Below are 70,221 nucleotides of genomic sequence, written 5' to 3'. Positions count from 1 at the left end.
AAGAAGGCTGATTCAGCACACCAAATGGCATTGTTAGTAAGCACATCCTTACCAATCCATGTGATGACTCATACCATGATTTGTCATGCTTTGTAAACTACACTGTATTTATAATGTAAATTAGTAAACAAGCTGACTCAAACACACCAAATGGCATTGTTAGTAAGCACATTCTTACCAATCCATGTGATGATTCATGCTTTGTAATCAGGGCCTCCAAAAGTATATAAGGAGCCCAATTTTGCCATGTAATAAATGGAGCACTTCCCACCTTCACTCATCTCAAACAGTGTGAGATTAAGTAAGAACCTAAGTACAGGCAATCATTAGCCTCAAAGTAAGACTAAGAAACATTTATTCAATTATATACTACCTTACAGGGGTTGATTATATAATCTATCAGCTAATCTAACTAAGTTTAACCCATACTATTTTCCTCTCTCTTTTACAGGAAGGGAGACACGATTCACGCTACACATTTCACGCTACACGCTACACGAGCACACTAACTCTCAGACACAAATCATACCGTAGACTCAGTATACAGAATCAATTGTTTTAAACTAACCAAGGAACAAGGAAAGAAGGTATATTGAAATAAATCCTCCCAAGAACTCACACATTATCTACCATGAAAACTAGAAAAGTCGTAGACCGTGTACTTAAGGACTGGCAATAAGTCTTATCCTATATAGTTGTGTTGTCACTATATAAGCGGCGTACATAAGACCCTTAAGTAAGAGGGACACCGGTCCACAGATCCGATCTGATTCTTATTTCATGTCCTGTTCATATAACTCTAACTATTGTTCATCTCCTTTTGGTATTCCTGTACAACCGGTATACCAGTCATCCTTTACTTCCACTATGCTTACTGATCCGCTTTAAACTTATACTTCATTCCTGGTTCATGATTTGTGATCCATCCGACTTACCAATATGCTGTGCACATACTTTGCTTATACTTCATACATAGCCTCGTGCCTTTGCTTATTGATCATTCCGTTAGTTATCCGTAGTATATAAACCCTTGTACATGCGCTGTAGTAGATCAGTTTGAATATCAATCTTAGATTGCACTCATTCCGTCTGGACTCTAAGTCCTTCTGTTATCCGTCCGGACTTGAGTACAATACTCTTGTCTACTCCGAGACTTAGGATTGATTCCTATAGTCTATATATCCGCCTCTGTTTTCGGACAGTCCTCACCCATTAGTTTCTAGTTCAGATCCGATCCAGATTAGCCGTTACTCTACATGTCCAATATCCGGAAGCCTTAACGGATCCATTACAATACTTATCTGTCTCACTAGATGCGATACTCTAGCACTCTGAAATAAGGGGCAAGACTCGGGAAAGGGGCACAGTGCATGAGCTGAGGCCAAAGCCCTTTGGATCCGATACCTCTTGAGTACGGTCTTAACAGAGGAATATCACTGAAGGTGGCATGCAAATGGCCCATGCTATTGACAAATTGAATGAGTGGAGCACTTGCTTTTGAACTTGAAAGCAGGTAGGATACTGAGAAAGCACTGCGGCTGAGAGTTGTCGTAAGGATGTGCTGAGCCGAGCATAATGGGGGCAGGAAAGCAGATAGTGGAGTACGGTCTCTTCTGTACCTTCGCAATGTGGGCAGTCAGGTGTGGGACTCTTCCCTATTCGAAACAGATGCTGGTTTAGAGAGATGTGTCTGGTATGGAGCCATAGGAGCATGCTGATGTGACATTTTGGGAGTGATTGGGCTAATGAGATGAATGCGCCCTTGAGAACATTGGGGTCAATGCTGATGGTGTGCTGGTAGCATGGGGACTTCTGCCAAAGTCTCGCCCATTGTTCTGAAGATTCCGTCTTCTGCCTTTGTTTCAGTGCTGATACACTGCAGGGGAGGACACCTTTGCTCAGGTAGGGGGGGGGGGGGAGGTGTTGTTTAGGGCTGGTTTCTCCTCTGGTTGATGCTGCTCTCTTAGCTTCCTCATCCACTATCTTGTTGCCCTGTACTCCATCGTGTCCTGAAATCCATCGGACGGTGACCTTGAATCTGCGATCACGGCTGGACCTCTTTGCATTCATTATTAAGCTACGGAAATGGTCTATCAGGTAATGGCCTGGTTTCATCGAGAATACATCACCAGATTTAATGGTAGCCTGATTGTCCATGAAAATAGAGACTGGATATGTGACGTCCTCTTCCTGGGAGAGAAGCTGCACAGCTAGAGTTAGTCCTACGGCTTCGGCCTCATAAACCTCATGTTCATCTGCAGTTCCCAGATGGTATCTCAAAGTCTCTGGCTGGGGTCTACCGGTCCAGTATAGCACTGCAGCTGCTCCTACGTTGTCGTTAATCCTGGAGCCATCACAATAGATCTTGATCTTGTTGTGACAATTATATTGGCGCTAGGCATGTATACCTGCATAAGCCTTCAATAGGTGGACCAAAGCTAGACCTCATATCATTCACTATTCCCCTATACACGGTCTTCAATTGTCTCAGCTATAATCCTTGTCTGACGCTATTCCGCACTTTCCCGCACTATGTGCGCACATTCCTGCAGTGCTATTCATGTTCCCACGACTTATCCTGCGCTATTCCCGCGCTTATAGCGCTGTCGGAACTACCAGCAATGTGTCTATAGGAGCATTAGTGCATGTCCGCTCTATCTAGCGCTTGTTCCCGCACTTAGCGCTTATCCAGCGCGCTGTTCTCGCGCTCTAGGAATCACCTGAAATGTCGGAATCCATCCATGGTCCATCCTACCTCATTGGTATGTAATTTGCCTTGCCTTGAGTTTGTAAAAAGTGCTACAGTCTTATTACATGTATATCCTATCCCTTCTGAGTCTGAGATGGTATAGTTTACTAGTATAAGAAGCCTATGGTGACTACTTCAACATTACTTCCCTTGAACTGTATTTCCTTTCCCTTAGGTTTTACTTAGAAGTAGTCACCCTTTAGTTGCGCTCTATGGCCCCTATTTGACTTTCCTTACCCTTGCAATCAATACCCTTGATCTCTCTCGCTATCCATTACCTTCCTTTGACTCAGTGTTCGCTTTCCTGACTTCTGCTCTTTCCCGCGCATTAGCGCTCTATCTTGCGATGCACTATTCCTGCGCTCTAGCGCTCTTTCGGGTCTTTCAATCTTGAGTTGTCCTTAGTAGCTATTCCCTTGGGTCGAACGTTCTTGCTTTATTGTTTGCAAGTATAGCAGCATAGGCAGAGCTTAGACATATACTGGCTTAGTACCTTAATAAGTGACTAGTCAGGTTGTGTTTTTCACATCGTCGTTAGATCTGTCGTGGTCTTGGTAAGCTTGCTCTCGTGAGGTGGTGATGGCAATTCTATATGGGACTGATGAGCTTGGTGAGTGTCTGCTGTGCGTTATGGTCTCTATTGACCCAATGTCCAGTTCAGTGGCGTGGAATAGATGATGGAGTGAAGACCTGTGGTGTTCGACAAGTTTCCTGGCCACCCTGCGCACTGGTCCATGTATAGGATGGGTTGGGGGATGTGCGGCCAGGCGGATGGCAGCATGATAACACAGGTTCTGTGCTCGGTGTTTGAGAGGGAGCAGCTTCGCATCAGCTTCCAGCGTGTCGGTTGCCGTGGTATGCATAGCTCCCGTGATGCTCAAGGCCACGATGCGTTGGACTCTGCGCAAATGGTTGACTGCGCCAATTGAACCGCGTTGAGGTTTGTCTTGAGTACCCATGAAGAGAGGACAGAGCCATATGTCCACGGTGTATAACATTTTCGGTAGAGCTACTGCTAAATACAATTGACACATCAGTGAGAGAGGTATCCCGGATGAAGTAGAAGAAAGACGGCGCAGCTGGAATACATAAGCAGTTCCTTTTGCGACTGAATACGTGATGTGCTCTTGCCAATGAAGTGCCTGGTCTATTATGACTCTCAGGAACTTGTGGGTGGCAGTGGGAGTGATCATAGTGCTGCGAGTCACAAGGGGTGGGCGTTCCTTGGCAGTGTTCATGGATAAATCTACTAATGCAAATTTAGATGTCTCGAACTTCGAATTGTGATCCCTAGCCTATTTGTATCGTCCTCCCGGCATTTCCAACATGTGCTTGAGGATGGTGTGTGTCTCCTGGAATGATGACCCTATTGCGATGAAGGCAGTGTTGTTGACAAATGCCAAGGTTCGTTCTTCCTTACCATGCCCTACTGCTATGTCTACAAGGTCGGAGTCATATATTATATAGAGGATCATGGACAACGGGTCCCCTTGTCCGATACTGTTCTGAATCGGGATCCAATCCGAGAGGTGACTGTCAAATTTGAGCTGTGTGCATCGACCTACCAATAGACGTTCAGTGAAACCTATAAGGGACTCAGGCAAACACTGTGATCTCATGTTGTGTAAGAGCCGATCAGTAACTGCATTTGGAAACACACCCTCAATATCCAGGAATAAAGCTGAGACTACTTTCCCTTGCCACCACACGTCTTTGATTGTTGCCTCAAGGAGATGTAAGGAGTCAGTTGTGGATCTTCTGGGGCATCCACTGAAGTGGGTACTGGGGAGCAGGTTATGGTGTTCTAGAAGGTAAGTCATCTGGTTGGCGACCACTGCCATTAAGAGCTTGCAGGTTGTATTCAGAAGAGCGATTGGGCGATATGCTTTGGTGGCAGTGTAGTCGGGCTTGCTGGACTTATGCAGGACGACTGTGGTGAAATCACACCATGGGGGGTAATAGGTCTTGAGGGTGAATGTGGCTCTGAAATGGTGGAGCAGGTAAGGTTTGAGTAGCTCAGCGCAATGGATGAAGACAATGTTGCAGATCCCATCTGGGCTGGGAGCCTTGTAGGGACTAAGTTTTGCGATACTTCTAGTCAGTTGGGACTCTGTGATGGGCGCGGGTGTTGGGACTGGTGTGACAATCATATTTCCGCTGGGATTATATGAAGCCACTATGCAATTTGCATCCATACCCCATGTTGTCCGACTCACCCCTAGTCATCCCCAATGCGACCCGACATCCCCGACGCAACCCGATGATCAGACCCGCTCAGATACCCTGTGGACTCGTCCTACCTATGTCCAGTCCAGTCGCACTTTACCCCACTAGGTGCGCAGCCATTTATTTCCTTATTACTGATGCGGTAGACAGTGCTATTACATGTATTCCCACTGGCCGCAGCACATCATGGCCTTTTACATATTTCGTCGCACCCGATGATGCGCTACTACTTTTGCCTACAGTACTCCGTACTTTCACGTAGCTAGTTAAATAGGATTTAGTAGGTGATCACACTTTACCACTCTGTAGATGGGAGAAATTCCCCGATACTAGGTCACCTCACTTAGTCCCTATCCCCTATACCTGCTGAATCTATCTGATTTCCTCTCCTTACAATCTGAACCTCAGTCGCTCGTTATTGCTAAACATTCCCTTTGCATTCCGATCCTAACCCCGCACCTTTCCTTGCCTTTCCCTTGCTTTCCTATCCTCCCCAATCCCCGAAACATCGGACTCGGTATCCCCTACATCAGACTTCATCTCCTACCTTCGGACTCGTACTTTCTACCTTCGGGTTCTGTTCCTTGCATAGTACTGACATATTCTAACTTAACTAGACAGCAGACCCCTTTAGGGTCAAACACTCTCGCTTGCAAGTGAAGCAGCTAGGCAGAGCTAAGACCTTATATACTGGCTAAGTACTTTACAAGTGCCTAGTCGGGTTGTGATTTCCACACCGGGTCAGGGTAGATTGCACATGTGGGACAGAGGATGTGGCTGGAGGTGGCGGGAAGAATGCCTGCACCAGGGCTGCACTCTTCTCTTTGTTAGTATCAGCTGTAGAGTTATCAGGGCACCATAAAGTTGGGATCCTTGAGAGACCCCCATTTCCCGCTGCTGCTGTTAGATATTTGTTAGCCGTCCAAATCTTGTTACCCATGGTCTCCTCGAGCCAATTGACCCAGTGGTCCTTCTTGACCTGTTTGATTGCTTCTGTGTATTGATTTCTCTTGACTCGGTGTTCCTCATGATTGTAGTGATCAGCATCGAATCTCGATTTGTAAGATAAATGACTTAGTTTCATGACTTCGTGGCATAGGATGGTCAGGTATTTGGTCCACCAATGCTTGGAATGAGGGTTTGGTTTTGACTTTGGGATGCATTGCACTATCATGGTCTGGATGGAGGTCGTCAAGCGTAAGCTGCCTGTTGAACCTCATCGTCAGTGATGAGTGGCTGGACGGGGGGAAGCTTATCCAGTTCAATCATTAGGTGTTTGTTGAATTCGTCCCAATCCGTCTCCCAAAAGTTGTGCTTTTCTTCGATGGTGGCATGAGGGACTTCCAAGTCCAGGATACTAAGAATGGGGATGTGGTCAGTAGCAGGCCCTCGCAGTGTTGGGTTAGTATAGCAGCTGATAAAAGATTTGCTGGTATGGTCAGTGCAAAAAATGTTATTGGGGCACGTCCAGTTCTTCGAGCTGGTTGATTGCAAAATTGGTAGGCCCTTTGGTAGTGTCATCACCATACCGTAGTCCACTAATAAATCCAGGAGAGGTTGAGCTGCATTGAGGTATCTATTAGTAAACAGTTGAGTGTTGTGGTCCTCATCCCATAAGGGATGGTGTCGCCCAACCAGATCATATGATCATCAGCGGATGGGCACAGGTTCGCTATTTTGTGTTCTAGAAAGGCGGCTAGGGTATCCTGAGTTAGTGTTAGTAGACAATCATTGTAGATATTAAATAGGGTGCATCATCCAAAGGGGCCTCTAAATTGGATCACTATGACGTCTGGGGATGGGAATGCGATTTGCTGTCAGGAATTAGTGTTGAAGGCTTTGGATGTGAGAGTTACAGTGCGTGAGGTAAGGTTGGGTGCAGAGAAGCATGTTGTCGGGTATACAGCGTGAAAGTGTGGTGATGAGATGGTGTTTTTTAGTGTGTTGATGTGCGGTTCTTGAAGGGCTACTATATCCCAGTCACAGGCAATGGGGCTATTGAGAAGAGAGTGTTGTGCTAATAGTGAAGTATTAAGATTCTGTTGCCAGACACATAATCGGGTTGGTGTTGTATTCTGTCATTCAGACATTAGGAGGGGAGGGGGACCTAGGAGCTACCAAGCTTGATGGAGTGACGAACGGAGTGATCTCTGTGAGTGAGGAAGTAGGGGTTGAGGGAGGCAAAGTGGTTTTGGGTGCCTGGGAGTCTGTGCTGGGGTCCCATGGGCCGAAGGTAGTGATAGGGATCGACTTCGATCCAGACAAGGTGGTTGCCCGGAAGCCTCTGTGGCCAGAACAATACAGTGCTCCTCGGGCGTGATAGCCTCTGGTTGGGCACTGAGGTTTGAAGGGGATATTCGTTTGTCGAAGGTTGGGATGGGGATGTTCTGTTGGTAGAGGTACTGCTGGTTTGCGGTATGGAGCAGGTTGTGGTGGAAGCATCACCTGGGTCCACGAATCATCAGTAGGGAAGAATGGCATAGAGTTTTTGGGGTGCTTAGCGTCAATGCCTGCACATTTGGATTCAAATTCAGGGCATTTCCTATCCCAACTGGCATGTTTGTGAGAATTGCAGCTAACACAGTAGAAGGTGTGGTAGGCATTGCATTCGTTCGTGTGGTGATTCTTTCCACAAGTGCCACAGACATTGTGTGGGGCTTGACAGTCCCATGCTATATGTCCCCAGAGTTGACAGTGTACGCAATGCACTGGCTCCCTTGTGTCTTTTCGGGGGTGCAACTTCTCCTAGCCAATGTATATGCTGTCCCAAAGAGTGTTGTTGGCTGAATGGGGGTCTGCAAAATGAAAGATTGCATGTGCAACTCACTGCTGTGGCGTCCTGCATTGGCGTGGCTTGATCCAATTGGCCGGTTCGATGGTGCTTACGGACATGCTGTTCTCTTCCTCGACGGTACATAACCAGTTCGGTTCTTCGATGCTAGAAGTGACAGGTAAGAATGGGATGATAATGGAGAAGCGTCTTTCTTTGATGGTCACAGGAATTCCCAAAGCCGCGATAATCTTGACTTGGTTTTCTGGTGTCCTAATCCAAGCAGTGGTATGTAGATGTGAGTTCCACTATGAGGCCTCCATTCCAGAGACGTGTGACTGCATTGATTTGAATGGCTGGCGTTGCTTCCGAATTAGTTGCCATAAATGCTTGTTTCATTCTGGTCACTATATCTACTGATGTTATGTCAGGTGCAAATAGGGCTTTGCCTGGAACTGGGTCGAATAAAATTTGCCGATCCCTTGTGGAGGCATGAGTAAGGGCTACCAAGACAGGAGCCGGGGTCTGTGCATTGTGTTGAACCGCCGCTGTCATGCATGGTATGGATACCATACCATGACATACGTAGACAAGAAGTAATCACAGGAAGAGTATACTAAGGTATACTTCATTGTATTACAGGCTTGGTTTCATTTATGACAGATTTACTTGTACTTATATTTTCAGTTTGTTAGTTTCCTTCAGTTTCCTTCTCTTTCTTTTTCTAAGGCTTATTCAGCCATCAATTTACTCAGTGAGCCACAAATATGTTACTTAGTGTGTCATGTGACTGGCAATATGCTGATTTGTAAGGATCCTTCATGATTTGTCATGCAGTTTCCATTTGTTTCTGTCTGTTTCCATTTCTTTCAGACACAGATCCTTCAGTGAGCCATCAGACATGTTTGTAAGCATGTCATGTGACTGGCAAAAAGGCTGATTTGTAAGGATTTGTCATGATTTGTCAGGCTTTGTCATGCTTTGTCATGCGTCGTCATGATTTATCATGCTTTGTAATAGTTATTTCTATTTAGGTATATTAGATTGATAAGCAGCTGATTCAGCACTGCCAAATGGCATGGTTAGTAAGCCAGTGACTTACTAATGCTGTGATGAGTCATGCTTAGTAAGGGGGGCCCCAAAAAGGTATAAAAGGAGCCCATCTTGCACCTAGTAATCAGACTTCCCACTTTCCACTCTTCTCTCAAACCGTGTGAGACCCAGTAAGATTCTGAAAGTGCAGGCCAAATAGGTTGCCTTGAAGTAAGATATAAGACATTTCTACTACTAGTTATATACTACCTAAACTAGAGGTTGACTATATAACACTGAGAAACTTCGTATCACTGAAACCACGAGAAAGACAAGAAGAGGACATGTCAGTAAATCCTCCCAAGAACTCACACATTATCTACCACAAAAACTAGAAAAGTCGTAGACCGTGTACTTAAGGACTGGCAAGTAGTCTTATCCCTGTATAGTTGTGTTGTCACTATATACACATTCCATATAAGACCCTTAAGTAGCAAGACACCGCGCTATGACCTTGGCGATGTTGGTTGAACTGCGCTGGGAGGAGGGGTGGTTAGAGATTCTAATGCACTTTTGATGTCAGTAATACTACTCAAGACGGCATCAGCCGCAAGCTCAGTGTGAGTGGCAGCTGCAGATGCAGAAGTGTTGCCTTCCTTTGAATTTTCCTCTATGATTGACTTGAATTTTGTGATTGCATCAACATTTGATTTGAGGGTCTCTGATGCTGTCAAAATGGTTGCGACTTGAGGTGAGATGGCCACTATAACGTGTGACGATAAAGTGTTTGATAGGTCTGCGACCAGTTGGGCTGAATTTTAGGCTGTTCTCTAGGAGCAGGGCTACTGCTCTAAGTCCTTCTATGGCAGTGTGGGGAATACCTATATACTGGGTGATATGGAGAATTGTGAGTATTAAGCTTTTGTTTAACATGGGCTCGCCTATTTGGCGGAATGGGGACTTTTCCAAGAAGGTGGTGCTACTTTCTATGTCTTTGACCTCATAGTCCTGTTGCAGTATTTCATCTTTCAGTACTAGCAGGGAGACTGTGGTTCGGTGAGACAATCTGACTTTGTTAGTTGGGGGTAGTGGCCCAGACATCTGAGATGCCAGTTCCCGTGGGTGTTGGACGCATCTTTGCGGTAGCCATTGTCACCAAGGTCGACAGTAGTGGTTGTTAGGACTTGTCCAAGGGGTTTTTGTGAGGTAGCAAGGCCTGTATGGCATCTGTGACGCCAGGTAGTGCTGGTGGGCGCGGTACTGGATTCCGAAGTTTTTCAGGGTCCTAGTCAGGGTGCCACTTGGTAATGGACCAAGAAGCGATTAAGCTCTCATTTGACCCCAGGGCAATGTATATGATACAACCTATACAAAAAGGCCATCACGCCTAATTACAGTAAGTACATACATGCAGCATATCATTTCCAAATGATTTACATAGACTAGGACATGAATCTCAAGGTGGGGAGAGGTGAGTGTATAATTTATTCAATCACATTGCGTGTAATAAGGGCCCATGTACTGTAGTGTGGACACGTCATTTGTGAACTGGACATCTAACTTGTAACCATCATCTGACTGAACAACTGTCTCAGTAATGCGTAGTTTGGTTTTCGTCAAATTTCAAACCACGACAGTGATCAAAATAGGTTGTGAACTCTTCAGGCGAGTGGGTAAGCAGGTCACAGAATGGCAAACCAGCTTTCATCTCCCCTATTCGAAGGAGTTTAGCCTTGATGCTTGGTGCATAGATGCACTGCCAAGGTAGGTGTCCATGCAAGAGATATAACAGCACGTTGCCCACTCCTTCAAGATCATCTCATCGTCCCTGTTCTGCTCCTGGCTCATTAGCCCTGGGCAGAAATTAAATTGGTATCTACAAACCTCGTCCAAAATGCACGTTATAGTTGGCATATCATGGAGTGCCAAGTCCAACGCGGCCTTCATGGAACGGTATGTGTATTCCCATGGATGGGTTGACATAAAGCTTCGCCAAACCAAAGTCAGAGCAGATAGACCATATCAGACTTCTCCCCAAGTCCCATCGCGAAGTTTTTGGGCTTGGTGTCCCGCTGGACAAGCCCTCGTGAATGCATGAATTCAATTCTATCCAACTGGTAAAGTGCACGAATCAGTACAGACTCACTCCCCAAGCAATCATCACACCTACCATTTTGACAGCAAGCATAACTACTGTCTTCAAAGAGAGTTCACCCCTGCATACTCTCCGGAGTTGTTCAAGATTCACACCTACTTGGTCAAGAACCAAGAACTGTGCTCCTCCTTTCATATCACTCCATTTGCATGATAGTATGCCTGGGTGTCCGCGCAGCAGACCATACACCAGAACTTCATAAGGCAGTACAACGGGTGTGGTCGGTGCATCAGCTGGGATATCCATTTTCACTGCAACCTCCGAGCCGGTGAGGACATGAACAGCACTCGACACATTTCCTGTCACAACAAAGCACATCAGCCAGTTTGATAAAGTAAACAGGATGCATGTGAACTCACCAAAGCTTCCCACTCCAAGCAAGTCTGTTACCTGATACATACTGCAAACACGGAATTCCTTGATGCTACTTGGAGTGTGCTCCACTGGTGAAGGATGAAGAGCAGACAATGTTTGTAGTCGCATTTGTAAAGCTTGTAGTCCATCAACTGCTAGGGTTTGGTCACTAGCTTCACTTCTGATTCTAGACATCCAGGACGTTGAACCAAAACAGTTGGGAAACTGCCGACACTTGCTGGTTCCATCACTTGATAATGGCTGGACATCACTACAAGAACCTGGGTCCTTTCGATGGTACTGCATGCCAAGCGACAGCACTCCAAGAGGTCCGAAAATATAGAGGGGTTTTGAGAAAAAAGATCTGAAAGGGGCGTAGGGTGATTGTCCACAGTAAGACCGAACGGAAGTTGACGAAGTGAAAATGACTGAGCATCTGGGATTGGAAGGCCAACCACTGTATAACCCTGAGCCAGGAGCGTCCTCACAGCAGCCTCTGCATCGGGATACAAACCAGGTTGCAGGATAGTCTGGATAGCTTCGCGGAGTAAAACTTCACTTAGCGGCACTCCTAGAAATGTGCAGACACCCTCCAACGCATGCCACATGATGTTGATGTAGAGTGCATTAGGGTTGTCTCCATGTCCCATAAGTTCGCATTCGAGATACACTTCAGATATGCGGCATCTGTCAGGATGCATTGGTGATAACAAATGCATAGCTTCATTCACAGCACCGTCACGGTCCTGGTTGCAGGTAAGTAACTCAAGTGTTGTGATGGATGAATATGAAACTTACAAGGATGGTACCAAAGAGATCAAAGGCAACAACGCTAGCAGACGGGGCGGAGATAGGAGGCACGTAGTCCAGAATGAAGTTGAGGTAGTCACAAGGCTCATCAAGGCTCCCAATCGAATGATTCTTCCGTTTGCAAAGTACTGTCAACAATAGGGGGATCTCCATCAAAGGGGATCCTCATTGACCAGAGGGTTAGAGCATGTGCCTCGAGACTTTCATTGAATGTCAGTAGATTTCCAACAAATGAAGAACCTGGCACAAGATGACCATTTCGTCAAACCCCATGCGCATGAAAAGACTATGAAATCCAACTTTCCATCAGAAGTCATGGCCATTACAATATACTTTGTGACTTACAACTCTTGACTTCATAGCCCACTTCACGGCAGCGGTGACCCCTATCCACGAGTAGTCAGTAGTAAGCCTGAAATGTGTGGGTCAGTAATGAAGCCAACAAGCAGGGGAAACCTACTGGTTATACAGCAGCAAATCTTGATATATGGATGTTGGTTCAACTGTGGCAGCAGACAGATTGAAACTTCGTGGTTTCAAATATTCAAAGATGTAACCAGTTCGTCTATGCAGATACTCCCCCTGTGGAGATGGTAACCTTTGTTTGCAGATGAATGTGAACTGGTAGTACCTGTGTACTTCGCAAACATGAACATTTTCATACCTCAAGATGGTGCTGCTGTTCGGCATCAGCCAATCACCCTCACTCATGGCCCCTACACTATGAATCCGTCATTTGTCAATTTTGAATTCAAGCCATCTTACATATGGGTTGGAGATCAAGGAGAACTCGTATCACCAAATGTGGTACAGTCTTTAATTCTGCTGAATAATTACCTGAGAATGGGTGCTCAGCAATGCATGGTGCTGGAACAGTGGTGGTATTATTGTGTGTTGATTCACTCTTTTGGTTGATATGGTGGCTAGCTGAAGTATGATTGTTTTTAGGGTCTGTTACGCCTGGCTAGCCAGTAGGTTTGATCGTACCTTGAAATATTTTCCCAATGTGCCCACTCGGCCTATCCTGATGCCTGGATCGTATCAGTTTGATTCACTTGGATTCTCACTGGTTACTGGTACTCTGCCATGTATTGCAATTGCAGTGCTTTCCCAGGCTTATCGTAAAGCCTACACTGTATCAATTTTGATTCGTTCGGATTCTAGCAGGTTACCAGTACTCCGCCATGTATTGCACTCATAGGACTCTGATCGACAAAACATATACCGAGGACCATTGATTCCAATGTTACAGTCAGCATCTGATATGATATCAACCATGCAGGTGCAGTCAACTGACCATAGTGTTTTGTACTTTTCTAGAGAGTTGGGCAGCTACAGGATATACAAAAAATTGATACTTGGATGGATCAAGTTCAACTGACCGGATAGCAAGCATCACCTGGAGTGGTGATAATTGAGTTTAAAAATTTTAAATGATTGTTCGTCGTTGTGACCACAATAGCCCAACAATGTACTATGCACCGAGGGACACTGATTGACGCATGAAAGACCATCTCCAAGAATGACATGGAATGCAGAGGGCATGCATATAGGCCATCTTAGACTAACAGATAAAGAGCACTGCGAACAATGGTCATTAACATGAAGGAGTGGATGGGGGTGGTCATGCTAAGACCCTCATAGTGCTGGTTGGATCCAGTTAACTCATAATGGTGAGCAGAAGACGAGGCTACAAACGATTCAAGTGGAAAAAACAGGAGAGAAAACATACTGAGAATGAGATAACTGGCGCGCACAAGTATCAGGGTCATTTCTACAAACAACCGGATGGGAGAGAATCACATATTAACAACTTGTGAATATGTACCAGACAACAAGAATACAAAGTAGTACTACACATTGCACTGGTGATTGAAGTAGCACTGGAGTGAGTAGGCCAAGTTGATTGGAAAGGTATCGTGGCTAGGATATCTCTCCGAGCACAGAGGCACAGCTTTACGGCCAATGCTCTCGTATATATCATCGATGCTGCCGCATTGTTGAAAGCGAACTTTGAATGCCTGTGAGAGATCGGCGAAGGCTGTGGGACGATGTTGATGGGCCAGAGGACAGAGTTTGACCATGACTCAGCGAAGTTGGATGCCTTCATCGGATGTGTCAACTGGAAATTTGTGGCATTGTGGGACCACATAATTGACCAGATGGTCTATGTTGATGCTACGAAGCCAGGTGCCCTCTGGACAGAGGGGCAGTAGCTTGCAGCACAGCTGCGCAGATTCCTGAATGTAGGTGGCGGTAGGCTCCTTGCTCAGACTTGCTGTAGCGCCAGATAAATGCTGAAAGGAGACGATAAAGTGATAATGTGTGATCGGGGTGGCCATGCAGACAAAATGCAAGAGCTTTGCGGAAGAGAGAAGTAGTGGAACCAATGTCTTGAAGTGGACCCATGTGAGGTTGGTGATACCTGCTACATGATCTGGACCAGACACTAGTCCAGAAGCAACTGAAAATGCTGCACAGCATTGTCCAGGTGAGAGACCATCTTGCTCATCACATATACAGCAAATTGTGCGTGGCCCAGTATCCGTGTCTCGAGCAACTTTGCTATCTATGAGGGATCAAAGTTGGTGTTCTGTCAGCACAAGCTAACAGGAAAGAGTCTGGCATACTCACAACAAACAGTGCACCATCATGATCGTCGCAAGCATGTACAATGGCGGCCTTCAGCATGAGGTAAGGGTGGACACCACGAACGGGTGGAAAGGACAAACCTGCAATATGTCAGTGTATGTGCATAGATGAGGAGCAAATCACTCACCAAAAGACTCATCTCCTTGATTGAGTAACTCATCCTGCAATATTTGAAGTTTCCCAATAACTTGTTCACTGACTAGCATTCAGTCAACCTGATAGGACACCCTGATCTCCACTGATAATGCAGGCATGTGATGATCTAGAAACCAAATGTCAGTTCTCAAATCACATCCTCAAATCAACATGAACTTTACAAAGTCACGGTATGGCCCTACATTACAGATACAGCGGATGATAGGACTTTGATGGGCAATTTCTAGTGTCCCTTTGAGTCAATATCGATGGGTATGTGCTCAGAAGAGACCCGAAGATTCATTCTGCCGATGACTGTAAATGGAGTGTGAGGATTACGAAATGGAAGTGATATAGAGTGACCCACCTTCAAGTTGGATTGATCAGCCTTCTAAACTGCATGACATGATAATGCAATGAAGCAAAATGACGAGGATCAAGAATGGGTAGAGTGATGGGTAGAATGAGTTGTAGGGAGATTGCAGAGGTAGATATGGGGAGTTGGAGGACATCCGGGAAATGGAATTTTCCGAGTCTGTCTGGCTGGGTCCTGTCCGAGTGTGGATCCGTCTGGTTCAGGACATCATAACCTTGATGCGCCGTTGGTTATCTTCATCTCTTGCTTTCAACCAACCACTACCACCACCACACCTTTGTATGCCTGCACGGTATGTGTTCTCTCAATCTCTATGCTACCTGTAAGTTTCTAACATGGCCTGTATCTCACAAATACTAACTACTATATTCCACAGCATGTCATTCTTTTCTCAATGTTTATGTGGTCCTCAAGCTACTTGATAACGTCAGTAAGTCTATTTCTATGTGCCCGCCAGATGAATATTGTTGATATCCTCAAGATGCATGAGGCATTTGACTGAAGAATGACAAAGCATTAGCTAGCTTTGTCTAATATGCAATGCAACAAATAAACATCATAATTACAGATCACATGGTAAAGGAATGGATAGGTAGACTACGCTGGTGGGAACTATAAAAGCTATGATATTGATGGACCTATGGTAGTAAGGTATGATCTACTGACACATTGTTGAATTTCTACCAAGTGTGTCTGGCTTTAGATAGGTAGCTTATGATGGTAGTATCTACAATTATCGACAGTTTGCCAACACACGACACTGAGTTATCGTGACCTAGCAAGCTGTTGAGTTTCCATCACTGCATGCTTGCAATATGCATATCAAAATGATGTGTCCCTGACATAGTCTTATAATCCTTTACAAACCTGTTGTGTCCTTGTAAGATGCATATCAAAATGACATGTCTCTAGCCAGACTCCTACCCAGCCACCCGTGGGGAGAAGTCCTCTCATCCTAGAGCCACAATACAAATAAAACCATACATTAGTCATCATACTATAGCCGAAATTTTGGAGGACAACTCCCCACGAGCGACTGGCAAAACTTGTTGTGGCACGAAAGTTGAACACTGTTTGTCTCACCTAAAATATTCAGATCTAAGTATGAGTCAGCAATGAGCTCCTGCCTCCCGCCCTGCCGCTCCCATATATGGTATCTTAATCTATCTCGACAATCTATTATGTGATCAATGTCTGCTCTACAATATACAATCCCAGATGCTTCACTGATTGAAGATACTGTTAATGCTACTTTTGACATCATGCCGTGCAAGTTCCAGCTGCAATGTGCACATGCACAATTAGATCGGAAAAATGTCATTACCATTGCTCCAACAGGCGCGGGCAAAACTCTAACGTTCTGGATCCCCCTCCTGTTCAATAATAACGGGATTGTAATCCTCATTACCGCACTCAATGGGCTTGGCGACCAAAATATCAAGGAGTTGCAGCAGCTATGTATCTCAGCAGTCAATGTAACTGGTGCAAATGCCACAGATGACACAATTCAAGGTATGTTAAGTCTTGTTCACTATTATTGCAATCATTCTGAGCTATGGAGCAGGAATCAAGAGCCGTAAATATCAAGTAATTATTGCGAGCCCCGAGATTATTCTCAGTGACCGGCGTTTCGATGATCTATGGAGAACGAGGGACTTCACAGTGCACCTGTTCAATGTCACCGTCGACGAGGGGCACTGTATCAGTCAATGGGGAAAGGACTTTCGCCCCGAATATAGTCAGCTCGGAAGACTTTGCTGGCTCCTTCCATCGCACGTACCATTTCATATCGTTTCGGCAACCCTACCAGCACACATCCTGAAAGACGTCATGGTATCCCTGAATATGCGGTGTAGAGACTCGCGTTTCTGCAGGCACATATGGGCACATTTCGCACCTTTTCACAACTCATGACAATTGGCCTTCAATGCACGACTCACACCATCAGCTACATTCGACTTCTATCAGGTCCCTAGTCGTTTTACACATAACGCGCAGCTTTCCCGCGAAACGCGCCATAGGCGCGGTACTTTCCCGCACAACGCGCAGCATTCCCACACGCGCACCTTGCGCGCTTTCTCGCGCTTAAGCGCCCTGCAAGCGCCCTGCATCGCCTATCATCCAGGAACGTCCCTCTATGTCCACCCACCTCATTGGTACGTCATATGCCTTGCCTCGTGGTTTGTAACAAGCATTGCAGCGCTATTACATGTCATTACATATTCATAGCGCTTACTGCTCCTATCCCTTCCGCTTCCGATGCGATTTCCATAGTATAAAGTTTGCTGACTTACTACTCCATCATTATTACTCCCCTTTGCTGTACTTCCCTCGCTATTGGGTTTTACCTTAGAGTAGTAGTCACCACTTGGGCGCACTTTGTGTTTCCAATGGTTATCGTTATCCGCCTATACTAGACCTTTATCCGCGCTCGTTATAACACTCGCTCTGCGTTTGCACTCGCTTTGCACATCCACTTCCTTATCCGTTTCCTTATCCGGTATTCTCCGCACAACGTGCGCCTTAGCGCTCATGTTCCCACGCTCGCGCTTACCTTAGTGCGCTCTCTCGCGTCTCACGCTCACTTCACTTTTCTTCTTGCGCTTTCGCGCATCCATCGCACTTCAAGGGTCTTTCTTTCATCTGGTTCTGTGTTCAGTAGCAGTCCCCTTTAGGGTCGAACGTTCTTGCATTCTGCGAGTATAGCAGCTAGGCAGAGCCAAGACTCACTTATACTGGTTGAGCATTTTTAGATATTTCATATCAGCCCAGCCAGGTTGAGATCGCCTCAGCGGGACGAGAACACCTGCATGATCCAACTTTCGAATGACCGATGGAACATACAGGTTGCTGTTGTTGAGATGCTCCATTCAGCAAATAGCTTCCACGACATCAAACCGTATCCTTCACTTACCGCAAGGAATACATCCCCCGAAGTTCATGATATTCTGTACTCGAGACAAGACACACAGAGAATGACTGAGTACCTCCACAGTCAGCTGCAACCAGAACTCCAACATAAAATCGTTTGGTTTCACTCCGGAATGATGCAGGAATTCAGAACTGACATGATGGCGAAAGTTTGCGCAGCAGTGAATTATGGGTATGTGTTGTACAGATGCTGCAGGAATGGTCAGTTTGTTCTGTCTCACTGGTCTTAGCTCAACCATACATGCTAACAGGGTCTGGACATTCGGGACGTCGAGTTAGTTGTCCAATGGGGATATACACAGTCTCTGTACCTTGATGCAAAGGTTGGGCCGTGCTGCTCGAGATCCCTCCATTGAGGCAAGCAGTATTTATTTTGTTGAAAAAGATTATAAGAGGAAGGGGAAAGGGAAAAGGGCGAATGGGAAACGGAAATCAAGAGCCCAACAAGATTCCCCAAATAAGGCAGCACGTCTGGAAGGAGTTGTGAAGAGAAGTGATCACGATGATGAGAGCAGTGATAGCAGCAGTGAATCAGACGGTGAAATCAATGATACTCTTGCAGCATCTTGTAGGAATACTGGGGTCGGCACATCCACGAGTTCTGGAAAAATCCTGCCATTGTCTACTGGACTGGACATAGATGAATTTGAGGGTAGCAGCCATGGAAGTTTTCATTGAGGCTGGAAACCGAACAATTTGTAGACGCAGAATTGCAGACGAGTATTTTGGGAATAATCTGATCGGTGAGTCATTCTATTCTGATGTGGTAGTCATTGTCTTGACACCTATAATATAAGAGAACGATAATGACTCAGATGTCTGCTGTAAAAGATGCGAGAAGCGCACAATGAGGCCACACTTCTGCTGTGACGTTTGCACTCCCCACGCGTTCCTACTTTTCTACACCTCACCTCCAGCAAAGCCCAAGCAAAAAACGGAAAATGAAGCTTCCTGCTTATAACATGGATACAAGAGACTATGCACTACAGACTGACCTCAAGACCTGGCGCCAGAAGATACTTGTTGATTTGGGATCAATGATCCATTTTTCGGTCCTGCTCTTATTTCTTCCGGATCCAATCTTAACGCACATCATTGATCTCTCCCATCACTCAAAGCTATCTGATGTTGCTTCCCTCCGAGACTTAACAGACTGGTGCTATGCTGATGAGTATGGTAGAAAATATCTTGTATTTGGTTCACAAGCATTATCCCCCGCCAACAGCTGTGCAACCACCTCAACCTAACATGTTCGTTAATATGTCCAATTGGTGTCACTCCTCAACAGCATCAAATCGCTTAATCCATCGGCCCACTCTGCAAATATTCCTAAGAAACCACGCAAAGTAACTGTGTGTTCTAAGTGCAAGCAATCCGGCCATAATGGTATGTCCATTGTTCTGTCTGCAACCTGCCGAATTAAAGTTGAGTCTTTCTTAACAGCGAGGAACCGTCTTTGCCCAATGCATGCAGGTCCTTCTAACACCAACCTCAATCAAGAAAACATTCTCCCTAGCGGCGCTACTAGTGTCAATAATCAATGACGTCCTCTACCCCCACTACATCCACTTCTCCATCGCAGTCCATTAGCGCTTCCTTGTCTTGTACCAACATAGTCATCCCTGTACCAATCTCATCCTCCACTTGACGGTCAGCATGTCTTCCGGCTGTAAATATATGTGGTGAGTGCCTTCGTAGTTCATCACACAGTTTCTGCAAAGTTTTTGTCATGTTTGGTGGTGCATGTTTTATGGTGCGCTGTTTGAGATGGAATCCGTTCTCGATCATGACATGGCATTCCTGGTAGAGTTCAATCAGAGGGATAGAGTTCAATCAGAGGGGATTCGTTGATGATGTGTTGGATCGTATGATTTGATCCTTTCCCTGCAAAAATGACCTGTTTTCTTGTTGTATCGCCCTTTGGTTTACTGATAGAAACATCGTACCTTTGTATACAGATTATTCCGTTCTACCAGCCAATCCATGGGTCGAAATTTGAAGGCCCTTCCAGCTGGGTTGCAAAGCCAATTCAGTCGGATTAGTTGTCTGTAGGTATTGTATTTTCTGGTCAATGTGTAACACATTGACAGAAACACGCACTGTAGGTCCTCGGGATAAACGTACCGCATCTGTACCATAAAGTGAGCTGTATGATATGCATATTTGTGCTTTTTTGTTGCTTTGAATATGTAGATCCACGACAAGAAAGAGGCCTCGACTCGTCTGATATCACCACTGTTCATCGCATGACAGAGATCAACATAGAGTAGTTCATCACGGTTGCACAACACCTGGTTTTCAAATTGCTGATCACGCTCTTGTCTAGGTCGTTGACGCAGGTTCATAAGTGTTGTTGTATTGGCAACAAACTTGTTGACTATGGACTCTGACATCTCGACAATCAACTCCCATGATGGCGCACATTTTGCGAACACTTCGAGTGAGTCCCATGTGCTGTTTCTTGTTTGAGCCTCCACTAGCCAACAATCTAATATCGACGCCCAGAGATCGTGATGCAGAACGTCATGCATCCGTCGAAACCCTGGCTTCGACGCGAACTTTCCAGTCTCACGGGGCCTCAAGACACCAACATGCTGCCAAAGGCTATTGACGTCCATTCGACCAGCTTGTGGTTGGATCCATGTATGCCATAGTGCATCGGCACACACCATTTTGAAGTGAAAGAGACCAGGAACAAACACAATGTGCTGAAAGCGGCATTTAGGTGTGTCCTCGATACGTCGTGATTTTATGATCATGTCTAATCGTTCCTTGGTTAAAAGGTCTCCATGGACGAGGAGGACGTGCTCGGACATATCAACGTCATACTGCAGATCAAATCCAACCTCTTCACGCTCCCAAATTCCGGCTTGTCTCAAAAGGGCGTCCATAACCTCAATATTTCCATCAGTTGTTGACTGTTTGATGGGCATTGCTCGGCAAGGAACTTGTCTTGTCTTGTGCAGCGGGATGGCATTGATAATGACCGGATCGTCATGGTGATGTTTTAGGAAGTCGAAATACTTGCCATGGTTGAGCAGGATGTCATGAACATGCCAGGCAAAGTTCTCCTTGCGTGGAGATAGACGTTTCCCTGGTGGGATTGTCCCGTAAGAGTTTTCTTGATGAAAAATGCGCAGATCCTTTGCGGTGAGTTTCCCGGCAGCCAGGGATGCTCTAACTAGGCCACTTGATTCATTCTGCCATATCTCATGCGAGCACCGAAGGACCGCAGGGTTATTAATACCATACAAAGGTATTGCGGTTGCAAAAGTTCGAACTAATGAATTGGGACTGGTGCTCGATTGTGGGCTGTGCAGTCTTGAAATTGATGTCAAAATTGTCGTAGGCAAGTGCTGTTGTTAATGTCCGTATGGCTTGTTTGATTTGAGCATTCGCTTCTTCTGACAAGGATCTTACAGCTGCTGCCAATGGATTGTGTGCTGATGGAGATACCGGTGTGTGCGAGCGCCTCTATCACTCTTTGCGGGGTGCCAGTTGAGTGCAAAAATAGACCGAAGATGCACTGGAGTGTGTTGCAGCGCTCATTTGAGCTCTGTGCAAAGATGCATGCACATATCACGGTTTTCTTCAGTCAGTCAGGTGAGTACTATGTCTTATTGTCTGAGAAGTGTCACGAACTACGATCATTAACACTGTATTCCATTCTTCAGCTCGTCGTTGCCATTTCTGTACTTTGGATCATTTTCATCGTCATGCTTCTTCTTATTCGAATTGTTGATCATGGTGGAATCATCCCCTCCAAACTCACCTAAGTCCATCTCTTCATCCTCGTGCCCGTCCTCCTCATATGCTCGCAGCATATCTTCTATGTCTGCCGCTGAAAAATTCCGTCTTCGCCCTGGGTTCACATCCAGAAGTGTGAGTAACATTTTAAACATATTTGGTGTGATCTTTTTGATTTTCAGCGCGAGTTTGCGGATGAATGAGTCTTCAAGTTGCGTAGATGTCGTTTTTGTTGCTTTGAAATGCAATCCGTTGCACTCACTCGACAGATCAACCATCTCGTCACAAAGAACCCCGACAACTACTTCAAACGCCCAGCCAAAGACAACCTTGCGGCATCCGGTGGACAAAAAAAGAAGACAGCAGATTTCAGCTGCGTGTTGCCACAGTGACTCCTTTATTAGTTGATAGTTTCGCTGCGGTGTTGATATTATTGCTTTTGTAAGGTCCAACAGCAATATTTCATTTTCAAGCATAAGCTGAAGGACACTGTTCACAGCATTAACTGGAGGAATGGCGGGCATCCTGAAAGGGGAGGGGGGGGTACAGCTAACATCTCATTGTCTCGTAGGGATATTCTTTTTAATGTGTCGCTGCGTGCTCTATTACAAGTTCAATGTGTTTGTGTACGTACTATGAAAGGACATGACCATATATGGGAGTGGCGGGGCGGGAGGCGGGAGCTCGTTGCTGACTCATACTTAGATCTGAATATTTTAGGTGAGACAAACAGTGTTCAACTTTCGTGCCACAACAAGTTTTGCCAGTCACTCGTGGGGAGTTGTCCTCCAAAATTTCGGCTATAGTATGATGACTAATGTATGGTTTTATTTGTATTGTGACTCTAGGATGAGAGGACTTCTCCCCACGGGTGGCTGGGTAGGAGTCTGGTCTCTAGCATAGTCTTATAGTTCTTCATAAACTCGCTGCATGCTTGCAATATGTATATCAAAATGACATGTCCCTGACATAGTCTTATATTTTATCATACACATGTTGTGCAAAGATAATAATGTGTAATTCTAAATCTAGATGTATCATAATGGGTTTTATTTGTCAGCTCTATCTGGTCATATCAATTCCAGGTTGATTTTCTGATGTGGACAGATTTTGCAACACATGGGCCTTTCGTCAGCGTGAACAACACCACATAGGTTTGAGCAGCCTTCTTGAGAGACATGCCCTTTGTGCGACGTTGACAGTTGGGATGAAGGCATGAGTGGCTAGGAGGATAGAGCAGATACTCGGCTGGGCCTGTCATTAGATAAAGAAACAGAGATGATCATACAATCAAATGAATTTACATACACCCCTTCTAGTGCCATGTGTCTCCCATAGCAGTCCCACGTTGATGGTGATCCCTCCACTCCAGATGACATTCTTGAGGAGGGCCCATGCACCACTGACTTCAGCTGGAGAGATCAAACAGCCTGCGCTGAGAAATGCAGTTATTGCAGGTGATAAAATGAATGGTGGGTCAGAAGTTGGACTCAAGGAAGGCTCCACAAGGATAACATCATTTTTGAGCAGGGTTGCAAGAGTGGTAAACTGGAAAAGAGAAGTGAGTGATGTGTTACTGATTATGCCTGGCTCTTATTCAAGATAGCGCAGCAAACAATTAAATGCTGACATGTCTTTCAAAGGATCACTACTAGTACACTGATGTATGCAAAACTCAATGACACCGAGGCGGACACAGACAGACCCAGGCGGACACGGACGGATCCGGCCGGACCCAGATGGATGGTCCCGGAGTCTGCCAAGTCCCTGATATTCTGACTATTTGGCTGTATGTCCTGGCTTTCACAGCTGCATTTTGCTATTTTTGAAACTCAGCTGTTTGTCATTCCAGGATACATTCCACATTTGGTGAAAGATGTATTTATATGTTATGACCGCAATTTTGGCTTCCAAAAGCGGAAATTCACAAAAACACATCCCATTTTGGTCACTCACTTAAAATGTCCTGCCCTTGAGTCGGCCGCATCCCTACCTTCGAAACGACCTCGTACCTCTGTCCAACCACTTCAGTTTGCACACACTTTAATTGCATAGTCTCCTTGGTTGATCCATTAATCAATCGTGTTCTCACTTGTGTTCAGTTGCACTATTATTGGTATCATTCATGCACGATGTTTACGATTGCTACACATTGTTCTACGATGTTTTGTAGCGCGCTTCTCACCACACGGTCGGTCCTACTTCGTCAATCACAATACCAGGACCACATCGTGGAAGAAACCAACGCCTGAACGTCCACCAGGGAGCTTGGTGCCGGAGTGCATAATCAAGAGTCATTCCAAATGCATATGGAGTCTTGCCTGCTTGGGTATCAGTTGCAATATACTGAGCACGTCGGAGGACTGTTCAATTCGTCAATGGACAATAGACGGAGAACCAGTGGGGAGGCCTTGGAATAGTGATGGGGGAGGGGTAGGGGTAAGCTCAATGGCAGTGTCTCCAGATAAATCAATGGTCATTAGTGGAAGTGCAGATGGCAGACTACGGCTGTGGAACTTAAGGAAGGGCAGCATGGTCAGGGACCCATGGGAGGGGCATGGTGGTTTGGTGAGGTGCATTGATTGGTCTCCCAATGCCCAGGAGATAGCAAGTGGATCGTATGACGGTACCATATGGCGCTGGAACCCAGATACTGGCCGACAAATAACACCACCCACAGAGACTGGCCATGGGAGGGTTTTCGCTGTCAGATACTCTCCACAAGGGGACCAAATTCATGAGCGGCAGGAAAGACAAGGCGATCTGTGTGTGGTCAAAGGACGGTGAGCTGCTTATGGAGATCGAGGGCCATGACAGCGATGTGACGTCATTGTGTTGGTCCAAGGGTGGCACACACATTTTCTCCGCATCACTCAATCGCACCATCCGAAAGTGATGGTCAATTGACGGGAAGGAGCTCGTTGTTTTTCATGGTCATGCCAATGCCGTTACCCCTCCCTCTGTCCCTCCCCTGATGAAAGCCATTTTGTTAGCGCGGCGAGGGACTACTCAGTTCGCATCTGGGACCTCAAGACCAATCAGCCAGTCGGAAACCCACTCCTGCATGACGACGAAGTCTATGCTGTTGTCATTTCCCCTGATGGAAAATATACTGTCAGTGGTGCCTCGGATGGAAGGATATGTGTATGGAGCCTGCATGTAGCACTCAAACATACAGGCGACGATGGTGTGAGTGTATTTATTCATTGTCAGTGTCTTTTCTAATCCGGTTTGGTTGTAATTCAGTTGGCTGCTGAAGCAAAACCCGATGCGTAGCTCAAGGTAAGTCATCTGCGCTTCCCTTTTGCATTGTATCTCACTGCTTGACCAGGGACGTCCAGTTCGACCGAGAGATGTTGTGCACCATTCAGGTGTGAACACCTTGATCATTTGCTTATTCGCTCGTTAGATCTTGCACGCTAGTCAGGTCTCCAGGCAGCAGCCAAACAACAGACTCAGAGGCTTGACGAAATATGTAAGTATAATCTCTCATTTATTTGCTCTTGAAAATATAACATTTGTATAGGGCAATGACTTCTGGGACGCTGGTACGAACCCCATGTCTCATACCGAAGCTCCTCCTGCGAGCCCATCGTATTTCCTTCGTTGGCGTAATTTGTTGGGTTCGCTGCATTTCAGCACTCATCCTCCAAATGCGCCACAATCGATACCATTCAGCCCCGGCGTTGGAATTTCAGCCCATTTCCTATAGGAATGTCAAGATGTACCGTCTATGTAGCTCCCTGTCGCGATGAAGATGTGAGCGTTCGACACTGCCAATGTTCGACACTCTTTAACAAAATTACAGAGATATGGTATTACCCCTGAGACTGACGCTGAAGCGGCTGCAGCTATGCAATGTACAAACACCAATCAGGCTGGTGGTTCAACACAACCAAGTCAATCTCAGGTTGTGTTGGGGACACAAGTGTCTCAAGCGCAACCAACAGGAACGCAAGACTCGAGTGCGACAGGAGAGGTTTCCTATGAAGTTAGGTGTTGCAGATTATTTTTTAGTTGTGGTCGTCCCACCTCACATCAGTCATGAGGTCATCTCCTACACTAGTTGCTCGTACCCAGTCATACACCTCATGAGCATTTCATTTTACTTGTCATTGTAGATGAAAGCCATACAGCTTCCCAAGTTTACAATATCATTACCGTTTTCAAATGAGTGGGGAATCTTTGAAGCTCGGGTGCCATTGAGAACACGAAGACAAAAGGTAGTTCTACAGCAGACTTCATTAACATACTAGTCTCCTGTAGACATAGTCAGATGAAAGAACTTAAAGACGGACATTAGTATTCAAACCAATTCGTACAGACATGCATAGAATTAGTCAGGGATCTTACATTTGACCGGTGCACTATTCACGCCATCTTCATATCTTGACGCTCGCTGATGAATTTCGCGTAATGCACAGCAATCTATAGAACTGCCCCGATATGCAGTTAAAGCAGGCGCCTGCAAATACAGCATGCACAGCTGACTATCTAGCAGGTCTATTCGTTACTTCCACTGCTTCTCCTCGCCCTCGCCCAACGACAATTCAATTTCTGTACTACTGAGCTCTGTCAACGCATCTTTAAAGACAACGGTAATTAAAAACCTTCTTCGTCAGCGTCGTGGCCGAGTCGAGCACATCAGCACAACGGAGAGATGGAGAACGAGGAGCGATGTTGAACTCACCGGTGGTTAATGCACCTCGTCGGACAAAGGAGAAGGATCCGCCACGCTATGGTGCACAATATCTCCAGGATGCACTTTGGGAAGGTGAGTAACTGCATTTTGATGCATACTGACTTACTCAACAAGAGGCAGGCAGGAATGAAGCGCTTCCTCCCCAATGGCATCAGTATAAGTTGCTGGATGATACACTACTATATCAAGATGATACACTCGTAATGGCTTCATGGAACTGACCTTTACCAGGAGTGTGACTAGGTGAGCGAACTTGAAGAATGTGCCACTAGCACCGAGGAACTCATGGTGAAATATAGATATTCCCAGACAACTCGTTCCCGGATGCAAATGGCACATCTCACCACTCGGTCGGTCATACTTCGTCAATCACAATATTGGGACTACATCGTGGAAGAAACCAATGCCTGAACGTCTTCCAGGGAGCTTGGCGCCAGAGTGTGTCATCAAGAAACATTCCAATGTCATTTACAGCCTTGCCTGCTTGGGCACCAGTTGCAATATTCTGAGCGCGTCACGCAATGGTTCAATTCGTCAGTGGACAATAGACAGAGAACCAGTTGGGAGGCCTTGGATTAGTAACGGAAGAGTAGTGTGCTCAATGGCAATGTCGCCAGATGAATCAATGGTGGTGAGCAGAAGCGTGGATGGCAGACTACGGCTGTGGAACATCATGAAGGGCAGCGTGGTCGGTGACCCATGGGAAGGGCATAGCAATGTGGTGGTGTGCATTGACTGGTCTCCCAATGCCCAGGAGATAGCAAGTGGATCGGAAGATAGGCACCATATAACGCTGGAACCCAGATACTGGCCGACAAATAACACCACCCATAGAGACTGGCCAAGGGAGGGTTTTGGCTGTCAGATACTCCCCACAAGGGGACAAATTCATGAGTGGCGGGGAGGACAAGGTGATCTGCATGTGGTCAAAGGACGGCTGAGCAGCTTATGGAGATCAGGGGCCATGACAGCGATGTGATATCATTGTGTTGTCCACTGGATGGCGCACACATTTTCTCCGCATCAGCCTGATGGCACCATCCTAAAGTGGCGGTCGATTGATGGGAAGGAGCTCGTTGTTTTTCAGGGTCATACCACTTCCGTCCTGTCCCTTTGTCTTTCCCCTAATGAAAGTCATCTTGTTAGTCGCGGCGGGGGATTACTCAGTTCACATCTGGGACCTCAAGACCAATCAGCCAGTCGGAGACCCACTCTTGCACAACGACGAAGTCTTCGCTGTTGTCATTTCCCCTGATGGAAAATATATCATCAGTGGTGGATTGGATGCAAAGATATATGTATGGAGCCTGGATGCAGCGCTCAAATATACAGGCGATGATCGTGTGAGTGGGTTTATTTATTGTCAGTGTCTTTTCTAAGTGGGGCTTGGTTGTAATTCAGCTGGCGGCTGAAGTAAAACCTGATGCGAAGTTCAAGGTAAGTCGTCTGCACTTCCCTTTCGTGTTGTATCTCACTACTTGACCAGGGACGTCCAGTGCGATCAAGAGATGCCGTGTGTCAATCAGTTATGAACACCTTAATCATTTGCTTATTCATTTGTAAGATCTTGCATGCTAGTCAGGTTTCCAAGCAGCAGCCCATCAACAGACTCGGAGGCTTAACAAAATATGTCAGTATAATCTCTCGTTTCTTGACTCTTGCTAATATAACATTTGTATAGGGCAATGACTTCTGGGACGCTGGTACGAACCCCACATCTCATCCCGCAGCTCCTCCTGCGAGCCCATTGTCTTTCCATTGATGGCGCAATGTGCTCAGTTCACTGCATTTCAGCACTCGACATCCAAATGCGCCACAATCAATACCACTCAATCCCCGACGGTGGAATTTCAACTTATTTCCAGGAGGAAGCTCTATACACACCGATGAAGTAGCTGCAGGTCGCAAGAAAAATGTGAGTCATCACTGCCCCTTTTTGATATCATTGAAATAAATATTTTTGCAGAGAATATACGTTTCCCCTCCCACCGCAGCAGAAGTGGCCTGCGCAGAAGCAGCTGCAGCTATGCAACATACGAATGGCAATGAAGCTGGCAGTTCGACGCAACCAAGTCAACCTCAGGCTGCGCCAGGGACACAAGTATCTGAAGGACGACTGACAGACACGCAAGGCGTAGGTAGTGGGGCGGGAGAGATTTCTTATGAAGTTAGCTGCTGCAGATTTTTCTTTGGTCGTCATCGTCCCACCCCGCATCAGTTGTGAGCTTATCTACTAAACTCTCTGTTGCTTGATAATATTCCCTATTATATGGAGTGATTTGATGTTTTCAAAGTGCAACGAAGCCATTCTATCTTTGATCTAGTTTCAAAACTTCATTTGCCTTCGATAACCATTCCAAATGACGTCGTTTCGTGGTCGTCCACATAGCTGTCAAGAACACTGTCCTCGTAGAAAGCACGGCCCCTTTGACATGTGGAAGCCTTGACGCACATAATTACACTCTTCAAAATTTCGTGATGTGACCGAGGCGGACACGGACAGACCCAGGCGGACACGGACAGACCCAGGCGGACACGGATGGTCCCGGAGTCTGCCAAGTCCCTGATATTCTGGGGAGTTGGGCTTGGAGGGAGAGTATGCTGCCCCCTGTGCATGTATTTCCATGGATCCGGTTGATGGCTGTTTGACACGATAGACGCGAGGATAATATTCTGTGTTAAGCGCTAAGAAAGATGGCCGACTAGTGGTCCACGAGTCGGAGAGCCTGTCGAAGAAGTGGGTAAGGTCAAGGTCAGCTATCAGCATAAGTGGTACCCCATTGAAGTTGAAGGGAACCAAGTCTCACTGTCAAAGTGTCCTACTACTCATTTAGCACACCAAGGCAAATGTACTGAGTGTGTTTCAAGTAAGGGAATGGAACATGCGAACTTAATAAACAGTGCGCACAGAAAACCCGAAAACGATTCATACAACTCGTCCAATTGAGCAGACAGTGGCATAGGCCGGGGAGTATGCTCGAGAGCGTTGTAGGGACAGCAGGCCTGGACGGTTTAGTTAAATTCACTAAGCACTTGTCTGCGTCCATTGCAATTGCTGTCTGTCGTTTGCGTACAATTTGTGAACAAATATTTGTGCCGGGCATTGTGAAAATGCTGCACCACTGCTGCGGCAACTGCCGCGATCACTGCTGCACTGCTCCCAAATAGTCACTAAGTGAGTGTGCAATGCGCATCATGATTCATTAATTACACTTACTGCTAGTCACTGGAACCTCCCAATCCTTGTCCTCCAAACGAACCATGGAGTCGAGCGTGCTCCCACTCATTATTATAATCACGCTAACAAAGTCACGGTCAGACGGTATCATCACAAGTACTTCTGGTCTGCAAGTCAGGTCTCCCATATATCGTTTCAACGACTATCTTCCTTGTCGCCAAACAATCTTTCATATTGCATTGTAGTCTAATTCCTGCGTATACAATGCTATTTTTCTTTCTTCTAAGCGAGTGACTGCGCAGTCGCGGGCATTATCTCAAGACGTGGTCAGTGCCACCTTTCTTTGCTTTCTTGGTCCTCCATGGGATTTTGTTACCTGTTGCTTCCGAGGTCGTGACGTATGTTGCTTGACATCATTGCTGTCACTGAAACCTGGCCCGCGCTAAGTTGATCGTCAACTAGGACCATTTCGAAAGTCGGAAAGCATAGTACCTCAAGCTCGTCTTCATCATAACCGGGATCTCCTTCATTACAATCCTCATGGTTCTGATTCATGTATGCCATGTCCAAAAACCATCTTGCCAGTTCTCAACATCGTCGCTTCATCCCTTATCGCCTCCTCAGTTCCTGTTGGCCCAGTGTTCCATCAAGAAATCTGTCTGATAGGCTTCCTCCCAAGAAAACAGGTGAGCATAACTTCCGTCAGGTTTGCGGTTGCAGGACAGCAGCAGCCAATGCGGCTACTCTGAGAGGGACCACGTTCGTGTTTTGAGGAGCATCCAGCTTGGTGGCGGTGGCCAGAACTTCTTGCCCATCAGTACCAATGACCGACTGGGCTGCTGGGAACAGGTGAGTGGCAAGTGTGTTGGATTGGGTGTATGAACTGAGCTGTACAGTCTCGAATCGATTGGCATGTGCACCGCTGAGCCTGGGCAGATCACGAGCTGAAGGGGGGTAGTGAGCTTGACGGTATATTAAAATTGATGATGACGTATCCTACCAATAGTTGACTCTAGTACTAGTTCATAATCTTTCAAGTTGAGGATGAGGGAAACACTGAGTGACGCGAGACGATGCAGATTCAATGCTCAAGCCATCGATAACAGTGAAAATTGACCTCATTTGGAATTGAATATTGGCTACTGACATTTGACTGACATATGATTATGCACTGATTTGTTGTGGACGTCTTGAGATAATGCCCGCGACTGCGCAGTCACTCGCTTAGAAGAAAGAAAAATAGCATTGTATACGCAGGAATTAGACTACAATGCAATATGAAAGATTGTTTGGCGACAAGGAAGATAGTCGTTGAAACGATATATGGGAGACCTGACTTGCAGACCAGAAGTACTTGTGATGATACCGTCTGACCGTGACTTTGTTAGTGTGATTATAATAATAAGGAGTGGGCGCACGCTCGACTCCATGGTTCGTTTGGAGGACAAGGATTGGGAGGTTCCAGTGACTAGCAGTAAGTGTAATCTGTAATGAATCATGATGCGCATTGCGCACTCACTTAGTAACTATTTGGGAGCAGCGCAGCAGTGGTCGCGGCAGTTGCCGCAGCAGTCGCAGCAGTGGCGCAGCATTTTCACGATGCCCCGATTTAGTAAATATGATTTATGTATCTACAACACTTGTTTCTCGACATACTATGTTCAAAACATTGTCTGCGCTTGTCGCAATTGCTCGTTTGTACATGCTGTCGTATGTGTAATTTTTACTCAGTACACAGCACTTACATCAACGCCCGCCACGTCAGCATGTTGCAATGGCACTTCAACTTGTCTTCAACTAGCTAGTCTCTGCGCCCGCTTATCTGTGCACGTCAGCACATACCCCCACTGCATCTGCATTTGTCTGCGACTATATTTGTACTTGCCCGTGCTGGTCGCCACTTGTTCTTGGCAATGTTGGTCCTATTTGATGTTAATGTTCACACTCGTTGACGTTTGTACGTATTCATTCGCTTTTCTATTAATTGCTACTCAGGCTTGAGATACCCGCCAAAAAAGTGTCAGAGCAAGTACGGGTTCTTACTGGGTACCAAACCTATAGTTTTGGTGGTCGAACTTTGTTCGAATGCAAAACTGACCTCTCGAACGCGTTCAGTCCAGAGTTCGACCAACCTGAACTTGCGGTTCGGTTTGGCGTTCGGAAATTTTGCCAGAGAACCGGACTGAACCGGACTACTGGCGGTGATAACATACGTGCAATTAAGGAAGTCGACCGGTAGGCTCTCTCTATGTTGAAATGCTATAGACTCATTGTATAAACAGCACCGGAAGACGATGTTGTACCTGAAAATGGCGAAGGTTCTTTGATGAGTATAGTCGTTGATTGTATCACTCCATTCAGATGTGATGCCAGCTGTACAATATCATAGAAACTGTATGGAAGGGTAGACGCCTTTATGTATACGACATACCCCTTCCAGCAAAATTCTCAGGTCTACCTGAGCAGATTTAGGGAGGAGGGGCGATGAAGCCATCGTTGTAACCATGCGATACCCGGGCCTAACCTGCCGAATTCCGATCCGTTAATCAGGCATCAGACGTGGCGAAACTTTGAAATTATCAACGTCTGCAACTTAAGGAAGTCACTGCCACAACCCCCCAGATGCTCATATATCTATTGGTCGTGGTTGAGTTCAAGACTTATCTCTTTCCTCCTACGAGCGAGTGCTTGCTACAATGGGTGCCGAAAAGACAGATGCTACTGCTTATCACACTGGCAAGGGCGAATTCTCTGATGTCTCAGACCACGATGAAGAGTCTAATCAGGCCCCCCTGCAACGTAAACTCAAGAATCGTCACATCGCCATGATCAGGTGTGTTGACTTGTCTTCTTTCTCCTGGTGAATTCTCACCTCTGTCAAGTATTGGTGGTGTCATAGGCACTGGTCTTTTTGTTGGAACCGCAGACTCTCTGATGTATGGGGGCCCCGTCGGTCTGTTGCTCGGCTACATGTTCATGGGCACCATCGTCTATTGCGTCATGATCACTTTGGGAGAAATGGTATGCTTGCTGCACGTCCCAGGCGCAGATCACATACCTGATCTTCGTTTCCGCAGATTGCTTTCCTGCCTATACCTGGTGGTCAAATCAAACTGGCCGAGCGCTTCGTTGACCCTGCATTCTCTTTTACCACGGGTTGGAATTACTGCTATAGCTGGATGATTACCTGTACATTCCATTCTTCCTCGTTCATTTTTTCGCAATTACTGACCTCTTACTTTTTAGCACCTAGTACTTAAGTTTAATGCATCTTCTTAGCGTGTCCGCTGACATTGGTTATCGTCCCAGCCGAAATTTTCTGCTGCTGCATTATTGATAAACTATTGGAATGACACTGTCAATGACTCAGTATGGGTTGCCATGTGTCTTGTCGTCGTTCTCACCATCAATATGCTCGGTGCTGGCGCTTACGGCGAGACGGAATTCATCTTCGCGTGTGTACCGAGTACTATATCCCAATCTCGTATTCTGAGATTACTACAGATCCATCAAGGTCATCACAATCACCGGTCTTATTATTCTCGGTATAGTCGTCGATTTGGGAGGTAGCCCAACCCATGACCGTATTGGATTCCGCTACTGGAAAAATCCCGGACCATTCGTTCAGTATAATGGCATCGAAGGTGCCAAAGGACGATTCCTTGGCTGGTGCGCTGTTTTGACGCAGGCCGCTTTCTCGTTCATTGGAACTGAGATTGTTGCTGTATGTTGTATTCTAGGCCTATTAATCTATTGATCACTAATATCACCTAGATTGCTGCTGGAGAAGCAAAGAATCCTCGTCGTACCTTGCCCAAAGCCATCCGTCGAGTATATATCCGTATATTGGTTTTTTACATCGCTGGCACACTCGTCATTGGTCTGCTTGTACCATCCAACAACCCATTACTCAAATTGACCAGTAGCACCGCCCGGTCTCCATTCGTCATCGCTATCGAATTGGCCGGAATTAAATATCTTCCTTCAGTAGGCCGCACATGTCTTTCCTTTTTTACCTCAAAATTTCTCATCGCTATTCGAACCAGATTGTCAATGCTTGTTTGTTGACCTCGGCATGGTCCGCCTCATCTAGTGACTTGTACACTGCGTCTCGTGCGATTTGTACGTATACTTATCTGGCAGCCAACTCATTGAAATTAACGCAATTCGTAGATGGTCTTGCAGCCTCAAGAAATGCTCCGAAGTTCTTCCTCAAAACTACACGCAACGGGTTGCCTTACGTTGCTGTCCTCTTCTGCTCCTCTTTTTCCCTTCTTGCCTTCATGGCTGTGTCAACAAGTGCGGGTTCAGTGTTCGTTTGGTTTTCCAACATGACAGCCGTCGCTGGCCTTATGTCATGGTTTGGTATTTCGGTGACATATCTCCGCTTTTACAAGGGCATGCAGGTCCAGGGCATCGACCGCAAGACGCTCCCTTATTACACAAATCTCCAGCCATACGCAGCGTGGTGGGCAACCGTTTCAACGATCACCATCTGTTTTGTATGTTAACTTTTCATATCCGCTAATACTGTTTAGACTGACTATTCCTATACTCTCTAGTTCAGCGGATGGACCGTCTTTCTCGAAGGAAATTGGAGTACTGTAACCTTCGTCACCAACTACATCCTTTTTATTACCTGGCCGATCCTGTACGTTGGCGCTCGCTTCTACTATGGCACCAAGCCCGTTGCTGCAGAGGACATGGACTTCACGGGCGATCTAGCTGAAATCGTGGCGGACTCATACGACGAACCCCCACCAAGAAACAAGATGGAAGCATTCTGGCAATGGCTGGTGAGCATAGCCGCTCCACTTGGCAATTTTTGACATTACTAACATCACCCCACTCGTAGATGTAATTATACCTGCAATAATACCTGGAGCCCATTGATGATCGTCAATTATATTATTTGTTTGTAAGCCTTCAATTATTTGACATACCGTTGTTTGTTGTATGTTACTGCCAACTCTACCAATATAAGTCGTGTAAGGCCACGTGCGTGGCAGAAACTCCCGAGAGAAACTCCAATGAGCGTCTACGCGAGTCGCGACGTCGCAGGAAGACATTGCATACTCGTTTCGTATCTTCGGTGTCAATCTACCCGTAGTCTACGGCGAGATGAAGCAAATTGCACTCGGTCGGCTCTTACAGGAGATCATTGCTCTGTCGGGCGACATTACTGCCCTGGACTGGGTGAGAAAATCAAATCATCCGAGTTCAATAGCTGTCTCCCAGCTGACATTACCTCATACAAAAGCTCCTCCATGCCTGCTGTCATCTCTATCCGAAGACGAGATGCAAACATTGGGTTTCCACGCTGCGACACACTGTTGCTGTAGAGTCAGCATCGAGTCTTTATACCTCCTTGACAACCTCAGCGCTCCTCGTTTTGCGAACTTCAGACTCCAACTGCCATGCGTCGCGTTTCCCGTCACAGAAATTAGACGAAGGCATGGACAAGGACAAGAGACACGTTTGACTTATCATGTCAAAGCAGACGGACTTCGGGACTTGTTGATCCACACAGAAGATAGACTGTTTCAATGCTCACTGTTGGGATCTGATCCGTCAGAGCATCCGAACCGGTATCACTCTAATATCACATCTGTCATTGCATGTCACTCCTCATTGCACGTCACTCACCTAGTTACGATTATTTTCCTTCTTTCTTGCTATTTAGGACAGCTGGACGCTGTCGTCGCACCTCAGTCTGTTTGACCAACAACTGAGGTGTGTACGCTATTCCTTTCCCTACAGTACATGACACTCATTCGCGCATTTCTAGACTCGCGTTACATTAGGTTCGTACATTAGGAACTCAGTCTATTTGACCAACAACTGAGACTCGCGTTACATTAGACTCGCCTCTTAATAGGTTATGAGCCCTGCCTAAAAGGATAGCGGCACTCTCTTCTCTCGAACATCTCGTTCCCCCCATCTCAACTCTCGCTGACAAATATGTCTTCCTCCGACTCTCTCCAAAAGACGGAGAAATATCCGCACGAGAAGCTCACCCTCGACGGTTCAAATTATTCCCAATGGGCAACCGGTTTTAAAATGTGGGCTGGTGGTATCGGGCTGCATCAGTAAATTCACAAACTCCTTAACGGCACTTGCCACAAAAATAGAGACTTATTTTCGCTTGTTTTTAATTACTCACTTGTGCCGTGACCTTCGCAAGCTACTGAATATTTGCCAAAGCTGACAAGGCAGACAAGGACAAAAATGCTGTCAATTTAAACACGCGGCACACAAGCACAAAAAAGTGAGTAAGTGCAATATTGTATAGTACTACTTGTGATAGATCTGCCTTTTCCCTTAATCTCGCCTCTGTACAACAGTCTGCAAATTTATAAGGTCAAAAACATGTGTGCACAAACGTTATTACTCACGTCATGTCCGACGGGTTGTGTGTATCGAGTCCAATAGTGGGGACGCGGCAGGTTGCGCTCGCTGTTCTGGACAACGACGAGCGTGAGAAACTTCGACCAATTTGAACAATTCACCTGTAAACACGTGATGGTGATATCCATCAGATGTCTGTCGCCAAGGCGTAAGTCTTCTGTTTAAACGATGTTCAACAACAATGGAACTTCATCTGACTGAAACGATTCTTTTTTTTTTCAATCTTGCAATAAATGATATCGATACTGCTAGCCAAATACCCGCCAAAAAGTTCAACCTCGCTGGGCGTATTCCAGATTGGAGGTCAAACCTTCTCCAGCGGTCTACCAATTCTAGTTCAGCCCCCTCCTCTAGGTCTACCAAGGGGGGCACTGTTAGCGAGCGGTCTATCACTTCTAGTTCCGCCCCCTCCTCTAGGCTTACCAAGGGGAGCACTGTTAGCTATAATAGTGCACCCCCACTCACTCCTCAAGGTACTTCCGATCCTAATGATGGCACAATAATTCGACACTCGCACCTATATGAAGACGAGGAGGACGATGATGAATCGAACGAGTACGGCTTTGCTAGTGGGGCACAAGTCAAGGCTTCCGCGGTGAGTTCAATTATTTGTAAATTTATTTCACACATTCATCAATGCCTCAGGGTACAAATGTTAAGATTACTCCCATTGCTCTCGATGACAAGGAGGAGCCACAGAATACGGCACAACACACTGCAATTCCGATGCCTGAGGAGCTTGATGTCATTGGAAACGACAACACTGATGACTTCATCATGCTTTCGGATTCGGAAGAGGATGTTCAGCCCCATCCTCCTGCACGCCGCATCCCCCGAGTGAACTACGCATCCGATTCAGACACTGATTTTGAGACTCCTCTTTCGGGGCAGGCCTCCCCCGCAGATCGGGATGCTGATATTGAGTTTCCGTCCCTCGCCCAGCCTCCCTCGTCTCGCTATGTCCCTCCCGTGTATTCTATCTCGCCGACGGGCCCGGGTCTAAAGCGCAAACTCACAGAAGAAGATTTACTCTCCCCGTCATCTGAGGTTGAAGTGTTGGCTGTAGTGAAGAAAGAACCTGAAGCAGTAACACTACGACAGACTTCTGCAGTATGTATTCGTTTGCTGGTCGGAATATCCTACTGATTACTAGGAATTATGTAGACCGGTATCACTGTCAAGCCAAAAGCTCCTGCGACGAAGAGGTTGAAGTCCTCTGCTGCAAGTGCAGCCTCTCGCACAAGCATCACACCCTCCCAGGCAACAGAGACGCCACCGATCATGCTCTCTCGATCTCAGTACAGAATGAAGCATCTTCCTGGAGTTTGTCAGACGTCGGGCAAGTGGAGTGGCATGTTTATCCCCACTTTGATTTACTGCATCGGCAATCAAGACGAAGTCTGGGCCATCAAAGACAGTCCCCTTAGCACTACTCTGCAACTAATCTGGGATGCCGTCTACAAAGCTGTCCCATACACGGTCACCACTGACGGGCCTGTCATTGCCATGGTAAGTGCCTTTTGACCCCATTCACATTTGATCTTCTCATTTTTTGCAGGCCCTTCAGCGGTTGTCAGAATGGCGCAACAGCCTCGGCACCACTGCCCTTGTCGTATTTGCAAACTTCCTTCGCTCGCAGTCTGATCTCGAGACCGATGAAGATCGTGAGGAATTTTCTGCGTGCCTACTAAACAAGAGTGCCTTCTTGTTTGGGACAATCAAGGAGGACGGTAGTAAGCACACAGAGCCATTCCAATCTGACCTTATCATGCAGGTGCTTGCACAGCATCACTGTGCCGTTTCTGGTGCTCTCGCTGTTGTGCCAGGGATTACAACATTGGGACATGCAAAGGGGGCACTTGCCCTTGCCACTTTGGCGGTGCTAGGTCTCTCCATTCTTTATTTATACAGTTAACTCATTGGTCATGTTTAGATGGAACGCGCAATCACACTTTTTGCCAGGGAGGGCTTTCTTTTAAGTCACATCGAAATCAACAGCCGAGGAAAGGCTTCCAAGGCCCCCCAGAAGCACAACAAATCAACGGGTAATGAGAGTAGCGCTCTTTTGGCTTTTTCTGATGCCAATTGGGGTGCACCCACTAAGTCGTACATTAAATCCATCACCCGCGCAGGAGACTTGGTCATTAGCAAGATGTGGGAGAGAGCTCAGAACCTCACCGCGAAGACGCATGGTGTGCGAAGGGATCTGGACGAGGAATCAGAGGATGAGCACGCCCTCATCTGCTAGTCGGTGCAGCTCTCTTTCATGTTACTTGTTTTGCAACTGACTATTATGATTTTGTGTTGTGATATTAGGACATTCACTCGTTTTCCATTGCTCTTCGTCGTCCATCTCTCGTCGCCCATCTTTCATCATCCATCTCTCATTCTCTCATTGTCCGTCTTTTGTCTTTTGTCTTTTGTCTTTTGTCTTTTGTCTTTTGTCTTTTGTCTTTCGCCACCCGTCTCTTGTTCTCTCGTCATCAGTCTCTCATTCAAGTTGTCCGTCTCTCGTTGTCCATCTCTCGTCATCTAATAGTAGTAGTAGTAGCACTAATTTCACACATTTTCAAGCTGAACCATCGCTACTAGTATCCCACTTTTCCTGTCACTTACCAGCACTTGATTGTTACTTTATATTAACTTGTCCGCTTGCCAAGTTGAAATGCAGTATTTTCCGCCGTTTTTTTTATGAATTAAGTGAGCACAAGTAAAAGCAAGTGAAAATAAGTGCCATGCTTGTCAAGTACTTGCCAGCCCTTGTTAATAATTGTGTTGAATAGTAAGTGTAAAATAAGTGTAAAATAAGTCTGTGACAAGAACGAAAAAGTGCAAAACAAGAGGAGGGATCTACTTGTTGAACTTGTGGTGGCTTGCGGCAAGTGGTTTTTAATGTCCTTGCCTTGGACTTATCTGCTTCTTGTGGGAAATTAATTAATGGCAAGCGCCGGAAAAGCTGATTAAGGAATGTGAGAATTTACTGATGTGTGGTCGTACGTTAGCGGAGACAAGAAGGAACCGTCCCCCACCGGCTCCGCTTACAGACCCTGACCAAAACATCATCCACAAGGAGAAACATGATGAACAAGTGAAGGTCTACAAACAGCGACGACTCTTGGCTCTCAGTGCCCTTTCGACGGCGATTGATGCACAAGACTTTGTGTATCTGTGCGATATAGATGATCCGCATATTGCTTGGACCGCCCTAGAGAAGAAGTACCTTCCTCAAAAGGCCATTCGATTCAATCAGTATCTTGATTGCCTGTTCACACTTCCCAAGGCACATGACAGTGCTTCCATCGCTGAAACATTGCAGACGCTTATCATTCTAAAGGCAGACCTTGCAGCCCTTTCAGTCGCATCGGCACCAGTCCCTCCTACCACCTCTACAACGTCTACCACCACTCCAAAGGATGAATACAAAATCCCGGACGCGATCTTTGTACACACTCTACTGCGAGCTCTCCCTGATTACTACGACCCGCTCCGTCAAACCCTTGTCAATAGTGACACCTCGCTAGACTTCAACGACATTGTAAACAGATTAAAGACCCAGGAGTTGCATTGTGCCGGCACCAACAGCGCACCAGAGCACATAGCCATGTTCTCTGGCCACCGAGGTGGCAATGCAACCCCCAAGACTAGTGATCGTGTTCCTCCTAAAGGATTCGACGAGACGAAAGGGGATGGCTGGATTGTAGGGTGGCGTCCTAAGTGCAGACACTGTCAGAAAGCCAGGCACGTTTGGGCGCAATGCCGTGGACGACTCTCCAATGAAGAAAAGACCTCGAAGTCAGCACCACATCATTCATCCCCTACCGCTATCACCGCTAACACGGAATCTCCCTTGGCAGACCAAGTTGACGAACCCATCGCACCAACGCCATTCATGCTCACCCTAAAAGATCACTCCGCCAGCATATCATCAACTCTCAATCTGCCGGATGGAATGTTCCATGTAGATTCAGTGCCGACTGCTCATATGGAGCCAGAAATATCACATTTTTCCCACTACACGAAATTGTGTGAACCCATCCGTGTGACGCTGGCTGATGAACATGTGGTCTTGGCCCCTGGATGGGGCAGAGTGAGACTTGTCCTACGCTACGGTACATTGCTAACAGAGCACGAATTTGAATTCCTGTATGTCCCTGACCTACGCTGCACACTCATCTCTGTCTCCACTCTCGCCTCTGCTCGTATCTCATTCACCACGACATCTAAGGGAGGGACGCTGCGCTCTCAGGATGGAGATGGCCCATGCCTTGCTCACGTGAACCCAAAGGGTGGTCTGTACCTACTTGATGCTACCTATAGTGCTGAGATCGCCCCCACTCCCATGCAAGTAATGCTTACCAAGTCACCATCCACAGAGTCATCTCTTAATACCTGGCACCGTCATCTAGGACACGCAGGCTTCTCGACTATCATGAGGGCTGTTGGACATGTTAGTGGGATGAACATTGATGCCACGTCGTTGAATGACAATACCGACGGCACGGACTCGATTCACTGTGTATCCTACCTTATGGGCAAGCATCGACGACTTCCCTTTCCCACTACTGCACGTTGTGCGAAGGCTGCTGCAGAATTGATCCACTCTGACGTCTGGGGCCTGGTCAATACTGCCTCCTCCTCTGGTGACTACTACTTCGTGGTATTCACCGATGACTACACACGGTACTCCGTGGTCTACCTCATGCACGCAAAATCAGAAGTCCTTGATCGGTTCAAGCACTTCGCGCCGTGGGTACAGACCCAATCTGGAGGCCGTATCCAGCGCCTATGCAGTGACAATGGTGGTGAGTATGTGTCTGGGGACTTCCTCCACTACCTGGCAGAGCACGGTATTGAACACGAGATGACCATGCCTTATACGCCTCAGCAAAATGGCGTGGCAGAACATGGCCACCAGACCGTCGTCACGCGCGCGCCTAGCTCCCATCACTTGAGCGGTTTCCCACATTCTTTCTGGGGCTGGGCCATCCTAAACTCAGCGCATATCAAGAACATGCTCCCATCATCATCACTTGCCGGCCGCACCCCCTTTGAGGCCTTCTATGGCCGAAAACCTGACGTTAGCTATCTCTGCCCTTTTGGCTGCCTTGCTTATGCGCACATCCCAGAAGATACTCGCCGCAAGTATGACTTTGTCTCGCGACATTGTTTCTTGCTTGGCCATGTGCGACATGCAGGGTACATTCTCTGGGACCCCTCTGCCAAGCGCACTGTCCGCTCTCGCCATGTCCATTTCGACGAACACATCTTCTATGGGGACCCTACCCCATCGCCTCTCTCCCCCCTTCTCGGTGATTCTATTGGCGACTCTGTACCTACCCCCAGCATCCAATTGTCAGTGGGAGATGCCCCGGCGCATCCGCAGACTGGTGAGCCGCCGATCTCGACCCCAGCTGGTGCTATGGCACCACAGGGGTCAGTGGGAGGTGAAGCCCATGACCCACCAGCTGCAGAAGCAGGAGCCATACCTGCAGAAGCCATACCTGCAATACCCCCTCCAGCAGAACCAATCCGTCGCAGCACTCGCACACGCCAACCAGTACACCCTGGCCATGTTGCACCAACTGGCACCTGCGCAACAGCAATACCGACGAGGAGAGTCCCAGTCGCTGAACACTGGGCCTATGTGCCAGAACCACCAATCCCTGACAGTGAGGCAGGCAGTGCCAAATCTGCAATGCACACAACAGCAGAACCCCCGAAACGTCAAAACATAACCATACCTGACACCATCGACAAAGCATGACAGTCACTGGAGTGGACCCAATGGTCGGATGCCTGCAAGTCCGAACTAAAATCAATGCAGGACCTTAAGACTCACCGACTTGTTCCACTCCCACAGGGACGGAAGGCAATTGGCTCCAAATGGGTGTTCACGCTGAAGACTGATGAAGAGGGCAACGTCATCCAGCACAAGGCGCGATTCGTCGCACAAGGTTATATGCAGGTTGAAGGCATTGACTACACAGAAACATTCGCACCCGTCGCCAAGTACGACACCATCTGCATTCTCCTCTCTCTCGCCGCAAAGTTCGACCTCAAGCTGGACCAAATGGACGTCCGGACAGCCTTCCTCAATGCCGATCTCAAGGAAGACATTTACCTCAAACAACCTGCCGGTTTCGTGGACCCTGACCACCCGGACTGGGTGTGGAAGCTTGAGAAGGCCCTCTATGGACTGAAACAGGCTGGTTACGAGTGGAATCAGACGTTAGACGAGTACTTGCGAAAGGAGGGGTTTAGGTTTGTGAGAAGCGAGGCGGACCACAGGCTTATACATCCTCCATGAAGGGGACAAGGTGATATGGCTAGTCATCTATGTCGATGACATGCTTGCAGCATCCAACTCCCACGATTACCTGAACACATTCAAGGCGCAGCTCAAACGTCACTTCGACCTCTCGGACCTCGGACCTGCCCACCACTTCCTCGGTATGCATATCATGCAAGACTGAGAGAAAAGGCTCCTCGCAGTCAGCCAGAAAACGTACCTTGAGAAGATCCTTGACGGTGCTGGAATGTCAATGTGTAACCCAGTAAGCACTCCCATGACCCCAGGTATCGTGCTACAGAAGGCTACACGAGCTCCAACAGAAGAAGAAGCAGCCACCATAGCATCCATCCCATACCGACGAACGATTGGTGAACTCAATTATGCCATGCGCACTACGCGCCCTGACATCGCCTACTCCGTCTCATGCCTCTCCCATTACATGGAAAACCCGAGCATTGATCACCATCGCCAGCTCAAGCACCTCCTTTGGTACATCCGCGGGACTACAGACCTAATGCTCGTTTTCGGCTCATTGGACGAAGGACTTGTTGGCCACTCCGACTCAGACTATGCTGCAGACCGGGATGATAGCAAGTCCACCAGCGCATACGTCTACCAACTGTTCGGTGGGCCCATCAGCTGGAAGTCCCAGAAGCAGTCTGTTGTCGCCACGTCGACCACAGAGGCAGAATACATTGGTCTCTCAAACGCCTCCCATGAGGCATTATATCTAATCCAACTCCTACACGACTTCCGCCTCGACCCAGACCTCTATGACCCCGCGCTGCTGTATGGCGACAACCAGGCTACCATCGCACTCTCGAAGAACCCCAAGTTCCACGAGAAGGCGAAACATATCCGTGTCCACTACCACCTCATCCGCAGCCTCGTCGACTCAAAGAACATCGAGCTGCAATACAAATCCACTTCGCAAATGATTGCAGACAGCTTGACGAAGGCACTACCTCGTCCTGCAGGGGTTCAGCACCAGGGGGTTATGGGACTCCGTCGACAAGATATGCCAGATGCATCAGTAGACTACAATGTTCTGTACAGGGTCACAGTGCCACAACTTGGTCCCCCTGTGACAGCTCTGCACAGAACCTCCCAGCACCACAGCTCCCAGTGCTACAGAGCTCACAGTACGACAGCATTGTTTAGCAAATATAACAAAACAAATTCGCTTTTTTGACAGTATTAATGTGCCAATGCCAGGAATTGAACTTGTGACCTCACAAAGTTCAGCAACAACTTCAACACAAAGTTACCATTACACCATAGTGTCTTTATTTTTCCTGACTCACAATAACATATATACCAATGGTTCTCAAGCCTCAATATTGTCTCCCCATTGAAATCTATAGTCAAACCTCATTATAACTTGCCCTTATTGAGATCTTGAGAAGAATTAAACCTTATTGTAACATATTTTTGACTAGAAAAACTTGAAGGTTTAGTGCAAACTGTAAAAATTGTGAAATTTAACAAGCTTTAGTCAATAGGTTTAGCACTTTTTGTCCTAACAATGAGTTTGAATAAGCTTTGGTTTGTACTAAGGCTTAGTGTTGTTGAACTGAAGAAAAGACTTGGTGAAAAATTTTGTGAAAAAGTTTGTGAGTTCTGTGGCTCTGTGGCTCTAGGATTCTGTGAGTCTGTGGCACACTGTGAGAATCTGTGGGAAAAGCCAAAGTCTGTGTGAGGTTTATTAGTTTGCTGTGCTGTCTGTCGCACTGTGAGAATCTGTGGGAAAAGCCAAAGTCTGTGTGAGGTTTAGTGGTTTGCTGATGTGCTCTGACGAGTGGGAGTGTTGGGATCTGATCCGTCAGAGCATCCGAACCGGTATCACTCTAATATCACATCTGTCATTGCATGTCACTCCTCATTGCACGTCACTCACCTAGTTACGATTATTTTCCTTCTTTCTTGCTATTTAGGACAGCTGGACACTGTCGTCGCACCTCAGTCTGTTTGACCAACAACTGAGGTATGTACGCTATTCCTTTCCCTACAGTACATGACACTCATTAGCGCATTTCTAGACTCACGTTACATTAGACTCGCCTCTTAATACTCGCGGGTAAGGCCCATTAGTAGAGCAGACATTGCTACTCGTCCGCCCATGGAATCATCATGACCTCAGGCTGCCTGTCCGAGTCTTTGCCGACGATAAGACCATGTTCGCGCTGGTCTACACCATGGTTCATGACTGCTGTTCATGACATGATGGGCGTCAGGAGGCTAGAAATAATGTGGCTGCATTGTTATCGAAGATTGGGGACCTCTAACGCGTCATCTATATTTGACACTACTTACATGCATAGAACAATATCGCTTGGCATTTCAAGTTCTCGACGCTTGTTCTTGCACCTTCGCAGTTGTAGTGTACATGGCTCGCTGAAGTTGTAACAGCCCCCGCTCCATTTGCTTTATCGGTCAGAAGGAACTTCATGTTCTCTACAGTATGTGAGTCCACGCTGCAATTTGTGTGGACTTCCTGCCCTCCTTCCCTACCTTTCCATTCACTAACCTCATGAGTGTTGAGTCGACGAAATCAAGAGCCCTGTCAGATGAACAGATAGTCATTACTTCAGTGACAGGAAACATCCCTATATGGAATCCTTTTGTGTTTTTAATGCGCACGATGAAGGGCTTTCACTTCTCAATATCACACGAGTGGCTCTGTATTGGGGCAGGTTTACATTCCACTGGAAAATATTTGATTACTCTCAGTAGGAAGGTGGCTTCCACTGCGTTTAGATATCTCAGATGCGAAGAAGCCCTGTGTTAATGCACGCAAAAAGGATACACATATAGTGATGCGACAGTTACATGGGGAAAATGGAAATATACACTTGCGGCGCCACCAAAAGATAGACTAATGGCTTTCACAATTTGTTTGTAAGTAACCCAAGGCGACGCCAAACAACAGAAAGAAAGCCAATACACCGCGCCAGATCACTGTCTGCACATTCCTCTTCAAGACAGCGTCCAAAAGAAGGCCGAATGTACAAGCCTCCGCAAAAGACATCCAGTAGTCCACCCCTGTAAACAATATAAAACCACCTGGATAAGATATCCAATAGGTCAGTGCGTAACCCTCGTGTAAACCGAAGAGGAACGCGTACCCTTCGCCAGAAATCCCAAAGATAAAGCGAGTGAAAACTCTGCCGTGCGAGAGAGAGCGAGACAAATCAAGACCTCCATCTTGCCCGGGTTCTAGTTCTGGGGTCAATGAAAACTCACTACGGTTTACTAAATTCCCTACCCGGAATATCGCAGACTGTCGAAATGCCATACAATAGCCGTACATGCGGGGATAACCATTGGCACAGCACATAAACAAGGAGGAAAGATGCCGAGAGATTCATCAGGGCTTCGTAGTTTTCTCTGGATGAATGGTCCGCAATGTCGATACTACGTCATAGTATCGACATGCATACTCCACCCACGAGGGCGATGAGGAACATCTACGTAAAAAGTGGAGGTGTTAGTCTTGCTAGACAGAATGGGGATTAACAATGAACTCGCAATGAATAAATCAGGACCTGAACATATGACACGCTTATTCACGCCGTTCCATTGGCTCACATCCCGCCACAATTCCTCGAGATCAGGCTTTCCGAGAGTGATTAAGTAAAGTTGAGTGGAACAAAACCGAGCGAAGGGCTGGGATGGCAGCTTCCAGTCGTCAGGAAGGTCTAGTGGCTGACTTTCAATTCTTCCGTAAGGTGCGTAGGGATCACCTTCCATTAGGGCTTTTAAGAAGTCCCAGCCCTTATCGTACGAGCGAGCTGAAATAATGATGGTGTCTTGATCTCTATTGTACATGATTTGAGGTCTTGTTGAGCTATATAGACAGTCTAGAAGGTAAATTGTCATGAAAGGACATCGGCGGGCACAGCGGAGATACCTACCTTGGTGTTGCAGATCAAAGTGTGGAATTTGAAGGAGGCGGGACGGTACGCGAGTATATCACCTAAATCCAAAAAAGGAAATTACCGTTGAAGAGTGACGTAGTCGACATATTCTAACCAAGCTTCTCCAGCATACTGTGTCTGACGCGACCTGCACACATATCGAAGACTGTGTGCGCCTCAGAAGTATTGGGACGTCTAAATGCAGCGCGCATGTCATTGTATCCGCAAAAGCAAACACGTTCTTCAATGGCGTCGCTGCGTTCTGTCACGACGAAGCGGCGACCACAGAAAAACGAGGCCTCAAGATCTGTAACATGACTGCTGTATCCTTCAAGTCGAGGGTGAATTCTGACTGGCTGTATTCGCTGATGGTTATCACGCTGCAAGGATGAATAAGCAATCTGGAGTCGAGTAGCCGTGGACAAGAGAAAAGAAGACGAACGTTAGCAGGCGTCAGCCGGTCCTGGCGATGTTAATGATAGATCATCGTGCTTCTGGTGTGGATGGAAGTTAACTTGTGGTTGAGAGCAGAATTAGGAAGAAGTGCACGAACCGTATCAATTATGCAACAACTAAAATCCTACTTACACTTGCTTCATCAGGCAAGTGAAAACAAAGAGAGGAGGGACAACATGTTTTCAGGGTCGTACTTAGTACCAGGATGTAACAGCTGTGATAGGCCAGTCCTAGTCACAGCACATCATATGCTGGTACTAAGTCAACCATGCCCTGCATAGGAGTCCTTAACAGCGTCCGAATGACCAAGCCAGGGTACAGACCTGTAGAGTGCCGGTGAAGAGCAACTCTGCAAACTGTTCAAAATGCTGCGAGGATCTCCTTGTGTTTCGCATGAAGACCCTGGTAAGTGATGTCCGATTTCAGACACTATCGAAAAGAATATTGAAGTATTCTGGGAGAGCATCAAACGATCATTTAAATAAGTAAGGTACGAACCGAGAGAGTGAGGCTCGGAAGAGTGTCTCTACGATCCGCTCGAGCTACAGCGTCACGACAGCGACGATCCCTTAATGAATTCCTAGAGATTATTGCAGGTGGGGATAGTGAGATTCCGATGAATGCCCGATATCGGGAGTACCGCGAAGGTCTGCAACGAGTCCTTAGTAGATTGATGATGCTTATTTTGGCCATACCAATGGTGTTTTTCTCCTGCGCCAGGAGGGGTGAAAGATCAGGAACGCAGAACTGTGAAGGATACGCGGTTAGTGCGTGTATTGTTACTCAACCAAGGTAAGGTAAGAACCTGGAGTGAAGAGTATCTCTGTGATCTGCTCGAAGCGTAGTGACAGTTACAGGTGGTGGCACCGCGACTTCGATGAACGCCCGATATCGGGTGCAGTCCAAAGGTGTTACTATCCAGGTTGTGCCCAATATCGGGGGATCGCATAGATCTGCAACGAGTCCCAAGTGACGCTTATCGGGGGGTGGTGTATGTCTACTGCACCGGGAGAGGTGAAAAACGCCGCGTAGAACTGTCAAGGATGCATGGTCAGTACATACATTGTATCATCCAACCAATTTACGAACATATAGTGAAATGCATCTCTGTGATCTGCTCGAAACGCAGCGACATCAACTGCAATGATAATTTCAACTAGCCGGTGATGACGCTGCGACTCTGATGAACGCCTGATATCAGGCATTGCCCCAAGGAATGAGCATGAGCAGCAGCACATACCAGGTGCGCTGCATAAGGAAAAGCAAAGTTTAAAGTGCGAGTTTGGACAGCAGCGATGCCACGTTGCCAACTGCAAGGAGCTCTAGAACCAATCATTGGTTCCCAAGACCCTCGCAGGCGATGACGCTGTAGCTCCGATAAACGCATGATAATATACGCGGCCGTATCCCAATATAAGTTGGAAGTACTGTCACTGACGAACACTTGGTAGTGTTTGCCCAAGTCACAAGTTTGTCCTGCACTGGGAGGCGTAAAAAATATTTAGCAGAGCTGAGAAGGATAAAGACACGTCGAAATAAGCACTTGCGTCGATAACGAATCAGATCAGCTGGTGTTGTATATGAGCAAATACGACATGGCCTTCAGAGGTACTAGTTCATCGTGATACTCTGTGATGCCCTGAGACGAGTAAATCGAGTTGGCGTTGGGAGGAAGAGCAGATCAAGCGCCGAGGGATTAGTAGGAAGCTCGAGATGTTATCTGTACCTATAGAGGGCTCTTAGCTAGGAGTGCATATCTAGTGAGAAAGATGGTAAAAAATTTCAAGGACACGTCACGATATTACTTAAGTAACGGGTCCGGCGTAATGTTGAGTGCCCGGGGTAGAGCTGAATCAATTGCTTCATTCCGAACTTGTGAACTTCTGAGCACTACGTTGAAGGTAACCCTGGCCAGTTCTTGACATCTCTAGTATGATGGACCATACGCTCTACCTAGTAACGAGCTACTTTCTCTCATCGGTGAAGTTATTTCATCAAGGACCAAATCAACGACGACGTCAAGGACACTGAATTTTACCTGTAGCACCGCAACAGTCCATGGCGCCGCGGCACTTTAGGATCTTTCCTTCCTGGACACCCAAAAGGAACAACCATCACAAGATCCTCCTGGAATCACTCCTCCACTCCCCTCTTCTTTGTTGCTGCCCACAAACAACTCCCTCTTCAAATTGGCCTATTACAATCCCAAATCTTGGTATGCTGCAGATACTCAGCCGGCCCACCCGCTCAATCATCCACGTGCAACGGTAGATCACTAACCTCCCCTAGACAGTCAATAGTAATGCGATGATAGGTGATTGTTGCATACTTGATACAGTCCGTGCACTCCTCCCCAGTTTTGTCCCACAAATTACCTTTTCCATCACAGGCGCGACGATCGATACAAAAATAGTACTGCTCGGCTATCTAAACGAAATGAATATCCATTTCAGCGGCTTTATTCCCATCTCGATATATTTTCTCAAAGATTAACAACGGGACCGGGTGACCTCCCACCAACGTTTGTGCTCTTCACAACTACTCAACGCCAGACCACTCACACTTGTCCCTGAAGCTCAAGCACGATAAGATCAGCGAATGCAGATGTCCAGTATTTCCAACCTCAAGAAGTGTTCTTGAACGACTATGCAAGTCCCGTACCGGGTACAAATCTCAACCAGCCGAACGCCGGGAGCAGCGAACGCGCTCCTTAGCCGCAAATATGATCATCCCTCCAATGACATGCGTTCAGCACGAAAAGCAGCGACCGCCACCCGCAGTGTGACAGGGAGTAGCGCCACCAGTCCACGTTATTATCGATCTTACAAAAGTCACCGAGACAATTGATATGGGGTGTGTTTGTCTTTTGAAGGCAGTAGGTGAGGACCTGAAAAACCAAGTAACCCGTTGACTGGTGTCCTCATGCGCTTCCCCCACCAATCGGAGTGTCGTTCGTGAATCCTGTGGTGGTATAAACTGATCAATGTAGCACTTCGTTGCTTATGCAGGTTACTGTGCAAGTCTATTACTGCTGATTTCTAGTCTCATCGATTAGATTTAATCGGGCGTTGTTTTAAGTTTCTGCGTTCACATACTTGATTTAATCTTAGTTGTTTCTAGATCCGTTGATCGGAGCAAGTGCTTTTGCTTGAGGATTGTCAAGGTAATTAATTTCAATATCAGGGGCTGCATCTCTTTTTTGGTATAAAACTTTCTCCGAGTATAGTTTCAGCCCTGACGAGAACAGGTATAAAATCAACGCGGGTGAGTTGAAAAGGCCTCATAGACGACCGCCTTCTGTTACAGTGAGCATCCCTCTTATGCCATACTACGCCCATTCCATTGAACCAACATATAATAACTTTCTAAGACTCTGTCATAGCAAATTCGCGCACAGTGCGCACGATTAAACTTTTTCGGTGTGTGGGTTTACTGGCATGATTGCATTATAGGCTGAAACATAGCCATAGCAGTACCATGAGCTCGTTCAAATCATTTACCCTCACAATCCTTACCGCTGCCAGTGCCAGTGCCAGTGCCAGTGCCAGTACCACTGTGACAGCAAATTCTCCTGAAGCAAGCATTGTGTGCCTATCCTCGTGCACCTCTCAACAACCTTCGAACTGCCCGGCAGGGACATTGCCTTACCAGTGGACAGGGCCTGACGCGTGCTGGGCGTGCTGCCAACCGTTAGTGGATTAGTTTGGTAGGTCAGGAAGGATAGTTTAGGTCAGTATCGCAAAAGTTAATTGAACCTGTTTAATTCTTTCATATTTGCTCTCAATACAAGTCAAATATGTGCCACCGTTTTCCACAAAGATTGAATACTCAGCACAGATGAGATTCTTCGGTGAAGCACGAACAGAGACGCAGCGTTGACTCTCTTCTAACCCACATCCCTGACAAGCTGTGACAACTTCAATGTCTTGCTTTCCAACTATCCCTGCGCTACGCTGACAACTACGCTCCATGAGCTTAGTTGGCATGGGTGGCGTTCATTCAACCCGTTACAAGCGCAAGGCCGCCGTTTCCGTCAGGAACGCTATCACTAAAGATCCACGAGAAAAGAACCACCGCTCTCGCATCCGGAAATGCTCGTTCGTACCTTTCCCTCCAGATGCTGACCATTACTCTATCGTCCCGAACCCCACGATTCTCACATGCTCCAGCCACGTCATCCGAGTCTGCCTCACTTCTAAATTTTTAAAATACAATACTTAAATTCTAATAACCTGTAAGTACTAGCTGGCAGATAATTAATGTTATACCGGAATATCCGGAACAAGAACAGGATCTCCGAGCGGCATAAATATGTACAAAATATAGCCACAGCGACGATGTTGACTTCACCCTGACAGACCGTCAGCACTTATGGCTCGTGGCAGAAGAAGGCCGCTTGTATAGGCCACGGCGTTTAGTTGAACTGATTGCTGCGCAACAATCCGTGAGTATGACAGCTGGAGACTAGAGCCTGGGTGTGAACGCACCGCTACAATGTTAATGCATCATCGCCAGATCAGGAGATACCTTCCTCAGATTATGGGGGACCTAGGGCCGGGGAAAAGATTCGGGGGGCTACAGATTAGGAACGTTTGAGCAGGACTGGCAGGATTGATATGTCGCTAGTCGAGCAACAAGTGACTAAGAACTAATATGAGACGTTGGGAACGAGGGATGATGTGGCATGGACGTCCCTCTCGAACAGACATGCCAAGGGGGAGGGAGATAAATAACAAGCTCGGATAATTGTATTCGCCAGTGAAGAATACAGAACTTGGTAGCAAGATTAGACGTAGTTGACATCTAACCAGGCTCATGCGAAGATGAAAGCTGAGTAAGCCTCTCAAGCACGTCATGTCGACACGACCTGGACACATCGGGGACTGCGGGCATCACGACCTTCAATGGCAAGAGCAGGTTGCGCAAGTTGGGACTGTTAAGTATCGGGGGCGTCTAGATACAAACACACATGGCATGTGGTCCGCAAAAGAGAAAACCCGTTCTTCAATGGCGTCGCTGCATTCTGTCACGACGAAGCGGCGACCACAGAAAAACGAGAACTCGAGGATTTGTAGTTATTGCTGCCAGATCCTGGAGCATGAATACTGAGTGCATGTGGCTATATTCCCTGAGGGTTATCATGCTGCAGGGACGAATATGAGTGTTTCGGGAGTCTCGAATCGAGTAGCGGTGAACGAGAAGAGGAGACTCACATTTGCAGGCATCACCCGGTCCTGTTGTTAATGGTAGATATTGTCATGCTCCTGCTATGGACGGAAGGGGAGGTCATATAACGGAAAAACTGCTGCAAGATCACTATAGCCTGTTAAAAACTAGCCGGGTGGTGGTAGCATGCATGCATTGCAGGAAAAAGTGGTTGCGTGAACAAAGATTATAACAATTTTAAAAAAAAACCGGATCCAAAGACAAGATAGGTGTCAGATGCTGCAGTGTTAGTGCCCATCTGCATACGGGGGAGATGCACAGCAGAGAAAAAGAGCGAAATGGGTCCGCAATGGAAGGGTGCGTGGCGTTGCCCGCTTGGCGGTTAGCACAAGCATCACGAGCAGTAGGTATCGCAGACGGCGAGTGGGTGGCAGGCTGAGTCTGCGCCTGAGCCTGGGGTTGACCTCGCGATTGACCTTGCTGTGGCTGTGTTTTGGCGACGATATGGCATTGTGTCTGTGCTTGGCCTTGCGATTGTTGCTGTGTTGGTTGTATATTGTCACTGGCGGTGTTGAGGTGATGCACAGAAAAGAAAAAGTACGAGATGGGGACACAATCGGACAAGGCGTGAATGCGCAGGTCTTGCACGTAGTGTGGTAGTGCCTAGATTATGAGGTGTCCCGGAGGTTGAGGCGTCGGAGGGGCTGAGTTTTGTGATGATGGACGCCTTGGCTTGGCCGTGCGATTGAGCTTGCTGTTGCTTGTGCTCGTTTCGCCTTCTCACGTTCTGGCCGGCGAGCAAACAAACAAGTCTGGACGGAAATGATTAAACCATGGGCGACGCGAAACGCACAAGAAGAACGAAATATCTTTCTAATCTTGTACTGTGGGAACTTCGACAATATGAGGTCCCTGATGAGAGAAGAGGACCGCGTTGGGCGTTGCTGTAGTTCAATTGCTCCATCGGTATTGGAGCGAGAGTGGCGGAAGAGGCAAAAGCGAAAAGCGTTCAAGCAGAGGTGCACGAGGTATACTGCGAGGGTGTTGTGAAGGAGAACGAGGATGGGTACCGCGTGCTGCAGAAGATTGAAAGTACAGAGGTGGAGAACATGAAATGGTTCAGAATGTAGACGTCCACACCTGTGCACCATTTTGTACTCCATGAAAAAATCCTTGTGGTATTCGACGGACTTGAATAGGTGGACGTCGCGTAGCATTGCTCTAGAGCGACAATATTGAGGTGGTTAAAAGATTAAGGAATGCGTCACGTACGTTCATTAACGGCTTTGAGTTGGGACCTGCGAGTGGGATGTTAGTGAGTCCTTCACCGAAGGACCATGAGATTTACATTAGGAATAGGACGGGAGGAGGTCTTCAAGGCCAGATTTTTGAGGATGGTATGAACGTCCCATGTGTACGCATTATTATTGTTGCAACCAGTGACTAGTACCTTGCCATCTGGGGAATCGGGATAGGGCAGCTGCAGAGCGTAAAAACATCTTCATGCTGGAGGGGTGGTCCGACTGGGAGGTTGGTGTCGAGATTCCATAGACGCGCTGTTTGATCATAAGATGCACTTGCAAGGAGGCAGTTGTTTTGACTCTTGAGACAAGGAGATGGTGTAGACATCAAGTACTGGTGTGGCCTTCTGCTGCCAAGTGGCAGTGTCGAATATCCTAATCGGGCCCAATGATCCGGAAATAAGCTTCTGTCCGTCCGATGTCCAGGCCAAGCTGTAAACTGCTCGATCGTGTTTGAGTGTGTTGAGAAGCTCGCCCGTCTTCGTGTCCCGGATTTTTACAGCGTTATCCCAGTCTCCTGCTGTTGCAAGTTTTGATGAGTCAGGCGAGTACATCATTGCATGCACCCAGTGATGCCCGGTTTTGATTGAAAAGACATTTTTGCTGCTGTCCCATCCCATGGTCCACTCACTACTCGCTCACCATCTGTACTCCAGCACAATGTACACATAAATCCGGTATGTCCTGTCCAAATATTGGCAATGACCTTCCTCTTCTCGACGTCCCACAACCTCACCACATAATCGCCTCCTCCGCTTGCAATCGTCTTACCGCTTGGAGATAATGCAACCCTGACGAGAACAGGTATAAAATCAATGCGGTTGAATTGAAAAGACCTCAGAAACGACCGCCTTCCATTGCAGTGAGTAACCACACTACGCGCATTTCCTTGAATCAACATTTAATAGCTCTTCTAAGACTTTGTCGTATCAACTTCGCGCACAGTGCAGCTTATTAGACAATTAAATTTTTGTCGGTGGGTGGTTTCCTGGAACAGTCGCATTATATGCTGAAGCATAGTCATGCCAGATACCATGAAGCTTGTTCAAATCGTTTGCTTCACAATCCTTGCCGCTGCCAGTGCCAGTGCCAGTGCTGCTGCCAGGAACACTTATGCTGCCATGCCCAATTTTGCTGCCAGGAACACTTATGCTGCCAGGAACACTTATGCTGCCAGGAACACTTATGCTGCCAGGGACACTTATGTCATGGCAGCAGAATCTCCTGAATAAACCGTGCATGTGCTGGCGGGAAGGGCGGACTGATGAGGGTACACCTCACATCAGGGCATTCGTGACTTCAGAAATCAGAAGAGACACCGGGGGTCCCATAGATTAGAAAGTATTGTCCTACATAGAACACCATCCTCAATGGACACAAATTAGATTTCAAAAAAAATTCCCTGAGGTTAAATCGGTCATATTTGCTCTCAATACAAGTAAAATGTGTCCTGTATCGTTTTCCACAAAGATTGAATACTTAGCAAGATAAGATCCCTGGTGAAGCGCGAACAGGGGCGCAGCATTGACTCTTTTAACCCACATCCCTGACAACTTGAAGGTCTTGCTTGACGTTATTATCCCTGCGCTACGCTCAGACGGCCGTGCATTGACACGAAACCATGGTCCACATAGTGGGGCCTAATTGGTGTGGGTAGCGTGTGGGTAGCGTGTGGGTAGCATGTGGGTAGCGTGTGGGTAGCGTGTGGGTAGCGTTCATTCAACCTTTCAGAAGCGTCAGGCCATCAGGATTGTCATCACTACCTGAGATCCGCGAGAAAGTACTACCGCTCTCGCATCCAGAAACACTCGTCTGCACCTTTCCTTCCCCATTACTGTCATCCCGAACCCCACGAGTCTCGCACCGCACGCATGCACCATCCACGTCATCTGCCTGACTTCGATACAACACCTCGTTAAAATCCGATAACCTGTACTAGTTGGCAGATAAATAATGTTATACCGGAAGATTCAGAACGCGAACAGGATGTCTGGATGTATCTGAGCGGTATAAAATATACACAAAACATAACCACAGCGACGACGTTAACTTCACCTTGGCAGACCGTCAGCACTTATGGTTCGTGGTGGAAGAAGCCTGTGCATATAGTATATGCCGTTCATTTGAAATGACCACTACACAACAATCTGTGAGTATGACTACTGGAGACTAGAAACTGGGTGTGAGCACACCGTTGCCGAAAATGCAAATTGAAGGTAACGGATCATCGCCAGATTAGGAGACGTGTCTTCCTCAGATTATCGGGATCTAGGGTCGGGGAAACGACTCGGGGAGAAAGATTAGGAAGATGTGAGCAGGACTGGAATGATTTTTATTTGGCTGGTCGAGCGACAAATGACTAAGAACTTATGAGGCATTGGGAACAAGGATCGGAGTCTGGAGAGGAGAGCATGATGTGGCAGGATATCCTCTCGAGCAGACATGGGGATAAATAACAAGCCCAGATAATTGTATCTCGCCAGTGAAGAAATACAAAACCTGGTAGCAAGATTGCCAGATGCGATGCTGAAGTATGAGCACTGAAGAAAGTGCAGATGAAAAAAATGAGACTTGATCTGCACAGCCGTGACCAAGTGAGGTAAACACGAAGATACAGAATATAAGACGCGCATATAAAGGTCCTAATAACGACCTCCTTCTGTATAGACTCAACATTGAACGAAACATACTCCCTGTTTTTCATAAGTTGAGTAAGTGATGACATTCGTAGGCCAGCTTTTGAAAGTAAGAACTGAAGTTGTCCCGCACCCATTAGGTAAAGTCTCTGAGCAGCAATCATGTCTTCCCCAGGCTCATACGAAGCAAGAAAGATCAACTATAGGGCCTCATAAAGCCTTCATGGACATACCAGCACTGTCTATGGTGTCCTACGGCTGCCCGGGGACATCGGATCTCCATCTGTTCATGGGATGCACTTCAAGTCTGGGACTTGGAGAGCGACATGCAGGTTGGGGAGGCATGGAAAGACGAAGGAAGTGGAGGAGTGCGTGACATAGCATTGTCGCCTGAAGGCAAGAATGTGGCAAGCGGGAATTTTGATGGTGCACTGAGATTGTGGGACATCGACACGGGCGAGACCATCGTGAAATTGACGGGGCACACAAAGGAAGTGTTGTCTGTCCGCTGGAGTTCAGACGATATGTGACTTGTAAGCGGATCATTCGATGGGATATTCAGAGTGTGGAATGTCAAGAGCCAGCGTTGACACTGTCTTTGATCAACTTGGACTTAGAAAATGCTTGGTGGTCTCATTCGTGAGTGATAACCCCAAAGGCCAGTCATAAAGCGACCCGCCCGGGTGTACACCGCTCAGAGAGAGAAACGTGCAGTGGGATAGAGCAAAAGATGGAGGAAGGAAACGTGTTCCGTGAGATGAAGGTGTCTAGATAAGTTGCGTGTTTCTTAAGGCCCGGGAAGACCACCAAGTCGCACGCATTAATCATTGTGAAAGGCATCAGAGCCAGTTACCACTTGAGACTTTCGCAACCTACATGTATAGTGACGACCACGACACTGAACATTTGAAGCAGTGAGCACTGAGAAAAAACGGCGTCTGGCCTCGAAATGTATCTAAGGACCCGTTTGAACAGATCCTTGATCACGAGGTCGGGTATGACACAGACAATCTGTTTTGCGGTCGTGATGCTGTTCTCTGATTACCGGGGTTGTTGTAGAAACATCCATGTGTCTGCAACGTTGCGTGTGTGGGTACTCGAAACTTGATACAATGGAATGATGAAAGGTGGTCCCGTAAAAGTTCACGTGGTCAAAGCGAAACAGACGAATGAGCAACGATATGATTGAATGTTTTATTGCCTATCGTTGAGTGGGAAATGGAAAAAAGATCGACAGTTCGGTAATGGCAGTGACTTGGGCCATAGCTGTGAGATGAGAAGCGAGGAGAAGTAAATGTAATGGAATGATCCAGGGTACAGTACACAAATGCCATACAGAGGGGGCGTGATAGGAGACATTCAAGGCTGTAAGGCTGGCAGTTGCTCGCATTCAAGACTTCGAGTTCTTCGCTGCTAACTTCTCAGTAACACCATAATCTCATCTAGACTTCTAGCGCGGACGAGCTGGCGTTTGGCTTTACCAGGGTCGGAATCACTGCCGGCGTCAGTCATATAGCACACTGACAGCAGGAGACGTCACCTTTGAACGCATCCAACGAATACCTTTCCCGTACTCGACTCCTTCACGAAACGCAACCATGGCTTCCACATTGACGAAGGCAGCCACCACGGAATCGATTCTGAAACCGGTAACAACTTTGAAGTCTTGGAGAGTACATTCCATCCATATCCTACTTTCCAGACGGCCAGTGAATGACCAACAGGTCTTCAGACAAGACCGCTCAATAATGGAATACGAAGGCGGGAAATGAGATAGAGGAAACGCGGGATATATACGAGTAGGAGGTATTTGCGGTGGGGGGGATCAAGGGATGGTTGATAGGTAGAGATAAAGATCGTGGGAAAGTCTGCGAAGTTGAGACGGGGATTGTGAAAGCATTTGAAAGGTGTATCAAGTGCATTTTGAACTGGCAAGCGGGTCACAAAATGGTACAGCACAGGTATGAAACTTCGACACTGGCAAACTCGTGGCTGGTCTGTTGGGGGTATATTTGTTTGGTGGGCGCAGTTCGATTATCCACCGACTCGAAGAAGCTCCCAGTGAGGTTAAATATGGGGACATGCCTTGAGGTCTGTCACCGGGGATGCGGTAAGATGTATTGGTGTCCCGGAGGTCCAAGGAGACGTGGCATAGTGAGTCTGCGCGGGGATGGTGGCAGAATGAAGGATCTGTCGGTGGGTCTAGATCATCTGTTGCCTGGGGGTTGGAGTCAGAATTAGTAGAATAAACGGAAATACGCTGCCGCAGGGAGTCAGTGTAGAAAAGTGCAAGGGTAACGTCGAATCGAACTACCTAGCAGCAGACTTCAACTTGCGAAGAGCTCACGATATTCAAAGCCCGCCGCCTCCGACACGACGATACTGTAAGCTCGTTGCTTACCTGAGTTCCCATTATCAACATAAACACTGTCCGAGATAATCAAGCTTAAGCTTGAGCTTTGATTATCACCGCCTTTTGGCCTAATGATCTGGACGTAACTGTTAGGGGACGACAGTCTTAACTACTTACAGATACATTGGTTTGGACACCGACGACTGACGCGCGCCCAAGCTCCAGGCTATCATCTGATTGCGTCTCTGGCCCTAGAAAGAAAGGGAGTTCACCATTTTTGCCAACGTCTAGCAGCACCAATATAACTTTTCTGTTCGTCAAACTTTTTCCACTTTTGCCATCTATGTAAACAGATGCCATTTTGACAATGACCGGATCGCGATAAAGAAGGAAGCCTCAAGAAATGACCATAGAGATTCTAGTATGGGAGACCAGATGTGGGCGCGTATTCAAATCACTAATCATGTGTCTTTTGCTGATAAGCTGCCGCGCGCGACACCATTAATGCCACTTACCATGCATAGGCCTAAACTCGTGAGCCACACACGCATGATAAGATTTGAGTTTCTTTTCACTTGATGTGTCTGGGTTGTAATAAGAGACATGCTGAAGGTGCACGCGTGCATACTGGTTTAGCATCGGACTCACGGTACACTTTTATGTGCGCTTGACTGACAAAAAAACGAAACAGTGTCAACGATTTCAACGATGCTGGTCAAGATCATTGATATCGTTTCCTTTTTTGCACCTAATATATACCATGGCCGATCGAAGGCTTCGATTCTCAACAAATCTTATTTAATATCATCTACAACATCGAGGTAGGTATCCTACTGTTCCCACCGACTTCGTCTCACAACCTTCCTCCCTCCAGACTGGTCATCAAGCTCAGGCAAATTCGTCACAAACCATGTCTGATATTACAGCTTCAGACGCCCTTGTCGCTTTACGTCTCCCCTCTACAGACACGAATCAAAAGATCTGATGAAGACAGATGTCCACCCGTCTGCTATGCCAGGACAGATCCAAAAGCCCAGACCTTCCTGACACGTGGAAGCAACCGCCATGGCCCCTTGCTCGGCTTTCTTCTTCGTTACCCTTTGCTGGTTTACTCTTGGAAAGTCCAATCTTGAGGAACTGTGGCAGGATGTAATAGCAAAGAATAGGTGGGAGAAGCGTAACTTCAACGGCGCGGTAGTCGGGGTCGCTATAGCCGTGAGCATATCGATAATCTGTATTTTGTTTTGTATGGCTGATGCTACCGCTTTCTTAGCAAAATATAGTCTATGTAGCATCCATAGTGGTTAATCGAATGGACACTGGTGCTTCTAGCCCGTGCACCCTCTGGACCGATCTGTCGCTTCTGTGGTCTGGGCTGGGATTATTTTGGCTTTGCTTTTTCGTGCCTTTGTGGTTCCTGGAGGCCCGGTATCAATATGTACGACCAGCTTGTAGGCAATTTTATGGAGCTTTGAGTGTTGTTTTCGACTAAAATCCTTATCTCAGAACTGGAAACCATTACCGCCTGCCTTCATCATCTGTTACTTGGGTTTCCTTGCTATCCAACAATATGTTTTCCTCGCGTCTCTGTCGGTTTTTGTGTGCGGTAGGTGTACCTCTCACTTCGTGTTTTATGGTGCTGACCATTGGTATCTTGCTACGGTTCTTCATCGCTTTTCTGGGTGACAATTTCATTTCTTATCTTGTAGTGGCTGATACGATCGTCATCCTCTTCATTAGTGTTTTTCGGGATAATGCACAGAACGTCCTCACAGTAGTACCCTGCACGATTACAGTTAATTGTCGAGTCAATTGAATGTTGCGTTTTTGGTCGCTGGCACGAAAGTGGGCTTAAACTTGGACCCAAACCCAAGCATTCTGAGCGTCAATTTCTTATCAACGACCGTTTACCATCAACTCGAAGTCATGGAGGTATCAAGCTGGCTTGACAACTTCGCTCACTCATATGTTGCGTTTTCGAGTCAAATGATCATATTAAGCACGAGATATTCCTCTACTCGATTCAAGGTCTCCCATTGTTCAAGTGGTAGTGAAAATGACCCAACAGCGATCATAACGACCAACTCAGCAAATAGCTAAGAAATCGAGCCATGAGCAACTTCAATAGGAAGGCAGAAACACAACTCACTCTCGCGAGGTAACAAATCTCTGAATTAATCTTCACGTAGGAGGAAGGCATGCACTGTACTATGACAAAGCGAAAAGGGTGAGTCACGAAGTTGGATCCTGCCAGTGAATCTAAAGCAAACTTACATAATCATCGCACTTGAAATCATCACAGCAGGTCATGGTGGAGTTACAATAACCGTCAGGTTCAACACAATCATCATCCCTGCTGAAAACAGCTGATGTGGCACTGACGGACATAACTGCTGTCAGAGCAGCAATGACGGCGAAGAAGGAGAAACGCATTGGTTGTACGAGGTAATATGGGATCTGTTGTGTTTCAATAGCTCCCAGGTAGCAGGAAGACGACCTGCTTTTATATCTTACAAAAATTCTGGGGTAAACCATTCGTCGGCTAACAGCTTTGGATTAGATTTAATTGCGTGGCCTATGTAATTTTCGGATGCTGATGACAGGCTGTTCGCGTCCGATTAGGATGCATGCACGGCCACCGTGGAGTGTGACGAGGAGTATGTAGTCCAACTCGGAGCCTTGATCGGTTCTGACATGAGGTAACACTCAAGGAGTGATGTCAGTGCCCCGTTATGCACCCTTCCGAAGTACTTCGGCTGTCCAAAGTTCCCGAAAAACAGGGTGCGTGCAACGTGACATAGGAATGTAGTAAGGACAAGACCTCGAAAACCTCGTCAGTTGCAAATTACCCTCTGACTTACCCGAATAATAGGAACAGCGGCAAATATCTTGACCACCGGAACAGGACAATTTTCTAGCGCTCGCCAATGCGAACGTCAACAGCAACGACGAGGACTGAATCTATGACTCGGGTTGTTAGTTGCCCATCGCTTTGCTGGTCCCAGATACTCGCCATCCTCGAGAAGTATTTTGCAAGGGTAACAGGGCACTCATCACTCGTTGCCAGAGTGTTGCCTCGTGTTGGAACCGATCAAGGCTCCGAGTTGGAAGGGAGCACCACATACTCCTCGTCACACATGGCAACCATGTGTGCACCCTCATTGGACCCGAACAGCCTGTAATCAGAGCGTCCAAAAAATACGTAGGTCACGCAATTTAATTCTATCCCAAAGCCATTAGTTTTCATTAAACATTTCTCCTGTCAGTTACAGAGCCGACGAACGGTGTTCATGGTTGAGCTACAACTTGAAGATGCGAGAGTCCTAAGCGATCGCAATCGAATGCCAATGTTGACATGAACAGCTTTAACGTTCATATAGCTAAATGTCATTGGTGCGGCGTCATTTTGAAGGACATGAGCTTACTTTTCGAAAGCATACTCGCTCAGTTCACGACCAATTCCCGACTGCTTGAAGCCTTCGAAGGGCATCGATATTTCAGTCTTAATGATGCAGGATGGGATAACGGAAAAAAAACGAACCAATGCAGTGCCGGCTTTGAGAGCGTGTGCAACGCGGATCGCTCTGTCGATATCCTTCATGAACACCGATGAAACAAACCCATATAACGTATCATTAACCTGTTCAACCACCTCTAGATAGTTGTTAGGGATACGATGATTATGCAACAACTGTCTCACCATCTTCGGCATGAATGATTGAAAAGTTGGCGATCCTTTTTCACCCGATGCATATCAAGGGCCACAGGTGTCCAAGACTCAATTTGAGGTTCGTTTATCCAATTTTATTATAACGCATACTTTGACACCCGTGAAACTCATCATGGGACACATAACCTCTAGCAAGGACGATGGTGCTACGGGGCACCTTGGCGGCAAGCAGATTGGCCAAGAGGGATACTTTATCGAGCCAATAATTTTCACGGAGTGCCAGCCCGACATGAAAATCGACAGGGAAGAAATATCTGGCCCTGTCTCTGCAGCGTCATGAACTTGAACCTTGATTGCACGTGGGTGAGGTCTAACAGCGCCGCAGAGGTGCCCAGACAACGGTGACGTTCAGTGTGAGGGAAGGTGAATATCACGAACGGGTGGAAAGGGACAACTACGAAATGTCAGTTGATGTGTATGAATGAGGAGCAAATCACTCACCAAAAGGCTCATCTGACGACGTTCGAAGTTTCCTTATGACTTCTCCACTGCCTGGCATTCGTTGAACCTCATAGGACATGCGGGCTTTCGCCCAAATACCCAACAAATAGTTTATCCCTTCGGTCACTAGCAGTTTCTTTGTAGCACCTCACGCCATCACAAAACAATAACAATTTGTCCTTCTTGTCTTCACTGATTGCCGTCAGTTTAGTGGCCACAGGTCTTCGAAGCGCATAGACCACGGCGTGCAAGAGTTGGGCTGCAACAATGTGCTTACTAAGGAGCTCAGTCTTGTTCGATGTTCGCCACTTCGCTACATCGAAGTCTCAGTGACACATGTGGAAATATTAGGTTCATCGGAAAGTCGAAAACAGAAACGACGAACATCGAAGACGCTACTGTGAATGTACCTAGTAACTAGAGAGTACATATTAACTAGTTAACCTCTGCAGACTATTCAGTCAGACAACAAAAAAATTCAGGCTGGGTACTAGGTATAGAAATTGACAAGGAATCAAAGAATCAAACGATACACTGGATGTTGCGGCAATAAAATCATCGTTACATGGAGCTAGAAGTCCTGATGTTAGCAACTGCGAAGACGGATGGTAAAGACTAAGAACTCACGTATCTCGGCAACTCGACCAGTGTGTCCCATGTACCATGCGCCTCAAATCAAGCTCAGCACCTCCTCTCGGGATCACCAATGCAGTGCCAGGAGTATAAAAATAGATAACGGGAAGCGGGAGGTACCCAGAAAAGGAGCCGATGGTTGGGTCCCATGATCCATCCGTCAGCCTGCAGGAAGAAAGGGGTTGAATTACAATTATGATGAGAGGGTTCGAGCAAGTCAGCGGGGTTGGGGAGGGCATGTTCCAGGCTAGACGAGAAGGAAATGAAGTGATCGTTACAAACATTGGTTGGCGTGGTATAGCTTTCTTGGGTGGGAGGTGCGGTGCTTCGATGCAGCGAGAATGGGGAGAAATCTGGCTCTCTGGACATAGGGGATGACTGCACTTTCACTACATTCCACAGGCGCACAGTCATATCACCCGAACCAGACGCGATGCGAGTACCATCCCGTGAGAATGAGACTGACCAAACCGCATTAGTATGCCCCTTCAAGGGCTCACCCAATGGCTCTCTCGTCCCTGCATCCCACAGCCACACAGTGTCATCCAAACAACCAGACGCGATGCGAGTACCATCCGGTGAGAACGAGACTGACGAAAACGAACCAGTGTGCCCGTCCAAGGGCTCACCCACTGGCTGTCCCGTCCCTGCATCCCACAGCCTCACAGTGCAATCATCTGAACCAGACGCGATGCGAGTACCATCCGGTGAGAACGAGACTGACAAAATACCTCCAGTGTGCCCCTCCAAGGGCTCACCCAATGGCTGTCCCGTCCATGCATCCCACAGCCGCACAGTGTTATCCCAAGATCCAGACGCGATGCGAGTACCATCCGGTGAGAACGAGACTGATGTAACTGGATCAGTGTGCCCCTTCAAGGGCTCACCCAATGGCTGTCCCGTCCCTGCATCCCACAGCCGCACAGTGTCATCTCTCGAACCAGACGCAATGCGAGTACCATCCGGTGAGAATGAGACTGACTCAACCGAACTAGTGTGCCCCTCCAAGGGCTCACCCAATGGCTGTCCTGTCCATGCATCCCACAGCCGCACAGTGTTATCGTCCGAACCAGACACGATGCGAGTACCATCCGGTGACAATGAGACTGACGAAACCGACATAGTGTGCCCCTCCAAGGGCTCACCCAATGGCTGTCCCGTCCATGCATCCCACAGCCGCACAGTCTTATCCCAAGAACCAGACGCGATGCGAGTACCATCCGGTGAGAACGAGACTGATGAAACCGAACTAGTGTGCACCTTCAAGGGCTCACCCAATGGCTGTCCCATCCCTGCATCCCACAGCCGCACAGTCTTATCCCAAGAACCAGACGCGATGCGAGTACCATCCGGTGAGAATGAGACTGATGTAACTGGATCAGTGTGCCCCTTCAAGGGCTCACCCAATGGCTGTCCTGTCCATGCATCCCACAGCCGTACAGTGTTATCGTCCGAACCAGACGCGATGCGAGTACCATCCGGTGAGAACGCAACTGATAGAACTTTATCAAAACTATTGTGCCCACTGATTATGGTCTGAACAACCGCCCAGTTCAAATCACGGCCTAATGCTAGACAAAGATTATTCGGAAACCTTGCCGTGAATTTGGTAGCCATGGTGGAGTTGACGGGCGAGAATGGGAGCGCTGATAAATACAGATGTGGCGTGCTGTGCAAGATCATACCACCAAACACTAGGATGAACCTTTGTACATCCATCGTGGTGGTCCACAAATCTTCGTATCCAGAATGGCCCTGTATTTATTTATGAGCTGTTCGGCCAATACTGCCTCGTAGGCATGTACCCACCTTCAGCCACTTGGAAACGAGTGGAAGCACAATAATTGCACCTCTGATCGCATTGAGAAGTCCGAGTGCTTCGATCCAGAAGAGCAGTCGTTCATCGTCAAAGAATGATCTGATCGCCGTTGCGAGCTCATCGTCAAAGTCCTTTGTTTGAACGTGAGTAGCCCAAAATCGACAGGAATAGGAAAGATGTGGGGGAATGGATGTTTTGATTCGTTGAGGCAGTCCTGTATCTTCGCGATTAGGGAGGTACGATGACTTTAAATCGCATATATTGAAGCGAAGGCCATGTTCCATTACTCGAAGTGATGCCAACGCTAAGTCGTGGTGTTGCGCCTTCGTCACCTCGACGAAAAAGTCTTCGCTGGATGGTTCGTCTGTGAGGAACTCTTGGAAGGATGCGTGAAGGGGTTTGACGGGGATATGCGAGTCCCTTGTGCCGCTAAGGAGGGATCCCATATGCCGTATAATGTCCACACTGTGATGCTTGTTGTGATTTGGAAAATAGTCCCGCATGGCGGTGAGAGACTCAAATGGGAGGGGTTCGGCCGTACTGAGCATTTGTCCCATGACGGAACGAAACCCCGCCAGTGCTTTCTGGTACTCTGAGTCATTGTCATACTGATCTCGTGGCCAGATATCTGCCAAAATAAGCCGATACATTTTATACAACTCGTTTGTCAATTTCCCAGGATCGCGGTTCATGACATTTTCAAAGCGAGACCTTGGGTTTATGCCGGGAGGGCATCCTTTAATATATTCGCATGCAAGATGTGCCCACTCGAAAAGTCCATCGGCTTCCATAGCGAGGTTTCCAAACTCTTTGTCACCAAAATGCGACAGCCCTTCTAGTTTGTCACATATAAAAGTGCAGATGTCGCGCTTCGCCACTGCTGTTGGAATCTCGTCCATGGATAACTGTAGAATATGTTGAGCACTGTGAAATGCACCTTCGATATCGTGAAGTGGACGAGAGGTAACGAGAATCCGAAAGTTGGATGGGAGCTCTGTGATTTTGGGAAGACCTTTTTTCTGAAGTTTACCGGCAAGTATGTGGAGAAGGTCCCGCTGTGTCTCTACTCCGCCGCTCTCGTCCAGCGCTTCGATTACGATCAAGACAAGTCCCACACTTGACCCAGAGGATTTCTTCAGTGGTTCCATCAGAAGCTTCTCCCACTGCTGGAAAATATCCGTCGAGTTCTTCAGTGCAGCAGAATCTTTGACCGCATCCGCCAATGCTCGTCTCATCTCCGGATCATGATCAGCTAGGTCACGAGCGATGGTGGAGAAAACTTTTTCATGGCGTTTCTCGGTCTTGTCGAAGCAGAAACATGAACCGAGCATCCCCTTATCACTGAACCGCTTTGCAATCGTATGAGCGATGGCCGATTTGCCCGTGCCTGCAGGGCCAGATAGCCACAGCACACGTTCAGCAGCATCTCCACTGCCGTTGATCCAATCTGTAATCTGGGAGAGAATCTCCTTGCACGTCTCTGCTAGGCACTGTTTCGTGGTCTTTAGTCCAGCGTCCTTTGCATAAGCGATGTCCAAGAGATCCAGGGTATCGCCTGAAACGGTGTGAGGGAATGTAAAGACAGAAGGGTTTCAGAATCCTTACCTGTACGATCGATGAAGACGGCCACGTCCCAATCAACTTGGTCCCGAAATTGTTGCATAAAGAGGTCCAAAGTGTCGCTGTACTGTTTAATGATGTTATCGGTCTCTGAAAGAACGTTTTTCCCAAGTCTCTTCCCTACGATAATAGTATAGAATTGATACTCGATGTACGATAACTTGGTGACTGTGACTCACAAAAGCTCTTCGTCTCCGAGTAGTTCTTGATGAAACGGGCACACTCAAGAGTCTGCTGAATGCTCTTTCCAACGATATCGTGCATCGATTCAAATTTTCCAAGGCTGTCATCTTGAGTCATGAAGTGGTAAATTCCAGCCAATTTCTGGAGAAGATTGTTGATCGATTTGTCGCGTTCTGCCTGAGCGATTATAATCTACATGGAATTACGACTTCTGAGTAGGAAACTGGACTCTGGAGAAGCCGGACGTACACTGGATGCAGCAGACAGTACACCCAGCGCTATCTTTGCGTACGGATGTACCTATACAACTTGATTAGTTCGTTTCCAATCAACAAGAATGGCCCATACATCCGCGATCTTCTCAAGGAAAGCATTTATAATCTTTATAGGTTGGAGATACGTCGTTGCAAAATTATCCGCGGCAGCGAGACCTGCTGGGGCATTGTTGGCGGCGGATGTCATAGAAGTCGCATGTCCCCCGAGCAGTCTCATGTTTTCCGTACCATCACAGGCACCCTGAAGTTCAGCATCAACTAATAGGGGATTAGGCCCTTCCTCCTCGCCAGAAGGAGCAGCCTGAACCGTAAGACCGCTGAAATTAGAGAAGAAAATCAAAATATTTGACGAAAATACCTGAGGAGCAGGCTCTCCAGACAGCCCTTGGTTCATGGAGTCGCTGGGAATCTCAGATGTGGTGGGATGCTTGTTGTCGTCGGAAGGATTAAGATGCAGCATGTCCTGGGCGCCTCTAAGAAAACCGAAGGACTAGGATAGCAAGTTCAAGCACTTACCTCGACTTTCTGACTCGATGAAGCCCCTTCGGCTTCAACGTTTTGGACCGCAGTGGTGCTGTTGCTTGTTCGCTTGAAGCGTTTCTGCACAATCTTAGCCATATTCAGGACAGTCAGCATTCACGTCCACGCACAGGAAGTTTTTTGGTTAACGCATTCTTCAATTTCCGCAGGGACTGACGGATTCCTCTACGAGGTTGGTTCTAGATGGAAAATGTATAAGGGCAGCGATGGATCTCAGACATCAGCAAACTACCGGTTTTGGATACAAGATTCCCACAGCGACACAACTAGCACAGCCCCACAGTGGTACAGCGCACAGAGCGCACAGAGTGACAGTGCGGCACAGTCTCGCACAGTGCACAGGGTCAGGCGATAAAATGTGATGTAAATTATAGATTAATATCAATATCTTGCTGGTCTTCATCAAAACACAAGATCTCGGAGAATGCATTTCACAGCGTGACAACTTATATTCATTTAATAAAGTACTTCAACAGATAGCTAAAATATAAAATGTGCAATGCGTATATGTATTGACAATCATGTACACAGTACAAGGCTATGGTCACAATGCAACATCCAACAGACAGATATTCTAATCAGCTGTACTCATCAGCGACTGCATACCGATTTTAAGAACGAATTCGCTTACATGACTTGATGGTGGATTTTGGACGAGGAGACCAAAGTGACCGCTCTGAGCAGACAAACCCGCACCTCACCACGAGAGCGCGTGTGCGCCCTACATTAGCTTCCGCATCTCCAAAATTTCTCTTTGCCCTCTTCGCTCGAAGTCGTAGGTGGTGTTTGCGCATGCGAAATTGATGAAGAAGCCGCTCAGCAAGGTCCTTCTCGAGACGTCGAACTTCGAGATCAGCTCGTGCCATCTCGAGCAGGTAAGATGCTTCCTCTGAAGTCTCCGGCATTGAGTCCATGTAAGCGTCAAATGGTTCATTTGGGTAGCGGCGTATGTACTGTAGATAAAACTGATTCAAGGCAAGTGTTAGAATCCAGCCCATAACTCACCATATTATACACTTCCGAGGAGTCAGATGTATCATCTGAGATGTCGGAAGGAGTTACAGAATCTGAGATTTGTTGGCCTCGACATAGCGAATACGGGGATTGAGATGATTGAGATGGTGAGGCATAGCTTGAACGACACTTCGACATTGTAGTTACAGTTTGCGTCGTCCCGGAAATTGCCGGGACAATATTGAATCCAAATGAGTTCAATGACTTACTTCACACCTTCGATATGCGCTGCCCCTCCTGCAGCAAGCGTTTTAAGAATGAGGGACGCTTTCTGCAACACCTGAATCAGCCTTCTTCTCACTGTTACAAGTGGGATGGTAACCTAGTTCGCATCTTAAGACCAGCACAAGCTCCAAGTCCTCAATTTCCTCTCCACAACGACACGGACCCGACCTTTGACCCGGAGTATATGGACCATGGAGTTGATGCCGACACTGGAGCAGAGTATGGGTCTTCAGGCTCGCAGGCAGATTACGGTGAAGAAGTGGAGTTTTATGACGGTGCAGGCAAGACGTGGGGTGTTGGGAAGACTTTCATGGACCAATTCAACGAGGATGAATATGCTGCAGAGAGGGAGCAAAACCAATACTTTCCTTTCGCTAGCAAACCGGACTGGGAGATGGCATCGTATATTCTTCGGTCCGATCTTAGCATGGCCGAAATCGACGAGTACCTCAATCTTGAATTTGTGAGTTCATCTATCCTCTAAATTTCTTCGTCTAAACTTATGTTCAGACCAAAACACTCCCGTTGTCATTTCGCTCTTCGCGAGAACTCCGAGGACGTGTTGAATTGCTCCCAGCTCCCCCTCAATGGAAGTATCAAAAAATCACTACCGAGTTTCCAACGACAAAAACCCTTCAAATATTTTATCGGGACGCAATCGAGTGCTTGCAGTCACTTCTGACCATCGCGCAAAGAACTGTCGCCCTCGCATGCCTGACCTGGATGAGCTCGAGACTTTGCGTCGTCGCGCTACTACTCAAGATTCAGCTCAATCTTCTTCTGAAGAGGAGGTTGTAGTACCACGCAAGAGAACGCGGATGATCAAAGCAACTGCGCAGAACATTCGCTTCTATCCTCCTTCTTGGAAGGATTTACTAGAGGCCGCAAAGAAGAAATCACGCCTAGGCTTGCTCACTAGCACAGCGTCAAAGCGCAGTGATTTTCTCAAAACCAAGGGTATTGAATATCTCTTAGAAACACTCGAAGACTTTGGATCCCAGGGTGTTGGTGTTGACGACGGATACTGGGATGAATATAAATCTGATATGGCAGTCCTGGTATTTGTGTTCTTACTCTGTCGGATCACGCTAACAATTATTTTAGCTATGGGACGATCGCGCTACTATGCGTTCCGAAATGAAAAAGGCTGCGCGTCCGATTGTTCTGGCACATTACGAAATTCTTCCACCCGATGTTGACGACGAGAACGACTATGAGCGGGAGGTGCGTGACAACGTCAAAACATTGTTGCAGAATGGTGCTTTCCTACGGGATGGAGTAGATGCACAGGCAGGTTAATGAGAAATAGCCCCGCACTTACTGACTCACGCGGTGTGTATTAGGGCAGGACCAATAATCTTGCAAACGAGGCCCTGGGCAGCTTTTGTATGTCCT

General features: G+C 47.2%; 15 protein-coding genes across 15 annotated transcripts; 6 read left to right on the top strand and 9 right to left on the bottom strand.

The window, feature by feature from the left end:
- Positions 1-10,780: 10,780 nt before the first annotated feature.
- Positions 10,781-12,249, bottom strand: DFJ58DRAFT_734775 (kinase-like domain-containing protein; the record flags this gene model as incomplete). The annotated part of the gene is made up of 5 exons (XM_041386543.1): positions 10,781-10,891; positions 10,948-11,231; positions 11,292-11,438; positions 11,489-12,032; positions 12,085-12,249. 5 exons carry the CDS (start codon positions 12,247-12,249, stop codon positions 10,781-10,783), a joined length of 1,251 nt encoding a protein of 416 aa, XP_041237237.1.
- A 1,700-nt stretch (positions 12,250-13,949) lies between these two features.
- Positions 13,950-14,180, bottom strand: DFJ58DRAFT_669386 (uncharacterized protein; the record flags this gene model as incomplete). The annotated part of the gene is made up of 1 exon (XM_041382779.1): positions 13,950-14,180. The coding sequence occupies one exon, from the start codon at positions 14,178-14,180 to the stop codon at positions 13,950-13,952; it is 231 nt and encodes a 76-aa protein (XP_041237236.1).
- Positions 14,181-14,545: 365 nt separating this feature from the next.
- DFJ58DRAFT_734774 (uncharacterized protein) lies at positions 14,546-15,002 on the bottom strand (the record flags this gene model as incomplete). Its single annotated transcript, XM_041386542.1, has 4 exons — positions 14,546-14,665; positions 14,731-14,828; positions 14,876-14,909; positions 14,964-15,002. The coding sequence occupies 4 exons, from the start codon at positions 15,000-15,002 to the stop codon at positions 14,546-14,548; spliced, it is 291 nt and encodes a 96-aa protein (XP_041237235.1).
- Positions 15,003-18,069: 3,067 nt separating this feature from the next.
- DFJ58DRAFT_669387 (uncharacterized protein) lies at positions 18,070-18,420 on the top strand (the record flags this gene model as incomplete). Its single annotated transcript, XM_041382780.1, has 1 exon — positions 18,070-18,420. One exon carries the CDS (start codon positions 18,070-18,072, stop codon positions 18,418-18,420), a length of 351 nt encoding a protein of 116 aa, XP_041237234.1.
- Positions 18,421-19,445: 1,025 nt separating this feature from the next.
- On the bottom strand, positions 19,446-21,006 carry DFJ58DRAFT_719021 (uncharacterized protein; the record flags this gene model as incomplete). The annotated part of the gene is made up of 4 exons (XM_041384556.1): positions 19,446-19,601; positions 19,799-19,990; positions 20,137-20,236; positions 20,291-21,006. 4 exons carry the CDS (start codon positions 21,004-21,006, stop codon positions 19,446-19,448), a joined length of 1,164 nt encoding a protein of 387 aa, XP_041237233.1.
- Positions 21,007-21,942: 936 nt separating this feature from the next.
- On the bottom strand, positions 21,943-22,443 carry DFJ58DRAFT_637913 (uncharacterized protein; the record flags this gene model as incomplete). The annotated part of the gene is made up of 1 exon (XM_041381308.1): positions 21,943-22,443. A coding segment is annotated over one exon (501 nt), but the record flags the coding sequence as incomplete, so codon positions are not given.
- A 569-nt stretch (positions 22,444-23,012) lies between these two features.
- Positions 23,013-23,924, bottom strand: DFJ58DRAFT_846804 (uncharacterized protein; the record flags this gene model as incomplete). The annotated part of the gene is made up of 4 exons (XM_041393362.1): positions 23,013-23,191; positions 23,242-23,485; positions 23,643-23,746; positions 23,894-23,924. 4 exons carry the CDS (start codon positions 23,922-23,924, stop codon positions 23,013-23,015), a joined length of 558 nt encoding a protein of 185 aa, XP_041237231.1.
- A 9,211-nt stretch (positions 23,925-33,135) lies between these two features.
- Positions 33,136-34,798, top strand: DFJ58DRAFT_817717 (amino acid permease/ SLC12A domain-containing protein; the record flags this gene model as incomplete). The annotated part of the gene is made up of 8 exons (XM_041391805.1): positions 33,136-33,272; positions 33,322-33,541; positions 33,592-33,804; positions 33,864-33,939; positions 33,991-34,319; positions 34,380-34,613; positions 34,673-34,711; positions 34,767-34,798. Coding segments are annotated over 7 exons (1,215 nt in total), but the record flags the coding sequence as incomplete, so codon positions are not given.
- Positions 34,799-38,158: 3,360 nt separating this feature from the next.
- On the top strand, positions 38,159-38,473 carry DFJ58DRAFT_669397 (uncharacterized protein; the record flags this gene model as incomplete). Its single annotated transcript, XM_041382781.1, has 1 exon — positions 38,159-38,473. One exon carries the CDS (start codon positions 38,159-38,161, stop codon positions 38,471-38,473), a length of 315 nt encoding a protein of 104 aa, XP_041237229.1.
- Positions 38,474-45,303: 6,830 nt separating this feature from the next.
- DFJ58DRAFT_749696 (uncharacterized protein) lies at positions 45,304-46,345 on the bottom strand (the record flags this gene model as incomplete). The annotated part of the gene is made up of 4 exons (XM_041387682.1): positions 45,304-45,580; positions 45,643-45,733; positions 45,783-45,904; positions 45,963-46,345. The coding sequence occupies 4 exons, from the start codon at positions 46,343-46,345 to the stop codon at positions 45,403-45,405; spliced, it is 774 nt and encodes a 257-aa protein (XP_041237228.1). The 3' UTR covers positions 45,304-45,402.
- Positions 46,346-52,724: 6,379 nt separating this feature from the next.
- DFJ58DRAFT_734765 (uncharacterized protein) lies at positions 52,725-53,273 on the bottom strand (the record flags this gene model as incomplete). Its single annotated transcript, XM_041386541.1, has 2 exons — positions 52,725-53,132; positions 53,205-53,273. The coding sequence occupies 2 exons, from the start codon at positions 53,271-53,273 to the stop codon at positions 52,725-52,727; spliced, it is 477 nt and encodes a 158-aa protein (XP_041237227.1).
- Positions 53,274-59,411: 6,138 nt separating this feature from the next.
- DFJ58DRAFT_846798 (uncharacterized protein) lies at positions 59,412-59,821 on the top strand (the record flags this gene model as incomplete). The annotated part of the gene is made up of 2 exons (XM_041393361.1): positions 59,412-59,561; positions 59,648-59,821. The coding sequence occupies 2 exons, from the start codon at positions 59,412-59,414 to the stop codon at positions 59,819-59,821; spliced, it is 324 nt and encodes a 107-aa protein (XP_041237226.1).
- A 1,787-nt stretch (positions 59,822-61,608) lies between these two features.
- Positions 61,609-62,049, bottom strand: DFJ58DRAFT_669399 (Aldehyde/histidinol dehydrogenase; the record flags this gene model as incomplete). Its single annotated transcript, XM_041382782.1, has 2 exons — positions 61,609-61,726; positions 61,772-62,049. 2 exons carry the CDS (start codon positions 62,047-62,049, stop codon positions 61,609-61,611), a joined length of 396 nt encoding a protein of 131 aa, XP_041237225.1.
- A 19-nt stretch (positions 62,050-62,068) lies between these two features.
- On the top strand, positions 62,069-62,341 carry DFJ58DRAFT_610945 (uncharacterized protein; the record flags this gene model as incomplete). Its single annotated transcript, XM_041380881.1, has 1 exon — positions 62,069-62,341. A coding segment is annotated over one exon (273 nt), but the record flags the coding sequence as incomplete, so codon positions are not given.
- Positions 62,342-69,103: 6,762 nt separating this feature from the next.
- On the top strand, positions 69,104-69,504 carry DFJ58DRAFT_614575 (uncharacterized protein; the record flags this gene model as incomplete). Its single annotated transcript, XM_041380945.1, has 2 exons — positions 69,104-69,289; positions 69,337-69,504. Coding segments are annotated over 2 exons (354 nt in total), but the record flags the coding sequence as incomplete, so codon positions are not given.
- Positions 69,505-70,221: the final 717 nt, after the last annotated feature.

The sequence above is a fragment of the Suillus subalutaceus genome (genome assembly GCF_016647625.1).
Source record: "Suillus subalutaceus strain FC151 chromosome Unknown DFJ58scaffold_187, whole genome shotgun sequence".
NCBI lineage: Eukaryota > Fungi > Basidiomycota > Agaricomycetes > Boletales > Suillaceae > Suillus > Suillus subalutaceus.
This window is presented reverse-complemented; position numbering and strand designations above follow the sequence as displayed.